General features: G+C 40.9%; 3 protein-coding genes across 3 annotated transcripts; 2 read left to right on the top strand and 1 right to left on the bottom strand.

Moving 5' to 3' along the window:
• Positions 1-5342: 5342 nt before the first annotated feature.
• LOC138213381 (gonadotropin-releasing hormone II receptor-like) lies at positions 5343-13118 on the top strand. Its single transcript, XM_069174448.1, has 4 exons — positions 5343-5392; positions 6025-6621; positions 8897-9101; positions 10574-13118. The coding sequence occupies exons 2-4, from the start codon at positions 6073-6075 to the stop codon at positions 11083-11085; spliced, it is 1266 nt and encodes a 421-aa protein (XP_069030549.1). The 5' UTR covers positions 5343-5392; positions 6025-6072; the 3' UTR covers positions 11086-13118.
• Positions 13119-30169: 17051 nt separating this feature from the next.
• Positions 30170-30967, bottom strand: LOC138213473 (high choriolytic enzyme 1-like). The gene has a single exon (XM_069174614.1). The coding sequence runs from the start codon at positions 30965-30967 to the stop codon at positions 30170-30172; it is 798 nt and encodes a 265-aa protein (XP_069030715.1).
• Positions 30968-37339: 6372 nt separating this feature from the next.
• On the top strand, positions 37340-67359 carry LOC138213472 (solute carrier organic anion transporter family member 3A1-like). The gene is made up of 10 exons (XM_069174613.1): positions 37340-37924; positions 41146-41605; positions 58458-58556; positions 58728-58997; positions 59138-59302; positions 59456-59654; positions 59800-59935; positions 60086-60258; positions 61768-61832; positions 62124-67359. The coding sequence occupies exons 1-10, from the start codon at positions 37766-37768 to the stop codon at positions 62498-62500; spliced, it is 2103 nt and encodes a 700-aa protein (XP_069030714.1). The 5' UTR covers positions 37340-37765; the 3' UTR covers positions 62501-67359.
• The last annotated feature ends 4423 nt before the right edge of the window (positions 67360-71782 follow it).

The raw sequence follows: 71782 nt of genomic DNA, 5'->3' as shown, positions 1-71782 counted from the left end.
TGTCCACCTGTGTCTTCCCTCCCTCATGTGCTCTCAATGACAGTTCGTTGTTGGACAGGGTGCTCTTTGGTCCAAGCCTCGTCTCCTACACTCAGTTTGTATTCATGGGTTATTGATCCTCGCCTGTATTTTGCTCCTGATTCTGGTCGGCCATTTTGGAAGTATTTGCCTACTTTGCTTGTTCTTTTTGCACTCAGGCCGAGCAGAAGACTTAAACTTCCACCTTGTTGTTTTTAGACGTGATTTTTAACTCAGCCTGTTCTTGCTGCACTGTTAAATTCAGCACAAATTCTCATGTTTAAAGGTTTATTTTATTTATATAGGGCCACATCACAACACAAGTTATTTCAAGACACTTAACATAGTAAAGTCCACATAAAAGATCCTGCCATTATAGAAAGGAACTCAACAGTTCAACAATCCCACATGGGCAACAGCTGGGAGGAAAAACTTCCTTTAAACAGGAAGAAAAACCTCTGACAGAAGCAGGATGTTGGTGAGGTTAGACAAAGAGAGGAAAAGACAGCATAGACACTAAACTGCTGGTACGGTCAGTAATCGCAGAAGCACAAAACTACACCAATGAGAGGAACTGCATGGAGAGACAACAAACAATTAACAAAACTATCGGAGAGAGAAGGCATGTTAATGAGATGTAATGCTGTCCTATTAATGCATAGAGAGAGGAGAGGAGCTCAGTGCATCATGGAAAATCCCCCAGCGACCCTATGACAGCATAACTAAGGAATGACTCAATGTCAAATGTGCCAGCTCTGACTATAGATTTATCAAATAGGAAAGTTTTAAGCCTAACCTTAAAAGTAGAGACAGTGTCTGCCTCCTGAACCGAAACAGGAGGCTGGTTCCACAGGAGAGGAGCCTGAAAGCTGAGGGCTCTGCCTTCAATTCTACTTTGGGAACCTCAAATAAGCTGGCACTCTGACAGCGAAGCGCTTTGTTAGGATGATATGATATTATCTTGATTTTACAGGAAGCCAATAAAGACAGCATGCTTTAATTGAAATAATTATATTAATTAAAGTTGATCAAACTAATTAGGACATCCTGACAACAAGGAATTACAATTGTCTAGCCTGGAAATAAACAAAAACATGAATTATTTTTTTCTGCATTGTGTTGAGGTAGAATGTTCCTGATTTTATTAATATCACAGGTGAGAAAGGACAAAGGACATATCCTCATTAAATATGACTCCAGGGTTCCTCACAGCTGAACACAAGGTGTAAACGATACAGGTTTTCATGATGTGAAAGGTTGTCGTGAGAGAATGTGGCCTGTTGTATGTGTGAAAACAACAACAATCTCCTCACTGCTGGAAACACAACATTTCTCTATTAGTGAGCCGTTAGTGTTAAACTTGTACATTTAGCGCCGCGAACCAATACGGTTATTACATGTTTTGAGGTGAAACTGTGTTGTTAAAAAGAATGGTTTGACATTTTGGAAAATAATGTGTTTTCTCTTACTTGCTGAGAATTTGAGGATAAAATCACCTTTGGATTGTCTATGGTAAAAAAGAAGACACATGTTGATGAAAAGGTCACAGGAAGTGATGGCCTCCAGCTTTTTCAGTAGTGAGTTTCAGGTAGCCTGGTTTTATCTTATTGCCGTTGGGCAGAGTTAGGTAAGCACTATTTCCAGACTTCATGTTGGGCTTAGCTAACCCACTTCCCTCTGTCACATATCTGGCTCTATAGCTGCTAAATGCTCCACTTTGTTCACTAGTCTCTAACTTTGTCTGTCTGCTGTTTGGTGTTGGCAGCAGATTGATTAGATGCAGCTGTTTGTTGCCTGTTGAAACAACTAGAACGATGAGAGCAGTGAGAGTGGACTGACAAAGTGATGTTGCAGGCAGGAAGACCAAAACAAATAAACTGAAAAATGTTAAAATGTTCCACAGAACTGAGAGAAACCAAGGTTGGATTATAATTATTTGTTCTTGTTATTTGCTTCATCATCTTAAGTGACACATGTCACATGCTCGAAGTCATATGGTTTGTTGTTACAAAAATACTATAATATAATGATTAAAGTTGCTTTAGATGTTGTATTGTGACATTGTCGGATCTCTTATAAAGAGGCCTACGTAAATCCAAGGGTTTAAATGGTGTAGTTTGACTAGTGAATCAAGCTGTAAGATTGTGGTGGTCATGTCTGGATGTACACTCATGTTTCAAGTGAAAACGTCTGGCTCAGTATACCTGGGTCCTCAGCGTGAGCCTGGCCTTCCACATCTGGATTCAGAGTCATGCCAACAGCCAGCGAGATTAGCTGTGAGTGCACCAAAATGATTGTGGAAGTATCTGACAACCATGTCGCATTATAGGCCACACTCAGGCAGAGAAAGCAGAATTATATCGAGCTAGAAGAAACACCGGTATGTCTGCAATAGACCTTTTCTATCTGGGCGGGATTAAAGGTCTATTTCTCCCTCTCATTCTCTCAAACTGAACATTTGAACACCCAAACTATCTTCATGACTCAGTAATACTTGTGGAAAGAGAGGAATGTGTTTTATGTGACTTTGTTTACCTATTTTACCAGTGCGTGATTTGGGTTTTATAAGAACTCATTCCAAATGCAGAGGCTTGAGGCTACAAAAAACATGGGTTTATTGGGTGTTTTTGCATTCTGCTGTTATGTATAAAGCTATATTGTTGTTGCTTGACATGGCACTGAATTTTTTTGAGGCACAATAACCAGAAGCGGTGCCTATTTCTTCAAAGCTTTACTTTGATAGTCTAAATTGGGCTGCAGATGATGTATGGAAACTACCTGAGCAGTGAGAAGGTGAAAACAGCCAGCGAAGACGGCGTGTACCTGGCAGTTAATGTTGAACCTTGCAGCAGACAGCACACATCCTCGAAAGGTTCCGTCCATTATTTCCCTGTTTCAGCTCCACTGCTAATGGGATTGCGATGTAAGACTGAAAGGTAGTACTGAGCCTCTTACTGTGACAGAAAAACAACAACGTGTACCTGAAGAAAACTGAACTGATGGAATTTATTATATTCAATGAACCAGGCAGGGATGGACAAAATAAGAAAACATGTGCCCAGAGGTGGAAGGAGTGCTACTCGGATATTAGGTAAAAGTAACATCACCATGAAGAGTACTCAATAAGAAGTACTGTATTTAAATTACATAAGAGCTGTCAGCAAAATGTACTTAAAGAATCAAAAGTAAAAATACTCATGATGCAAAAACAGCCTTCAGAGTGTTATGTCATAGTAGAGCTAATTTTAACCCACGATACTGTTGAAGAGTCTAATTTTTGTACATTAATGTAAACATTGCAACTGAACATATATTTTAGGGACAAAATATTGAAGTGAAAAGTAACGGAAGCTGTTGTAGTGGAGTAGAAAGTACAATATTTTCCTCTGAAATAGAGTGGAGGTAACAAGTAGCATCAAGTGGAAATACTCAAATACATCTCACTTTTACTTAAATAGAGTAAATGTACTTAGTTACTTTTCAGCAATGCGTGTGGCAGCTGTCATGCAACAATGCCTTCAAAAATGGGTCTTAAAATAAGCACAGAGTTAATTCAACTCCAACAGCTCCATAGAAAGTCATCATTTACGCTTGGCTTCTTGTATGTATGTTTACTACCAACAAACTGAACAAACTGATCCCCAAGGCCATGCAGTGACGTTGTTGGGGTGGAGCTGGACTCTGACTTCAGGGTCAGAAAGAAGGATGCTAACATAGTGTCTTGAACAACACCTCCCATTCCACAATGTGCAGGTCAGCAGCACTTCCAGTGACACACTTATTACAACCTGATGCACCACAGGAGGTCATTCCTGCCTGTGGTGCATCAAACACATCCCTCAGAGTCACACTCTCTGACCCTGTTTCCACCTTGATTCAACATGCCTCCTGACTATATCGGGTCACATGTGGCCAACTTTAAGCCGTGCGTTCCCACCTGGCATTTCATGCTTCTCCAAATGGATCTCCCAAAACGGGACATCTTTGCTTTCTGAGCCTCATTTTAATGCGCCATCTGTAATATAACATATTTTCATGTCTGTAAATGTCTGTAAATGTTTCACACACAGCCTGAAACATGAGGACCTGATTGATCAGATTGATTAATTGTTCCAGCGCGCTGGCTGCAGTGGATCAATAAACTATGAAAGGGGGCGGCTCTCTGACATCTATGTTCTGATGTGTGTCAGAAACACGACATAAACTAAAAGAAAAAAAATACTAAACCCTGAGGAGGCTTTGGTGAAACAATCGTAAAGTACAGCTTGTGTTCTAATTCACTAATCAACTGCTGTATAATGTAAATCTGCAGTAAATCTCTCCTCCTGTCAGTTCAGTTCAGATGAACTCAGCAGATTGGACAGGAGATTAAATAAAAGTAAAAGAAGAGCAGGAAGATGTCATCAGGTAAACGACTGAGTGGAGGAAAAAAACATCCAAAACCAACGAACCTGCTGTAATGTGACGGTAACACACAGGGTCAGATAACAGGAACGTGGAGCTGCATTTATTTTTTATTGATTTTCAGAGGAAGTCACCTCAGTAGGCGGTCTTACAATGTATCCTGGGATGCATTGAGGAGGCATTGTGTACACACTACTGAAGGAATGTGGCCACGTGTCACAGACCACCTCCGAATATGACCTGAGTGCGTTTCCATTTGTACTTTTGCTGGCCACTTGTGATCCGATCTCGCCAGGATACATGTTAATGCATGATGGAAAAGGGATATCGGTGTCAATGGACTGTCCTTTTATAGAGTTTCAGTTTTTATGTTTTTTAAGGATTTGCATTCAAAAGTAAATTTGCACTGTAGATTTTTTTTTTGTAGATATTATCTTGTTTTTAAAGTTTCTTGTACTTTTTTCTAAAGGGAATTAATGAGGGATTCATAAAATATTTCTGATTCTGATTTTGTTCACAGTTTGTATGAACGCATTGGCTACAGTAACTTTACAAATGAATGGAGTTAATAAGAGCAGGTCTGCTTTGATCTCGGTGGCAGCGATGCTAATAAGGTCTGCAATGCCTCATTACATTTGTTCTGGCTGAGTTAAAATTAGAAACTTTAGATTCACTGAACTGACGCTCCTGGGTGCCGCAGATAGCCGCGCCCCTGACGCACACTGCGGAGGGAGTACAAAGCGTGGCTGGAAAAACTACGGAGGAGACACAGTGCTCAGACTGCGAGGGCAGACTGGAGACTCTACAGACTGACTGACGGACTATCCACAAACTCGCTCTGCACTCAGGATCATACGCGGTGTAGCAGGAGCGTCGAGGAGTTCTTCAGAAGAGGTTTTTTTTTGTTGTTTTTTTTTATCTCTATCTGATCTGGAAAATACATTGCTTCACAACACCAAGGATATAAAATGTACGTTTTTTTCCCCAGCTATTTATTGTATTTACATGTTTATGTATATATTTAGTTTTTTTGCATTTCATGTACAGAAAATGTGCAATTACGCACACAGTAGACTGTATTTTACATTGGCTGCACATCTTAAATGTTGGTTTACAATTTATATGACAGATACAAATACATTATGCAAACTAGAAGTCATGATTAAGCTTTTATTTATTGCAATTTTCATTTGTCACTGGTTGCTGAATTTAAAGTTTGTCCTATAAATATGTAAGACTTAGACTCCCTACATAAATGTGTTAATCTCCATCTTTTTTGGACTCATTTAAGAGTGATGTCATCAGGGTGTAATTATCTTGATTGGCTGTCAGATGTTGCTGCTGGTGGTTGTGGTGCAAATTTCAACAGGAGACCCCTCCAAGGACATAACATGGTTTGTTGGAGGCAACCTTTCCACCTCAGTGAGCATCATGTGTCCACCACAGCAGGCTGCTCCCTCTCTGTCAGCCACTGTTCTACTTGCACAACACATTTGTTTTGTCTTGTTATGCAAATTAATGCAGATACATCTTTTGAGCCAACTTTACGCATGAAGCTCATGTATTGTGTTGTTCTGCTTTATTTCCCATTGGCTCCACCAGCCTCCATATAGCTGAACAACATGCTGACTCCGTGGTGAGGGTCAGAAAATGAATGCCTCCGCCTGCTGTGCTCCTCCAGTCGTCATGTATCAGCAGAGCTCAGGGTTTGACCTCAATGCCAGCTGCGACTGGCCGACTCCTCTCTGTAATTGGACGTCAGTGGACAGAGACCTGGAGCTGCCTACTTTTTCTACAGCGGCCAAAGTCAGAGTGATTATTACCTTCATCCTGTGCGGTATTTCTACTTTTTGCAATCTGGCTGTGCTTTGGGCGGCCAACGGACACAAGCGCAAATCCCATGTCCGAGTGCTGATAATCAACCTGACAGCAGCTGATCTCTTGGTCACCTTCATCGTGATGCCTGTCGATGCTGTGTGGAACATCACAGTGCAGTGGCTGGCCGGTGACCTGGCCTGCAGATTCCTCATGTTCCTCAAGCTGCAGGCAATGTACTCCTGTGCCTTTGTGACGGTGGTGATTAGTCTGGACAGACAGTCAGCTATCCTCAACCCTCTGGCCATCACCATGGCGCGGAAAAGGAACAGAGTCATGCTAATGGTGGCGTGGACTATGAGCGCCTTGTTCTCAATCCCTCAGGTAAAATAAGACAGGTGATTACAGCTTGACTGCCCATTTGGAAGGAAGCGATTCAGAGAGAATTGGTGAAAAGGACTCTTGTGTAAGGCTCTTAAATGAACAACCGAAAGCTCTCCTCTGTCACAGCGTGCAGGCTATGGACCTTTTTACTGAGCAGGAGACAGCTATATTTGCATACGTTTTCTCAGTCTCATATAGAGCTGTATGCGTAGAGGATATTAAAATGTGACGTTTTACATTAAATTAATTACCATCCATGGTTCATCATTATCTATGTGCATTTACATAAAATGTAGCATTTTGCGGAGGCTCTGATGCAAGAAAACCTGCCGTATGCTCCAGGGGTCCCAATAAAGTCTCAGTTTGAGGGATTAATAGCTCTACAGTTCTGTTATAAGGATGAGGAGCCGTAATCCTGGTGGTACAGAGGCCTCCTTGTAATCAGTGAGAGGCAGCGGAGCGTGAAAAATTGTTGATCATGTTGTGGAAAAAAAAAGAAAGAAATGTGGCCACCAAGCTCTCCAAACATGTTAGATGATACTGCATAGAAGTGGAAGATATTTGATGGTATCTTCTGAAAATGTCCGAGAACTCCTACATCACATATAGAGAATACAATAAGATGAGGTCTGAAAGGATTAGATGATCAGTCAGTTCTTCTTAATAATATCTTTTGGCTTATGGACTCTTGGTTGGATAAAGTAAGCAATTTGAGAACGTCAGCTTAGGCTCTGGGAAATCATAATGGGATTTTTTTTTCTGGACTCATGCTTTATATATATTGGGATGCAACAATTATGATTCAGGTCTGCAAACTAAAAATAAAAGTAGCCCTCTTTGTTAACTAACTCACCCTTCATGTTAACAGTGGCAGGTTTGTCATTTAAAAGTAGTAGTCATTTTTGAAACACTGAGAAACAGGTAAAGAAATAAAAATGCACGCCTCCCATTTTTAGCAAGCAACCATTAATTTTGCCAGTAGAAATGAAACCTGCCGCTAGCAGATAAGCTAACTTGAGTGGGTAGAAAATGCTTTCTCTGGTTGACTCTCTGTTCCAAGTTGACCCATTTTTAAAACCGAATCCCGGCATAGTCTCTTACATAGGTTTAAATAGCGCATATAAGCGCATATCAGGCCAAAAATAAGTATTCTCAACAGCTCCATTTGGAGACCAGCATGGTATCGATGCCAAAGTGTGTAATACACCCTTCAGTCCACTAGAGGAGTGTCAGCGTCACGTTTTGCCTCGATTAGTCGTGAAACGTACACGCGGGTGTGACCAGGGTCAAAGAAGGAGGTCATGTGACAAAGTATGAAGCTCAATAAAGTCAGAGTAAGGATGGAGGTGTGAGGTGGTTGAATGTATCAAACCCAGGAATTTTTTTATCAACCAGGTTTCAAGTTCATGAAAAAGTGGCATGGATTTCTTTTAGGTAATGTAAATAAGTTTTTAAAAAAAAATGCAGAAACGTACTGTTATTGTATCCCAAACCGTGATCTTTTCCTAACGTTAATCAAGTGTTTTTTTCCTAACCACATGGTTTTTGGTGGCTAAACCCAAGGCAGCTTACTTTTCATGCCTGGCGAGGCTAAACGAGAGGCTGACGCAGTTATCCTGTAGTGGACCAGCAGGTGAAGCCTATTACACACTTCGCTGTGGCTGGTTGCAAAAATATAGGAATAAAGAATCACAATTTTTCGTGCTTTTCTATGGAAAGGATAGAGTCAAGCGTTGCTGCTCATATTTTTGGAGAATACGTTTCACTATTAACGATACAAGAGAAAATGCTTTTTGGTTGAGGACTATGATGAGTGTGTAAGATGACATTATCTTGTAATGTGTCTGGCTGGGGTCGCTGGAATGTAAACTTTCCAAAATCCCCCCCAAAAATGGGACAGGAGATTCAAATTGCATCCATGATCAGCTTCCACACAGTGCAGAAAACACATAACTCCACAAAATGATGCTATTTATAGTGATAATAACCACTGTTTGTGTGAGGGGTTTGGCAAACTCAACCTATCAACCTATTAAACACACCAAACTCAACACACTTAGTTTTTTCCATGTTATGCACTGTAACGCTACATTACTAATTGGCATAGTACACCGGCATGTAGCAGTAAATTGTAATCTATTGATGGGCTGTTCGGTCAAATCATTGAAATAATATTTGAATCTTGAAACAACAGTCATGGCAAAGAAAATACAGACTTATGACTGCTGACAGCAAAATATTAACATGTTTTTATTTTTTACTTTTAATCCCATAGATGTTCATTTTCCATAACGTGACCATTACCTATCCAGCAAACTTCACTCAGTGCACCACTAGGGGGAGCTTCGTCACTCACTGGCAAGAAACGGCCTACAACATGTTCACCTTCTCCTGCCTCTTCCTGCTGCCGCTGCTCATCATGATCATCTGCTACACCAGGATCTTCATCCAGATCTCCAAGCAGATGACAAATAGGAAATGTGAGTACACACATAGTTCTGCTATTCAGTTGCTCCAAACAAAGACGAGACACCAAGCAAAGATGAGAGACACGTTCAGGCTGAAAGGCGTTGAATACAGCAGGTTGGGTGGATTCGACTTTTGACCTCAGCACCTGTTACGTCACTATGTGACGTAACCTATTTCTTCATCCACTTCCTGTTGTTTTTAGCTGTCAGTAACGTCTCCTGTGATTTTAGACCCAACCATTCCCACTTACCCTGTGGTTAATATTCCTACTTTCAGCATCCCCTAACCTCTCCACCCACATGCACACCTGCTGCTCCTTCCCTCATTACCTCCTTAGTTCACATACAAGTCCTTTTTCAGTAGTCTTCGACAGATTCTCTGTGCTCTGGTGGTCGTTTTGCATGATCCAAATCTTTGTTGTACCTTTCCTTTTTCAGCCTGTAGGTTGATAGCTCAGAGGTTGTTAGTGTTTCACACAGATTTCAGAATAAGAGGAGAATATCACCTGAAATAGTCAGCCAATAACAGGTTTATACCAACATCCTACATCCCGCCTCTTCACGTCTCTTGATCTGTCCACCACTTTTGTTCCAGACAGAAATAACTCAGCAACTATTGGATGCATTGCTACAGTGTGCAATGTGACGTTAATGGTACCCAGAGGATGAACCTTAAAGTCTGTGGTGATACCCTGATCTTTAATCTGTCATCACAGGCTGTGATTTTTCTTTCTGACGTGTCAAAAGCTGGATTTCATGTAAATCTGCAGATATTTGGGCCCCCCTCCAGATGAATTGAACTATTTTGAACATCATTTTTCCTCTAGTGACGTTTAAAAATCAAATACCTTAAAAAGTAATCACATTCCATCAGCTGTAGTTGTAATTTGCAGATACTGCTAATGCTGACGTGACAACATGCTATAGTATGTGAGCTCAAAGCACCACTGTGTCCTATAGCATCATAGAGCAACTAGCATTGCTGTAGGCTCCTTATCTTGTCATCCAGTAGTAAGTGTTTTCATAATTGCACATATTTCTCTTTTTTTCTGCAATTTAAAAAGGTTTTCTGGGGCTGCCATCAATGTTTAGGTCCAAATGTTTTAAGTACTCTGTGCCCTCTGTCTTGTAAAGTACATTAAGTCAGTTAAGCAGGAAATATTGGATTACAATGCTGATTTTGCAACAGGACATATGTTGGATCATGATAATACATTTTAAGTTAAAGCTTAGTGCTGTATAACAAATAAGAAGTAATGTTCTGACCTTTCCCTCAAGGATTGTGTCGGGGAACGATATGTGAAGTAATGTATGGAGAGCTGACAAAGATGGCCTCAATGAAAAAAAAAAAGTGTAAAAAGGAAGATACAAATTGACGGTTTTATTTGTGAAACAGCTCGTTATCTTATATAAATTCTCCTAAATTCCCAGTTCTTCTAAAAATTGTGTTTGTATAAGTTGCTGATTGTCCTTCTTTCCTCCAGTATCCTCCAATGAGCCACATCTCCGCTGCTCAAAGAACAACATCCCCAAAGCGCGAATGAGAACTCTGAAGATGAGCATCGTCATCGTGATCTGCTTCATCGTGTGCTGGACACCGTACTACCTGTTGGGTCTGTGGTACTGGTTCTTCCCGGATGACCTGGAGGGAAAGGTCTCACACTCCCTCACCCATATCCTGTTCATCTTCGGGCTTTTCAACGCCTGCCTGGACCCCATCATCTACGGCCTGTTCACCATACGCTTCCACGGGAGGCTGAGAAACTGCTACTGCAAAGCTCCGGCGATGTCTAGCCTGGAAACTCACACTGTGATATCGGAGTCGTTGAAATGCACTGCAACTGCTTTACCCTGTAAAAGAGGGAAGACCACTGGTGAAAAGGACAGCAGCTGTGAACAGGTAGAGACAAAACCCACTGACAGCAGAGTCGGACTTAGTTCAGTCCAGGTAGGAGGAAGGCAACTTTGCCATTTCAGCACTGAGAGCAAAATATGATTAACAAGGGACTTAAAATTTCTAATGAACTTGTTCAATACTTTTACCTTCTAAAGGATGTGTGTGAACATATTTTGTGTCACAATCAGACCCGACATGCATGTGTAGAATACATCTGAAGATGTGATGTGTCCAACACTTGGCTGACCAGCGTCTTTGTCTCCAGATGTGTCTTTGTGTGTACGAGGCTGTCCATCTTTCTCCATAAACACAGTGAAACGTGTTGGAAGCTTGAAGCTTTTCACTCTACTATATACATTATATGTCTTCAAAAAGCTCCGGCATTAAAAGAAGAATAGAAGACGGGCATTGCCATGATTACAGAGGAATGATGTTTGTGTTCTGACGTTTCTGGTTATATACATGCCTGCAGGTGTATTAGAGAGCTGATCCCCGGATGAAGACGAAGCCTCATTAATAAAGTGGGAATTCAGTTCAGGAGCCCGAAAACATGCAGAGAACAATCGAGGTTATGCTGCACTGTAGATGTCAAAGAAACTAACCGAGTCAGAAAGTTTTAAGCTGTGACTGCAAAAAGATCCTTTCTTAGTTGACATTTTGTCTTGTCACAATAGAAATGGACTGCTGTCACTAATGACATGAGGCACAGCTGCCAGCCTGCTGGTATAGCTGAAGCAACTCTTACACCTTTTTTAATACTGTGATGTTACAACTTCTTGTTTGAAAAAGGCTTTCAGAGGTCACATTTTACAGAAAAGACACAGTTTTGTCTTTTCTGAGACTACTCTCCTTTACAGGATGGAAGATTAAAGAACATCAGGACCATTGCATGTACTGTTAATGCTGATAACGGAGATTGTTAAAGGCTGCTTGTTTAATGCATCTCACACGGTGAGCTCTACTCTGAATTATGTAAACTACTGCTTATTATCTTAATTTTCCCCATAAAAAAATTGTAAGAAAAACTGTCACAAGAAGATTGCTGATTAGAGAACATTAGCATTTGGCTTGATTAAACCTGAATAATTTAATTTAATTTAATTTCTAACAAATTAATCTACATTTCATACAGGCAGTAATTGAAATAGGCCAATGGTTATAATACGGCCCTTCTATTACCTGTTACCTAACTAACAGAATCATTGAATGAGTATTGGATTACAGCCAGAAGTTTAATGATGATCTTGGAAGATGTTTTTGGAAGAATTAATTCTACTAATAACCAAGTCTGATATGCACTCGCTATATATCCAACTGATGTCTCCACCAAGCATCAAGTGGTGACAGCAGCTCCAACTGTCATTAAATTCTATTAAATGAGATGAGAATATACCAAGATAATGTGCCCTGACCATACAATAGACAGATCCACGAATCAAAGTATGTTTTTCTGCCCCTGAAAACCAAAATGAACGTCTCAAAAATATGAACATGACACGATCTTCACTCTGAGTGGGATGCTAAAAGTCTGACTCAGCTGCACAAAAACAAGAAAAGAAACTGGAGAAATATTCAAGATTATCCTGATGTAACAAACTTTAAGGCCTGGGACACACTGCCTGTGTGACAGGTGCGTTCACAACTTGACTATCAGCTGTTGGTTCATCAACACTCTTTGCCTCTCCTCTTTATTGCTTTCTGATGGCGAGGAACACGGCGTGTCTGTGACTCACTGACCCGCCTCTGATCGAAATGATTGTCAGCAGCAAAGAACATGAGCTGAGTAAACCTCTATACAGAAGTTAGATCCTTTAAGTCCGGCCCTATATAATTCAATTGATATAGTTCATACAGCCAGCAGATAAGGGTTTAGATGAAACAGCCATTGAATAGACAATGATGAATGATGTTAATAAATATGTACTGTACAGACATACTGTTAATATAAAGCATTCTATTGTATCAGTGGTAGCATGTGTGAGCTGCATTCATGTGCACATTGTAATGTTCAATACCGCTGGAAAGAAAAGTGATACACAAGGCATGGCTCTGCTTTAATTGGACAATCTCTACTCCAAATCCCACCCCGCACCCTCCATTCCCTTCCCTCCCTTCCTTTTCCTCTGGCCTGCAGCAATGAGTGTGGAATAGTGACTGGGGGGGAAAAAAAAAAAAGGAGATTACAAATGCAAACAGCCAAAACGATGTGTCAGAGGAGATTAATGGTGTGCTTGTAAATTAAAAGAGAAATGTCATGCATGTTGGTTCTGGCACATTTAAAGGATGCCACCTGAATGCCTTCCTGCTCAGTGAGCTGGACACAGACACCTGTGAAAAGGATCTGAACAGACATGAATAGTCATGCTAAAAACTGCATCTCGCAGCTGGTAAAGGACACTATGGAGTATACGGAGGACGATAAATGGAAACTATGGCAATATAACCATATTTAACTACAGTATGTTTCACTATACTGAGACAAACAGCAGAATTATTTGTGCTCCAATGTTACAGTAGATTATGAATTGTAGTTATGACACACCAGTCAGTTTGTTTGTATAGTTTCTAATTAAATTTGCAATTAATTTATGCAATGCTGTTTTCTTTATAATGACAGAATTAATCGCTTTATTTGTCACAGCGTTGCTTCAAAACATTCAGCTTTGAATTTCTCACATTCATTTCTAAAGAAATGGCCTTGTCCAAACCTTTTCATAGAAGTACCCTTTTAACTAACATGCTCATTCATTAAATGAGAAAATTAAACCCATTAGCATTTGAGGCATATTTCCCATTAATGTGTCAAAAGTGGCTCTGAGGGTCATGATAACTTTGCACACTCCATCAAAGAGCATGCAAACAGCATATATCAGGGCAACACCAGCACTTTCTGCAGCTTTCAACTACTTACAAAATGTTTGCCAACTACAACACCAAAGTTGTATTGATCTTCTCATCAAAGATCTCAACAAGAATTGAGATATCTCCTGGTGGGCATGTTCTGGGTCCACTAGGACAGATCTCAGGGAGGGAAAGGAGAAAGAAAGAAAAACCCATCAAGCTCTCTGTGGTGGCGGGGCGTAGTTTGGCTCAGCTGCAGGAGAGACTGATTGGGGGAGTGATTCAGGGAACGGTGCCTGGAAGAGGCTTAATTGGCACAGCTGCAGGCAATTATTGATTTGTCTCTCTCCAGATATAAGCTCTAGCAGGTCACCAGATGGGCTCGCACTCCCGAGGACACAGAGCAGCAGGCTGGCTGCGGAGAGGACGTGTGGCGTATGCTGGGCAGGAGACACCAAGTGTGACAAAACTTTGAGAACATTGTTTATGCTGAATAAACACGGCTACTGACTGTACTGGGCTTATTATTGTTCGTTTGGACCGGAAGAACCCACAGTGACGGCAACACGTCTGTCACACTCTTTAAATGTGTGATTACACAAACGGGGAAAAGGGAAAAAGACAATAAACGGAGCTCTGTCATTCCTTATGTTGGAGGTCCAAAAAAATCAGGAGGATAACTTTATGTCCCTTAAGACTTCAGACTTCTAAGACAAAAGCCTGTCCACCCAAAGGACAGAACACCCAGCCTTCATCAGAGCAATGCTCAGACATATCGGGGAAGCAAAACAACTTATTCACAAGCAAATGGCACAACACAGGCAAGTCAACTCCTCAGGACGAGACTCAGCAGTCCATCTTCATATAAAGGACAGGGGACACTCATTTAACCCTTTAAAAACAAACCTATTTTTAGGCTTCTGCTCAAAAATTGTCAAAAGGATATATCTCTGCAACCACAATAAAAAAAATAATAAAAAAAAACAAATATTTTTAATAATAAAGGGAACACTGAGATTTGTTCAGATGTGTAGATATCAGTATATATGTCCATGTTTTAATAATAGTTTAGTCCCTGGCCCCCAATTGGGGGCCTCTAGGGCTTAAAGGGTTAAGGACAGTAATGTACACATTTTAGCCAGTGAAGATTGAAAGGAGTGGAAGAACCCATCAACGTGAACATCCATTACTGAACAGAGGAGGTGGACTACGACACCACTAATCAGCCATTTACAATGCAGTCCTGACAGTCCTTTCCTAGGAAGTTTAACACCCAGTCACTCCAGGAACCCAACAGCTCACATAATGGCCGGGTGAGTCAATGACCTAAAACCCACTCATACCACTACCATCGTGACCCTAGTGTCACACAGGATAGCCGGGTGGGTCTCACGTGACTTCAACGACTCTCAGGGTGTCAACAATCCCACACGAAGTTATAAGCAGGAGACTCCCCTCCAGTCTGTAAGAACTGGAGAGGCCTCTTGGATGAGTTGAAATGCTAGTCCAGTTGCCTTTGGATGACTGAGAGGATTTTCCCCTAGAGAAGTGAAATTTGTCAATTTCCAAAAATGGCAAACTATTCCTTAACTCAGCATTTCTAATAACCTCTGCTTTTACAGGCTTTGTTGACCCAACCCAGTTTCATGATAAAGCGTGAAATAGACACGCCCGTCCACTGTGGCAAAAACTGTTACGCCTAGAGAGGCCAAAGCGTGGCTATCTCACATTTTGCTGTAGTGGACGGTCGTGTGTATTTCAGGCTTTGCTGTGATACTGGGTTGGTTGACCAGGATGAAGTTGGTGTTCGAAGTCTCTCAGCTCAGGACATTTAATCAGAACGTTGTCGTATCGCGACCAGTCTCGCTTACTTCTCTAGACACTCTGAAAGTATAGATCCCTGTTACCACTGCAGTCAGCACATCTGGTCAAGGATGAACTGAATGACTGAAGAGCCACTGGCTTAGTGAAAGAAAAAAATAGCTGTGGTGACCCATGGCAGTGTTATAGTTTTAATCTGCTTGGTCACCTGCCAGGATCCACATCACTGATCCTGGAGTTACTGCTATTTTCAGACTGAAATATATTGTGTGTTTGCTGATTTTTTTTCTTGTTGTGGCAGAACAAGGTATTACGTTGTTTTGGACTTGGCCCACATTATTTTCTCATCTCTTGTCAGTTGGAGAATGCCAACTCATTCACTGCTCACTGATCCTTCCCAGGCATGTCTGCTCATATTACATCTCGTCCAGTGAAAGGGGAGCAAATTGTGTGATGAGTACATCTCTACACAGGCCTCCCTTCAACATTAATTCCCCTCATACCAATTAGAAAACAGATGCACATACCTGTAGCTCCATAAAGGGCAGCTGCTGCAGCCGCTGTGCTGATGAACCTGAAATCCACACAGATGTGCAGCCACTTCAAGACAGATCAGTGGCTCCGTATAAGGACTGCTTCCCTTATAGATTTAATTTAAATCATGTTTTTTTTAATTGCTGACTCAACCAGCTGCCTCTGGTGGAATGACCTCTGCTCCGTCAATTTTCTCATATCAGGACAGCCAGGTCAGACGATGTGTCTGACTGAGAGGCATGAGCCTGAATACATTCTCTAGCATGCTGGAGCTTAGCCGCAATAAATATGGAAAGTTCATATTTAACAAGTGATTTGGTTTGGTCATGTCTGTTCAGATCATATCAGTTGTTAGTTTCTGCTTAGAGTAGTAATACCAAAGATTTGCACTAAAATAAATGTCAGTTACGTGTCTTTCTGTCGCCCAATAAGATAACACAATGGTGATTGAGCCTGTGGTCCATTTATGAAAGCCTTTCTATTTTACAATATTACAAACTGAATGAGCTTGGTGTTGGTGGTGAAACTCCTGGGAAAAAAAACAAGCGGCAACCAACCGTGACGTCACCCACTGGTTTGTGAACTGTCCTTCCGAAGTGAGTCATTTGGTAACCCGAGAACACTAAGCCTGCCCACCCATAGTGAAAACCTGACTGCACCACAGGCCTGTCAATCAAACAGAAATACCCCAAAATACCACGATTTGAGGCCTAATATCTAATTAATGATGAAGGAACTAATAAGAAGGAGTAACTGTAGCAAATTACACCATACTGTCATGTGGAAAGAATTTATTGACTTTGTACTTTATTAAAGAAGCTGAATGGGAGTACATGCAGCTAACCCCTAGTTGCTGTCGTTGGTAGTGCAGTTTAATGCACTTCTGTATTGGCTTCACTTGTCAGACCTGGAAGCTACATTCACTTTAATATACAGTCTATGGAAAAAAACTCAAGTGGTGCACAGTTAGTGGAACATTTTTAATCTCCCAGATGTGTTATTTTAAAAGTGGGGTACTGAGAAGAGGAAGAAGAGGAAGCAGCGTACTGGTTTTTCCAGTCTCTGCTGGTGTCTCAAACCACATCATTTCCTTCTTTTTCCTTTCATGTTTACTGTCGTCCTTGTATTGTTATCAAGGCATAGACAAAGTGCCAACTGACTGACATCACACTGTTTCGATCTCTGGGAAGTGACATCCAAAAATGCAGCTGCAGTTACCGTTTATTGCCAAAGGTGTTGCCAAAGAAAAAGAAACTGAAATCTTTGACTTTGTTACTATAAACTTTAAAAGCAGAGGAAGTACATGTAACACAACACAGCATCCCTGTGTTGTGTTACCACACCATATCACCAAAACAAGTCAACCTTAAAATATGTAGGAAACTGATTTCCTTGAAAAAGTAAATTTAGCTATTAGTTTTAAGGTGTTCACAGTATGTTTTCTTGTTATGCGTACAGGAGGACCCAGATGCAGGACTCAGCCAAGTTTTCACACAGGTTTTATTGTGTTGGGAAAAAAGGGGGGAGCAGGAGCTGGTGAGGTAGAGCTGTGGAGGTGACGAGGGAGGCATGGTGCGGAGATACCCGAGTGGAGGCAGGCAGAGCTGACAGATGCTGGCAGGTGTGGAGCTGCTGACTTACAGGCTGGAGGTCCTGAACACAAGAAGTCAGAGTTAATTCTGGCTCCGCACAAGAAAATAACACAGAACAGTCTAAGTGGGCTTGCGCTTGTTCAGCAGTGAGGTTGAACGGACAATCTGGCAAAGATTGGATGTCAAGTCAGGGTAGAAATACTGAGGTTGATGAGGAGATGAGGAACAGGTGTGTGTCATCAGCCTGCAATCAGCGAGCCACGTCCACGCCGGAGCAAAGCAGGACACACAGGAAACACAGACACAGACTTTGAATTCCAATACCCATACTACCAAACTATTTAGTAGTTTTATATATATACATATAGATATATATATATATCTGAAACTGTGAGCGAAAGACGAGGAAAGTAACATAAATACTGTATGTGATGCTTACCAAACACACAACAACTGAGGATTTAAAAAGAAGCAGTGTCAGCATCCCCCTGTGCTCCCACAATGTTTTATTGATAACTGCAATGCTTTGATCAATACGATCTTCGTCAGGCACAAACAGTGCACATTTTGCATTGTAAACAATATAATATACTGTATATAGAGACGCACACGTGATATTTACAGATTGTTCTGAAGAAGATGTTATTGATCGAAACGTTCCTCCTCAATTATTAATATCATATTTTTGGCATACATTCAATTTTTTTTTAGTGTCTTTGTTTAGTTCTTACAGCTTGCTGTATTTAAGCAAGACTAATGAGAAAATAAAAATGCTTGCCCTTATTTTAACCGGGGAAATAATCTCTGTAAATCTTCTGCCAACAATCCCCTTCTTAGATTAAAACAAAAAACGGAGAAGTCCCACTCGATCTCTGATGTTATTCATATCAAGATGCTACAAGAAAAAAACAGAACAGTAATGGCATTAAAAATAATCTATTTTGTATCGTCTTCGGAGGTGCTGACATTCAGGTACAACTTTTAGTTGGGATGTATATACAGGCTATCAATGTGATCCGTTGACAAATGAAGACAAACTGACAAAATGCATGATGAAAATGACATTTGTGAAATCAGGAGATATAAGTGAAGAAGCTCGTGTTTATCTAATCTGACTATTGTGTTATTCAGGTGCTGCTGAAAGCGTGACTTCTCACTGTGTCAGACTTCATGACATTTCTTCTTTGTGCATTGACATTCTTCATTGAAAGAGCTCCGTTGCAATATTTGAGCCCGTATTTTGCCTGAGAGGAGCAGGTGGCGCCTCACTTCTCAGTGTGCGTCACACAAGTTGTTACTGTGATTTTCAGTATTTGCGTTATTTGGTCCTTTGGTTCCATCTTGGACCAGAAAACATCATATTCAATGATCTGTCAGTAGCTTTAAATTCAGAGGACCGATTTAACAAAGATCTTGTTTGACTTGTGCCAGCAAAATCTCCTCCTTTTTATATAAAAAAAAGGAAATGTCACTTTGGAGCTGAGCCTCTTTGCATTTTAAAGGTCAGTTTCAGCTGATGGCAGATCTCTTGGCTTGAAGACTTGGCTTTTCAGCCAACATTCAGCCACTTTGTCAAATGGGCTAATGCAATTTTCTCTGTCAAATACCGGTCCAGATAAAGTGCCGAGATAGCAGAGAGTCATTAGGAGTACACAAAAAGCCCACCCCTTATTTTCCAGATGCTGAGAGTCACAGTCATTGGTAACTGGTTTTGTCATTTCAAAGTGGCATTTAACACATTGTGACCTTTTCAAATGTGTCAACACTCTCAGAAACTTGCTATATGTTGAGATGTGGTATAAATTAAACCTGGACACTTTTTCACCAGTAAAATAAATTGATATTGATACAGTTGTATCACTTCATTTAAATCAGCTTCTTTATTGAAACTATATTAAATTTAAATGCTCTCATAAAGTAGTAGCAATTTTTTGGCAATTTCCATTTTTTTCATTTTAGAAGAATGATTTTTTTGGTGGGAAACAACACAAGCAGCTTTGTGTGCAGCTCCTCCTCCCACATATATACTGGGTGATGTGGTTCATTTGGTTCAGTGTTATTCGGGCTCTATCTTTAGTTGTTCCTCTGCAAAGACTCTGGACTCCATCCTTGCCAAGTGTCTGAACATCCTCCACAGAAACAGTATCTGGACCTGCTGAAGCCTGTGAACCAACAGGAAATCAAAGATGAGGCAGCAGATGAAATGTTTTGCTTTATTTTTCTCTGGGACAGCAGCTTACCAGGTAATAAACATAACTACAAAAACTACAGTGCCCAACTATTTGATAAAATTATATAATCTATTTCCTTAAAAGGTTTGTGTCTTGTGCAGGAAGAAATGACTTCGGAGAAACTGGAAACTATTGAGAAATGAGTGAACTCATTGTTGATGCAGTCTATAGTCCCTGTACAAAGCAACACACTCGCTGCTTTGGTCCTACAACACAGATTGTGTTGCTGCTAAATCAACAATAAACTAAAAAAAAAAAAATGAGGAAATTAAACTTCAAAATAAAAATTAACCTACATTTTATGTAACAACCATACTGATAAAAACAATTATTTAATAGCCTACTGATAACTCAAGGACAAGGACCCAACAAGTCTGGCCTCATGACTGTCAGGTCAGACTTGGCAGACCAGGTCAACGATGTGTTGAACCCTCATGCTGCGTTATGGGAGACAGGGCAAGAGCATGTGTAGGGTTGCATAAATCCTTGCAATAATAATAATAATAATAATAATGATAATAATAATAATTATTATTATCATTATTATTATTATTATTATTATTATTATTATAATACAAATACAAATAATACAAAATTTTGCAAAATAATCCAATGCGACTATTTTATATAATTACATATCTGCAAACCAGGTTTTCATTTAACCAGAGATTTAAGAATTGTTTTCTACAACCCTCTGACTGAAAAATATCATTTAACAACCTGGTTTTAGGTTAAGCTTGGCTATGGCATTTCCTCTATTCCCTAAAGTATACTCTGCATCAGTCAAGCAGTTTGTATTTTATCATCTCTTGAGGGTCTCCTCTTTGTCTCTGTGAAGCTTGTTCTGGGGTGAAAATGGCCATTAAGGATGATGAACTTTCAGAGCTCGTCATCTCACTGCCTGTTGATTGTCCATTTCATGGTTATTATCAGGGAAAATTAGCTCCTGTAGCTGTTGATGTTTTTGACATCCCACTAAACTCACTTCATGATCATAAATTATGTAACCTATTGAATGTTGTTAAAATGAAAAAAAAAACTTGATGTGTGCATCTTTCCTACGTCTAAAACCTTCTCAGTTTCAGCACAGTAAGTGTTGAAAAAGGAACACAGACATGTCGGGCGGGAAAAAAATCCCGGATAAAATACAATACCTCGCAATTACTAAAGGATAAAAGGAGTTTAGCTCATCCTGGTATGAGGGATTAACACTGGCAGACCAATTAATACATTTAATTGGTTGGTGTAAACTAATCTAGAAAGCCAGATGTATGAAAAAAGCGTAGAACATGAGAGGGAAATAGCAGCTAATGACAACTAACCACCATCCTGGGAGAACCGAGTCCTCAAAGATTAAATCAATGAACGCTTTAACTCAAAGGAAGTAAAAGAAATGTGAACGTTTTTCTATCATCCTTAACGTATACTCACCAAACAGTGCATGAAGAAACTCAGAGGATGGAAGAAGGATGCAGAAAAACCACAGAAGTGTAAGAAGGGATATACATATCATATTGTTAATCACTGCTTAGCTGAAACTGTGTTATCTGTCTCTTTTTTTTCTGCACACTTGCAAAAATTTGTATACTTTTTCAAAAGAGGGCTGGGGATCATGCTGTTGCATACAAATAAATAATTTCCATGTTTTCTGATGTTGTTGCTTAGTGGCTCCATTTTGGACACTGAAAATAGTTTCAGCTTTAAACCAATAAAACTTTGAAGTGATAAGAGATTGAATAGAAGTAGAGAGGAAACTGAACCTGATGTGAGAGGAGTGATTTCATCAAAAAAATTAATAAAATGGTTGGATACTCTTTCAGATTTACCAGTAATTGTGCTTAATAATGTGAATTATTATAATTAAAGTCTTCACATTATTGTGTTTCTGAAAGAGTAAAATAAGATGGGACACAGATTCATTGCCAGTGAGCCTTTTTCATCCTATTATTTGTTAGGTGCACATGATAATAACAAAGTGGCAAAAAAAAAAATCTCTTGAGCACCACATTGGCTTCTTGTTTATCCAGATCCTTTCTTCAGAAAGTATTAGTTAACACGCCGGAGCATTAAAGGGAGCCAGTATGCTTCAGTTCCCCAGTCATGGAGAATTTCAGAGAGAGTTAGTCTGTTTAAGTGTAAGTGCTTAATGTTTGTCCTCTCCAATAAAACAATACGAATCAATTAGTCCAGTGGAGCATATTGCAAGCCTATACCCCAACAAAGGCTTGGAAAAACATTCTTTTTTTTAACATTTACTATGATTTGACAAGGAGCAACATTACCATTGTGTTTTTTTTTTTTTTTTTAATGTAGTTTTATGTTTATGTAGTGCAAATACTGGTCCATGGTGCAAAAGTTCAGACTTTATGGGCCAAAGGGGAGAGAGGGGAGACAGTTCAGGATCCTGACAGCCTCACTCTAACATTGTGTACTCTAACCTTGTGTACTCTAGTGTTGTGTACTCTAGTGTTGTGTACTCTAACATTGTGTACTCTAGTGTTGTGTACTCTGGTGTTGTGTACTCTAACATTGTGTACTCTAGTGTTGTGTACTCTGGTGTTGTGTACTCTAACGTTAAAAACATTTAAAAAATGACTACGTAAAGAGATGCTACACATTGCTAGCACTAAATGTCAGCTTTGAAAACACAAAGGAAAGATGTGAATGGTGGAAATTGGTTTTCCGAGCCCGGACTTTGTCCCTGTCAGATGTGGAGATGTTGAGGTGTGAGTGAGGTTGATATGCTAAAGGTCAGAGGTGACTTTTTTTTCCGGACCTGCTAACAATAACTAGTTCTCCGTGAACAAGGCATCTCACAGTCAGCTATGAAAACCTAAACTTGCCTTTTGGGTAAGATATGGGTAGAGTGACATCTGGGAGCTCCTTTGTAAAAACCAGAGCACCTGTGAGTATAATATACTGCACAGTGTAATATTATTACATAATGTAGTACAGTATATGTTGAGGGATGAGAGGGATGAATTTCTCATTTTCTTCCTCAGTCTGAACCTTTGACCTCCTGTTGTTTGTAGAGCAGTACAAATGAAACTTTAATGCTCTCTGTGGAGGAATTAAACCAAAGTAAAAGCAGATAGTGGAAGACTCAGGAGTGAAAAAAACAAAATGCAGACATTACACGAGTTTCAAACACAGTACTGACAGCAGCTGAAGGCAGGTTCAGTGTGACTAAACCATGTATAGATCGTTAGGACAGACTTTGCTGCCATCTAGTGGCATGAAATAACAAACAGTCCAGTACTTAAGAAAACATTGTTCAAATACATTACATAAATAAAATGCATCAAAATAGCCTCAATGCCTTTTTCACATGACATTATAACTTGTCATTATAAGAAAAGCACAGTTATATGATGACTGTGTTTTCTATAAGTCAAGTGCATTGTCATAGTGAAACAACATTCATAATATCAGCAGATAAATTGAAGTCAGCCATCTTTAATTTTATTAATGACACCTTTTGATTTGATGGTGCAGCAGTGCCTCAGATGGTAGAGCGCGGTGCCCACTAATCATGAGGTCGGTGGTTCGATCCCCAGTTCTTCTTGTCCAAATGCCTTGGGCAAGACACTGAACCTGAAGTGACGACCGATGCATGGCAGGTGTGCCGTCACTGGTGTGTGAATGTGTGTGAGTTGGTTAATGGGAGGCAAACTGTAAAGTGCTTTGAGAACGCTACGGTAATAAAGCATTATATAAGTGCAGACCATTACAATTCAAATTAAAAATAATTTAATACAAATTATGTGTCTTGTTTAATATTTACTAGTTTATTATTTTTCTAATTTATTATAATGCTGTTTTCAAACTTTTACTCTATCTTTGAAGCCTGTCAGTCCAGTGCTGGTACACTGAAGGACTGTCAGAGGTTAAAAAAGATAGATAGATAGATAGATAGATAGATAGATAGATAGATAGATAGATAGATAGATAGATAGATAGATAGATAGATAGATAGATAGATAGATAGATAGATAGATAGATAGATAGATAGATAGATAGATAGATAGATAGATAGATAGATAGATAGATAGATAGATAGATAGATAGATAGATAGATAGATAGATAGATAGACTATATTGATCCCACGAGGGGAAATGTTTTTCGCTACAGCAGCATGGAAAGATACATGGTAAAAGCAATAAAAATGACAGAATAAAAATAGAGGTAGTAAAAATATACAATATATGTAAAAATGCACAGAATATAGAAAAGTCACAGAAAAAGTGATTTTTCATTATATTTACTATTCTCTTCTATTTAGAATGAAACTGGTGACATCAAAATGGTAAAATAACACATATTGAATGATGTGGTCAGCAAACAAACCAGAATACGTTTTGTCTTTTGGATTCCTCGTAGTATCCACTGTTTGCCTTGCTGATAGTTTTGCACACTATCAGCAATATTTTGACCAGCTTCATGAGGTGATCTCCTGGAATTTATTTTCAATTCACATGAGAACCTTGTGGAAGGTTAACTGTGACAATGTCTTGCCCTCTTAATGCATATGAAACCGTCACTTGTGTTGTGCTGGTACACAGCAAATAGCCCTATTCAACTACTGAAAAGTTCAGAATTTACCAGCATCAGAAATGAACAATGCCTCAGATTAGAGCCCACATTCATGCGGCCAACAATTCAAGCTGCAGACACGTCTCAACATCAATTGTTGGGAGGAGGCTGTGTGAATGAGGCCTTCATGGTTAAAGTGCTGCAGAGAAACTACCACTGAGGGAGACCAATAATAAGAAGAGAACTGCTCAGGACAAGAAACACAAGGAGTGGACATTAAACCAGTGTAAATCTGGACTTTAGTTGAATGAGGTTAAATTTTAGATTTTTGTTTTTGGTTCCAGCCATTGTGTCTTTGTCAGATGTAGGAAAGGTGAACAGATGGTGTCTGCATTTGTGGGTCCCACTGTGAAGCATGAAGAAGAAGGAGGAGGAGGAGCTGTGATGGTTTTGGGGGGGCTTTACTAATAGTACCGTAGGGGATTTAGTCAGAGTTCAAGGCAACACTTAAGCGGCATTGTTACCACAATGTCCTGCTGTGACATGCCAGCTCATCATTCTTGACTGTAGTTGGACCATCATTTGGTCAGGATCTGGAAGAACTGTTTGACCTGGCCTCCACACTCACCTGACCGAAACCAAAGATGGTTTGGGATGAGTTGGACCACAGAGTGAAGGGAAAACACTGCTCAACATTTCTGGGAACTCCTTCAAGACTGTTGGTGACTTTTCCAAGTGATGACCTCCTGAGGCTGGTTGAGAGATTGAAGATTTTGCAAAGCTGTTATGAAAACAAAAAGGTGGCCAGTTTGAAGAGGAAGGAGGTTCTGGGTCTCGATGTTTCTGGTTGTCTGAGGTCTTTCTGTGTGGAGTTTGCATGTTCTCCTTGTTCCTGCGTGGGTTTTCTCCAGGTGCTGTGGCTTCCTCCTGCAGTCCAGAGACAAGCATGTTATGGTTAACTGCTGATTTTAAATTGGCCATAGGTGTGCATGTGATCATGAATGGTAGGTAGGGTAGGTAGGTAGGTATTTACTTTATTAATCCCCGAGGGGAAATTTTTTCGCTACAGCAGCATACATACAGAAGCAATAAGACAATAATAGAAACAATAGAATAAAATAATAGAATAGAGTAGAATAATATAATAATAGAAAAGCAATAAAATAAAATAACAGTAAATAGCAGTAAAAAATATAAATATAAAATATAAAATGCACAGTATATACAGTACATTATATATCTATATATATTATATACAACAAACCAAGAAACACAGAATGGTTGTCTGCGTTTCTGTGTTGGCCCTGTCTTTGACTAAGGACCAACTTTTCCAGGGCTTACCCGCTGTCCCCCAATGTCATGTTACTGTTAACCAGAGCCCCCTGTGATTCTGTTCAAAATTAAAGCAGGTTTAGAAAATGAATGGATGAACCTTTGCTGACATTAATCGCAGTGACCTCCAGATGGCACTACAGAACACTGTCTGAAATGTAAATACATATACAGACACTCATATTTACATTTGAGAACTTTAACAGACAAAGAGATGCTAAAATAACATTGAAATGAACATGCAAATTAGAATCTTCATCTACCTCATACTAATTTTTAAGGCCCCACAATAACAGACATTTCTGCTTTCTTTTCACCGGAGGCTAAAAAAAACCCCAATGAATAATAGTGAAGCCAATTTTAAATGCCTATTTTATTAAGAGGTATTTAGCCTGCTATGTTATTCCCTGGCTGGACTGACATTATGTAAAGTTTTCCTTTATTATTAGTGTGAATGGTTAAAGGGTAGAAATAAACCTTTTCCACTGTGTGCATCTCTTTCTTTTTGTCCTTTGACCGGATTTCTAGTAACACAAACGACTGCTGGTTTACCAGAGTTTCCTATAAGGGGCATTCATTTGCAGCACAGTTTGAGGCAGCTCGCAGCCTGTCTGTTGGGTGTTGGAGGAGGGTCCTTCATGTGCATTGCAGAGAAATATCCCCACTTCCTGGCAGAGATAGTTGGCAGGCAGGCAGCCGGGGTGAGAGATACCACAGGAAGATGAAAACAGATGGGATGAACAGTAAAGGCTTCTTCTCACTGGGGTAAAGGGCAAAAAAAAACAAAAAAAAAACCTGTTAGGACGTCACAGCTCGTCAAAGATTCTTGAACGAAAGAAAAGTCTGCAACAATACCCCCCTGTTAGAAGACAATAGACTACGTTCTGTAGACATTATCTGTAATGCTCATAGTTATTTTCAGTCACACTGAAACAGCAGATGAAGCCCCCCACCTTCACCCACCCACTCACATCACACCCCCACTGGGCTATAGGATCTGAACACCTGTTTCATTGTGGAGCTAAAACAGGACCGGTTATTCAGACGTCACTCTGAGAGACAAGTGTTCCTGTTATGTTACAGCACTATACCGTCAGATACAGTGACAGGAGCCAGTTTTGTTTTCTTGGTAGTCCCGCGGTGGATTTTCTGGTGGCGCCACAAACACGCTCACACGCTCACCAAAGTCATTTTGATTGATTTTAATCAGGAGAGACTCGATCTGAATGAACAAATGTACGATTTTTTTTTTGCCATGTGCAAGAACAAGAAAAGAAATGTCAGGGATGTTAGAGCCTTTCGCAATTTGACCCTGTTGTGATGTCATCATATTTAACCCTCCTGTTGTCCTCGGGTCAAAATGATCCGCAACTGTGTTCAACCAAGTTCTATTTTATTTCTATATTTTTATATTTTTTGGGATCATTGGTCATCATTCTTTAAAGAAACCCTCACAGCCTCCTTGTCACCAATGATCCCCAAAAAATATGAAAATAAAATAGAACTTGGTTGAACACAGCTGCGGGTCATTTTGACCCAAGGACAACACAAGGGTTAAAAGTGGTGAGGCAGTGCCTAATACAGGAAACACCCCAGAGTCTAGACGAGGGGTCTCCAGACAGTATTTGCCGATCTACCCGGCAGATCAAGGAGCTCTGAGAAGAAAAACGTTTGGAGACCCCTGGTCTAGACACTGGTCCTGGTGTTAACACTCTGTTGACATCTGGTATCATGTAACTCCTGCACCTGGCATCTGTATTTCAAGGACAACACGAGGGTTAACTAAAGGAAAGCAATTCAATTTATATAGCGCCAGAATACAAATGAGTCATCACAGTGCACTTAACAATGAGAGAGAAACTTAAGCTGAAAACACACAGGCGCCAAAGAGTGTCATGTGTTGTGCATCAACTGCCACCCAGAGCACCAATAGGATACGTCGCACAGGAACCCATTAAGGCCCCACACAGCATGAGGAAAAACTACACTATGGATAAGTTTCATTTTGTCCTTGTTATAACGGCTTTGTGGGTCGTACAACTCTGGATATTTCTGGACCTCGATAACTAGTCTCTTCTCATCCACTGTGAGACTGCAACAGAAAGAGGGGAGGAAGTCGAGCTGCAACAGGAGTAAAGAAGATGAACTGCTACGGGAGAAGTACAAAAAAACACACTTGGGTGGGCGGCCATCTGCCTCGACCGGTTGGGTTGAGGAGAGAACAGAGAGAGAAAAGAACAGCGTATAGAGACATTACAACAAGCATTGGGTTGGTTGGCGGTGTCGGTAACCGCAGCTCTGGATGTGATGAAGAGAGGACTCTGATAAGCCTGATCTGGGAACTGGAGAAGAAAACTGGAGGTGAGTGGGGTGGAACAGGGTTGCTGCAGATTGCTCTGACGTCGCCACCAAGGCAGAAGAGAGGAGAGTAGATTTACATTTTGAGTGCAATGAAGTGATGGGCTTATTGAAGTTGTGGCAAAATGGAATTGGTTTACTGAAAACGTCCAAAATCAGGTGATTTTAAGAAGCTGGGAGAGAGAGGGGAGAATTTGGAATAAATGACACACAACGTTCTTGATTGACCTGAGCTGAGCTACATGAAGATTATTCTACCAGGACCATGATTGTCCCTTCACATATCATTCATAATCTCAACAGCAATTGGATGGATAATCAGTCTGTACCAGAGTGGAGGACCAACCAACAGGCTGACGGTGCTACCTGTAAAACTGCACCGGCTAAAAAAGTCCAGTAGGGTTGTTTACAAAACTCCCTGAGTCTATTCTCTGAAGGTATTTCCAGAAAACTCTCAGCTTTGTATAACCAAATGAATGAAAATAGAAAAAAAAAATCTGAATGCTGCAAGAAAAAGGATCACCAGATATTTTTTGTCTTTATTCTGATGTTTGACTGTGATTCAAATGCAAATACTGGGGCTACAAAAGCTTGACCGGTGTCACACAAATGATACTGTTACCTGATAAACAAATAATGAAACCTGTACAATGTGCAACATGACAGAAAGCAAATAAATGTTGAGCTTAAGTTTGTCAACATCTCTCTTTTTTTTTTTTATAGAAACTTATAGCAAACAAACATGAGCTTTAAATTAGCTGTAACAACTAAATTTCCTCACTGTGGGATTAATAAAGTCCAACTCTCTACTACCTGGGCTGCAGCTGCCCCATTTACCTCCATTTACTCCAGATCACTGAACATAGAATTTAACAAGATATCTAAGTTTATGAGGCGATGTCCTTAACGTATCGTAAATATGTTATCAAAGGGTCCCGTTCCTTCGCTGATCTTTTTGACCAACAAGTGTTTGGAATTATTGTAATAATTTCTGCATGCTCTGTTGTTTACAATGAATAGGGGGCTGGGAGCTACGATAACTGATTACAGATGTGGACATTTCCATTTCAAAGTTAAAAAAAACATTTGATTGAGATGTTTTTGATTTTATTTTGATGATTGTTTTCTAAATGTTGAATAATATCTTTGTTGTTGTTACATATTCCTCAGTGATTGCATGTTTGTCTTAATGTGTGCAAATGTGAAATGTTTGCAGGTGCATGCTCAAACAGAGAAATAATTGGACAGCAGTCACTTTGCATTATCTTTATGATATTTTTGGCTAACGGGGTCATATATTCAGTTATCTGCAGTAATCAGTTGCATTATTTCCATGGGTTATAGAAGTCTTAAGTTAATGACCGGGAAAAAAAGAGAAAGCGTGAATTATTTATAATTAGCATCAACATTAGTATAAGCATTGGTAGAGCTTGTTGATCCTTGTGATGTCCCAGCGGGACAGGACCTACCTCTGTCCGACCTGGACTCTGGGGTTGGGGATGAGGTCATGGTGTCCCTTCTGTTGGTGGAGAAGGTCGCTCTTCCATGTGGAGCTAAAACAGGACCGGTCATTCAGACGTCACTCTGAGAGACAAGTGTTCCTGTTATTTTACAGCACTATACCGTCAGATACAGTGACAGGAGCCAGTTTTGTTTTCTTGGTAGTCCCGCGGTGGATTTGCTGATTTGTTTGCTGTATGTATGTTGGATTTTGTTAAGGCGTACCAATGGGTAAAAATCATGATACAATCAGTTGTCTGACATTGACTTTATTGAAGACATTTTACAAACAGATTTCTTTTTTTTTTACTTTTTAAAATTCTGCCAGCTGGACATTAATTCCATTAAGAGGCTTTGCACTTATTACAGATGACTGTAAGGAGAGGGAGAGGGGAAAAAAAAGGCTTTTTTTAATAGGATAATAATCAGAAACATTGATGTTAGCATCTGTAGAGCCTGTTGATCCTTATGACGTCCCAGCGGGACAGGCCGTGCCTCTGTCCGATCCGGACACCGGCGTAGGGGATGGGGGTGATGGTGTCCTTACTGTTGATGGAGAAGGCTGTTTTTCCGTAGTGCATGATGGAGGAGTAGTCGTAGGGCGTGCCCAGGTTGTTGGTGTTCTGTCTTTGGAAGTTGTAGGCCATACTGTAGTGCATGTTCTCCCAGTTGATCCTGACGTACTGGTCGCGGTCGCTCCTGGTCTGCTCGTGCTGGAAGCCCAGAGCGTGGTTGAGCTCGTGCTGGATGATGCCGTGGGAGACGCAGCCCCTCTTGCTGATAGAGAGCGTCTGTCGGCCTCCCGTTCTGCCCAGACTGGAGAAACATCCAGCCCTGTTCTCGATGCTGATGAAGTCGTTCTCGTTCTGACGGGGAACGAAGCGGATGCAGGTCCTGCCGTGGAAGGCCTGCATGGCATTTTCCATCACCTGCATCTCCATCCAGTTGAACTCCCCGCTCACGCTGTAGGGGACCATCACCACGCCGTTGGAGCCTTTCCTCCACAGGCAGCTTTTATGCCAGCAGCTCAATGCATTTCTGGTTTTGGGAGCCACCAGGTCTCCTTCCAGCAGGATCTCATCGGAGCCGTTGTTTGCGGTCAGAATCCCGGTGGTGATGTCAACGGCATCAGGAGCTTCATCTGGGTGTTCTTCTGGTTCTTCTTCTTCCTCCAGGAGAGGATACGCCTGAGAGAGGCCGAGCAGGAGCAGCAGCAGCAGGCTGGCAGAGGGAGTCATCTTCAGGATCGGTGTGGAGGCTGTGGAGCTTCTGTGGAGAGCAGCTGTGGAGAGACTCTTTGAAGCTGGATGTCTGACTCAGTTCAGTTCAGGGTCTTTATACTCTCCTCTGTAGGTGTGTCTGCAGGAGGATTATGGGTTGGGGTCCACACTGCTAGGCCTAAATAAACCTCTGAAGGGAGGACTCCACAGACAAACCTACTTTTTAAACATGGCTTGTTATCTCTGGTCTTTAAAAATGCTGTAAAGTAGAAATGAAAATGAGTTTTAAGTTCATCAGACCACACAAGTATGGGTTGTTAACTACCCATCCACATTTGAATGAAAAAAAAACAGACAAGTATGTTAAATTAGACTTTGAAATAGAGAGAAAATCCTCAGTCTTCATTCATTACATCAAATGTCAATTCATTATATCAATTCAAACTTTGAACCTGCTCAGGTCGACAGTCTTTCTCTTCCACTGATGTCCTCCTCCTCCTCCATCTCCACCTCCTCCTGCTCTCTGCAGCCTCCTGCATGTAGTTGGGTTCGTTTATCCGGACCGGTACCGGTACATGTAACCGAGAGGGTCGCTGATTGTAACGTTACACCGGAGTACAAAAACAACAACCCTCATTAATCAGGAGGACTAGATGTCCTCTGGTCCATGTTCACCATCACCCCGACATGTAAAATACAGAGTTACATATATTATAGTTCCTTATCGTAGCGAGATGGACAGGCATAAAACAATCCGCGGTTATTGGAGCATTTTCCTCTGAACTCTGCTACGAGCTCAATAGAAGTTAATTAACACGTTAGCTCCCATTTCATGAAAATAAAGTTCTTCTACACCGAATAAAATCACGTTAGCGGTTTGCACCGCAGACTAAATATAGCAGAGTTACTGTGGAAAAGTTATCTGGTATAATTATAACAAGCACACAGAACTTGCGCTGAGTGGTGAACTGCTGGGGGACGGGAGGGGGGGGGGGGGTTTCTCTGCCGATGGCGGCGGCAACGGTGGACACGGCCAGCGGCGGCGGACCCTGCTGGCGGCGGCAGCGGACGGTGCCGGTGCGACCGAGAGATGAACGGCCGTGAGGGTGAAGCTCGGATCGGCTCTGCGCTGCAGGAGGAACGGTGCGTCCGTGAGCTCCGTCCATCTCCGGTGGAAGTTGGTGAAACAGTCCGCCGTGAAATGGTCACTGCACAGATAGCTGTTGTTGTTGATGCGAAGCTCTCCATCAGTGAGGCTCTTGACAAAATCAATCCACCTCTTTTTCCTTTCTTCATCAGTTGGACATTTAAATAACGATGCAGCGCTAGTTTGGAGGTTCTTGCTTCCAGGAAAGATTCCCTTGCGGGTGGAGGGAGACGTCCTGTAGCAGCTGGCTGATGTACAATAGCAATCTGACTACGTCAGGAGTAGAACTGAAGTCCAGTGGGATGACCTCTTATGCAAATGAGCTCCAGGCTTTTATAGCGTTTCACCAGGAGGAGCCATGCAGAAGGTTATATAACCCGGCTGTGATCTGACGTAGATTGGTTGTTGTGATGTAGACAGGTTGTTGTGACGTAGATAGGTTGGGTTTTAGCCCCGCCTAAAAAAACCTGAGCTGAAAACGGGTGAGAAACTGTTTAACGGTCTAACTCCACATTTCAGTGTGACAACGTTTTCTAGCTTTGCACATGCTTTCAGCAACTCATTTCACACGTATGTAACGTACTGAGAAGAAAATCATGGAATTTGCTTTACAGCATCTTTAAATGGATAAACAGACGTAGTTTCAACACATTGTGCGGTCTTTACCAATAAGACCTCATGTTATCTATCGAAACAACCTTTAATTTTGGTAAAATACTTCTCAAGACTGTGTTCCATATTCCATATTATTCAATCAAAAGAAATAAACTCTAACAGTACACTTACTAAACAGTTCTTGTTCAACTGATATGTAGAGAAGTGTTTTGAGCCACATTGTAACACCAGCATGCTGACAAACTCAAAATAGTTCACATGCTGATAAGAGCAATAAATCTTGAAGCACATTCACCCTGTTAGGTTAGCCTGTTAGCGTGCTAATATTTTCTGATAAACACCAAAAAAAAAATACACTCATACAAACATGATTCATTTTCATAAATCAAAGTATGGGGCATATAAAAATAAAAAATAAAATAAAAAATATGTATTACCGTTGTTGCCTTTAATTTATAGCCATCACAACTAACTTTGGAACTGAAATACAACATTGTACAAAATCAAGTATTATAATGACATCACTTTGGGTTTCCTGGCAACAACTGACTGAGAAAACAATTGTCACTTTCAGAGAAAAAGAAGGTATAAAAAAAAAAAAAAAAATCTTTTCTACGTTTACATTTGGTCATGTTTATGCATTGATTTAAGAACAGAAATAAATTACAGGATTCTTCTTCTGTTTTTAAAGCATCTCGCTCTCAAAGACCCGGTTCACTTTTTACCTTCTCTTTTTACACACGATAAAATTCTCAAATCAAATTACTGAATCTACCTGATTAACTCAAGTAAGACATTTTAATGGTGCTAATCTTTATGTAAATTAGCAATTTGGTCAAGAGTGGAATGACCTTCAGTCAGTAAATCACAATGACAGGCAGACAGCAGTCAGATGGTCACAGTCACCTCACAGAGGTCTTGAATGTACAACAGAAGTACTCATGGTAATGTCCTGTTCATTTCTCTTCATTTGTTCTGTTTACCAATTAATGTCAATAGAAAAGTGTTAGAAAATGTGGTATTCTTCCAAATAGTTTTCAAGCATGACTCTCTTTTCCTTTTTCTTTTACACATTAAAATGTGTGTTTACAGATGTGAAAATTTCAAACATGATGACTCTTAGTAAACAACTTCCAATTCACATGTCATATCTTATGCCCCCCCACCCTCCACCCTTATGAAGTTTTTATTGATTATTTTAGGGATAATCCTTTATCTCTGGATTCAATTTTATTTTGGTATATTTTTTCTCAAATTGTAACAAAAAGATAAAAGTTTACATGTTTTCAGCGCTGCTTCAATATGGTTCTTTTCTGCGCCTTGAAATCAAAGTGGACATTTCTATAAAGCCACTATTTGTATAAATACTCAGTAGTCTCTAAAACATCCTTCACAGTATATGTATCATGCCGAAAAACAACATAACACTCATCTGTAGGTATGAGGCCAAAACCTGCCGAGGGTCTTCAGAGGTGTTGGCACTGAGTCTGACATCATTTACATTTGTGTTCTGGTGATTTATTTGTTTGTTACAGGATAAATGCATGAGTGCATTCTTCTTTCAGTGGACCTTGTGATTAAGAGGCATCCTAAAATAATGTCTTCAGTAGGCTTGCACTGCATCAGCAGCCACTGTGGGTGATCTTAAATCACCCCGGGTACTCTGAGTGACTCCATGAGAAATGGATGCTCTCCCTGCTGAGTCCACAGTTTGCCTGATAGATTGTGCTGCTTCAGATGCTATTGAATTGGTCCTGATAGAGAATCTGAATTGTCCGAGGAATATTGTGAGCCAAAAGCTGCAGGCTGAGTGGTAAGTGACCTTGGCACTCAGTGCTCTCTTATTTCATGGTTATAATAGAGGATGGCCACCTGGTGTTTTTTCCCTGCTGTCTCTGTATCTCTGTGCTGTCACTTTAATTTCTGCTGTATGGCAAATGTCAGGAAGGATAAACGTCATCATTCAGATCTCTACAACTAGACTTTAAATTGGTGCTTAAAGTGAATATTAACATTTTATACCTGGTAAAAAATGCTTTATAAATACATTTAAAAAACACCAGTATTAAGCATAAAGCTCAAGATCACCACACAACTGAAGGGACTACTACACACAGGAGCCACTTTGGAGGTGCTGGTGGTCTGATTCAACCATCACATCCGTACCAGATTTCCGGGAGGCATTAACTTTAACCCTCGTGTTGTCCTCGGGTCAAAATGACCCGCAGCTGTGTTCAACCAAGTTCTATTTTATTTCTATATTTTTATATTTTTTTTGGGATCATTGGTCATCATTCTTTAAAGAAACCCTCGCAGCCTCCTTGTCACCAATGATCCCAAAAAAATATGAAAATAAAATAGAACTTGGTTGAACACAGCTGCGGGTCATTTTGATACAAGGACAACACGAAGGTTAAATAGCACAATGGAGAGTTGCATTACGTCTGTCTGACTGCTCGTTGGATAGGTTGCACTACACTAGCACTACTAGTTATTCACCAGGTTGTTACCTTTTGGTTTAATGGTTACAGCGGTCTCAATTTCAGTTCTCTTAACAGCTATTAAGTTTATTGTAACAATTCAACAAGACACACACCACCTTCTCATCATTAAGTTGACACGAGGAAGAAGATCACACCACCTTAAGTGTCACATTACAGCAGTTTAATCCTTTAAGTGCACATTTAAAGTCATAAAATAAATATGGTCCCTAACCATTTGTCAACACTGATACAATAGTACTTCATAGAGAACATTTTCATGGAAAGCATCTACATCAGTACAACACACTGACATGTGTAATAGATTTCTTGTGTTGCACGTTTTGAATTTTTAACCATGCTGAGCCGTCAAAGTACAATTCAGCCACGCATGAAGTCAGATTAGCTCAGCTAAAACTGCTGTTACAATAATACTTTAACACAAGTCTAATTCTTTGAGCCTGGACCTAAGAAATGTTAGCAGCCTAATAAGACACTTACACGCTTCATGTTTGGCATAGAGACACTCCTCAATGGCCCCATTGTTGGAATAAGGGACCCGATGGTTAGTCCAAGTGCCACACTCTTGAATTAAAGAAAACATAAACAATAAAACAAAGCAAAATTATAACCCTGTGCAAAGTATAGTTTTAGCTATTTAGTGTTTTTGTGGAGTTAATAATAACAATTTGTTCTGTTGCTGTTTAGTTTGAAGAATATGGCTGAATTTGATTAACTACAGTATTAGTGTCATTATTTTAGTGAATTGAGTTGTTGTTAAGACATTTATTTTGAAGGTACGGGGCAGCTTAGGCACATAGGGGCAGTCACACCAGGAAGGGTTTACGTTTTGTTAGCAAGGCAAGAGAGGCAGCAAGCGCCACCATTATTTGTTTGTTTGCTTGTTGAAATGATAAAATGAAGTGTTATGCTTTCCTGGACAATTAACTTATTTTTCTTATGTATTAGTTCCTTGGTGCCTTCGTGGCTGTTTGAATTTTAGTTTGTTTTACCTTTTACTATGTAGTTTGAGGACAAATCTCCAACACATACAGGAACCTCTTTTGTGTTATTTTGCCACTGCTCCTTAGAGTCTGTTAGCGTTGCTAAATAACCTGCGTATGTATCGGAAAGTAAAGCCTGTGGCAAAGTTATTAGCAATCAGTGGCTGAAATTTGAGATGATCCAGAGCTGCACTCTTGCACATTAAAATATGGTGAACCATAGGCAATGTACTAATCATAAAATGGCTCATTCAGCTCATTCCAGACATTTAGAAATGTTGTCTGCAAAAATTACATTTGTAACACAAAAACAGAGAGAGAATCCAATCAATGGTGATGGGTCAGTTATGAGAGCAGCAATGCACAATAGAGGGAAACAATCTAAGGTCATTTTTCCTACTTTGTTTAATACATACAGTGTTTAATAAAACCTCTCTGTGCATCACCTTCCATTCGTCCACTTTTCTCTCTGTTTGATCTTCCATGACTTATTGGACAAAAGTTTACATGAGTCTGCCACTTTTATGTGAATGAATGGTTGCTGTCAATAAAGTCTAAATTGACAGTCACTCCACTGCTAAGTGACAAAACGGGCTTTAACAGCATAGCCGGTCATGTCTGACTTCTCGATATCAGAAAGGCTTGAATGGACCTCACCAGAGATGAAGGAGAGTTTAAAAAAAAAAAAAAAAAGAAAAAAAAAAAGCATATCTGTCCAAAATAAGGCTGAATTATTGTGAGGAAGCAAGTGTGAGCACGTGTTCTGGCCTGAGGGCCACTAGGCGCTCTGCCCCATTGGATAAATCCCACAAGGACCATGTATGATGGTTTTTAAATATGGAAATCCGTTTCACAGGCGGTTGTGCTTGTGTTGCAGTATTTATCTGCAGCACAAGATTCTTGGTTAATGACCAGCAGTGATGCACGCCCAGATTTGTCACTGTGTGGATATGTATAACTACACAACTAACACTGCTGCTGCTCCTGTTCTGATGAAATAATTAATAAACTGAAAGTCTGCGCAGGTACAGGATTATCTAAGGAAGCGCGTTGAAACAGAGGGGGAGGAACTCAGAGAGACAGAGAGGGGGGAGACAGTGAGGTAACAGCTCTCGTTGTGCTTTGGTCGATAGATGGGAGGAGCATCATACAGCGCTTTACAGGACGCAGAGCTGCAGCTCGGAACCGGGATCGGAAACCAAAACCAGTCGGCACCGGCGCTGGGTGGAGATAGGCTAACATCCCGGATGTGGTGAAACGGCGTCCTGTAGTTCTACGTCGGGTATTAGAAGCCGTCATACATATACATGCGTAGCCTACGTATTTAAATATGATGTAGCCGATTCGCACTGGCTGGACAGGCGGTGAAGAGAGGTCGCTGACGGACTGCGCGTAATGCTGAGTGGACAGCAGCATTTCTTGCTGTATATTCCAGCCTAGACGGGCTATTGACACGAGATTCGCACTTCTCCTGCAGTGCAGCTCGTCATCATCATAACCAGATGCTTTCCGCCGGACCGGACCCGTTCAGTTTCATGCCGTCCAACCCGACCGGAGCCTGAGCCGAAGGATGCAGGTTAAAAACCAGATCTGCACCGAGCCGAGCAGCACCGACGACCCGGAGCAGGATGACAACCAGAAGAAAACCTCGTGTTTTTCCAACATTAAGATCTTCCTGGTGTCGGAATGTGCGCTCATGCTGGCACAGGGCACCGTGGGCGCCTATCTGGTGAGTTTCACGGGCACCGCGTTGATCTGACGGAGCGTCGTAACTCAGTGTTTCTCAGGTATGATCGGGTTAACGCAGCGCCCTTCAGACCGGCACAGGCAGACAATGAGTAACGATGCGGCGCTTCAGCTGATGCGGTTAATAGTCACATTATTCTGATCACATTAGTATAATCACATCCTCCAGTAAGCACGGGACGCGGTGCTTTCAGTGATTGATGACTTGCTGCGTATTATCCATCAAGGCCTATGCGCCATCTGCATGACACAAAGCGCGTCACAGCGGCCGTAGGCTCCACGTTGTTTGGGAAATTCGCTACACGTTAGATGGATGGTCTGATGGAGAGCGGGTTACGAAACAGTGGTCAGGAGGTCCATCCAACCTGCCGGCTCTGCTGCACTCTCTGCACCCATATGCCTCAATAATGCAGGAGGCCTTTGACACGGGAGGATACAGGCCTAAGAGATGACGTGATCTCCACAAGAGACAAGAGATTTTTTTTGTGTGTATATATATACATATATATATAAACTCCTTCTTCCTGTGACACTTATTTTAAAATGATGTGCTGGTTTTTTTTTTTTTCCACTGCATGAAAGATAAGCAGAAAACAGAATGGTAAAATTAATGAAAACAAAATAAAATGCCAACAGAATCATTGATGCAGAGGTTAAAATGAATGCATTTTAAACTGCTTTTTGTGGCTTTTGCAATTATTTTCTCTTTGTGGTGAAGCCAAATCCTCAACCCCAGCAGTTACAACATCTACCTATAGTTGGCTCACAACCACTTACTCTAAATCTCTATAAAAGAAGAAAGATGCAATTGTAATCAGGTTTGTTTGTCTGATCTAAGCCAATTCCCCTGATATGTGTCAGCACAGGCCTGATACTATAAATAACTGTAAGGTTCATAATAGGATGGGGCTGGAAGTTATTTTTAATGAGCTCAGGGACGCAGTGTCTTTACACCTGTCTTCTAAATATACCACGAAACGTGTGGATAATGAGAAATGCTTCTATGAGCTTTGTCAATTCAACACAGGGAAGTCATTTTGAAAGCGGCAAGGTCAAAGGTCAGTGGCTTGACCCTGATTATATACCTTTTGATTGCTGGTTTGAAATAAGGGCTTGTTTTGAAAAAATCTGTAAGGAAATGCTCTTCCATGATGTTTGTTTGACTCTGCAGCTTGGCAGATACGCCACTGAGTTGGTTTTAATGTGTTTGGCAACAGTCAGACATTTTAAAGTCCTTTCTTTTTTATTTTTTTGAAGACTGAAGGGAAACTTCCAAACCAAAAACTGCACATTTAGCAAATCCCTCTGCAGATAAAAGCACCATAAAAGCCGTGCCTACGCTCTCTTAAAATACTGTTTATCATCCCTTTTATTCTCTATTTCTTTAGTTTTCAGCTGCTTTCCTGATTCACATTTTGCATTTCTTTTGTTTTTTCTTTTGCTCAGTGACACAACAGACTGTTGCCTTTCTTTTGTCTGTAAACATTGGACTGAATTGGACTAAAATGGCTTCATCTGTAATATAAAAGGTGCAAAGCGTCTGTTCTCTTTGCGTGCTGTATGAGGCAATACATAAATCTCAAAGGACCACTGAGTAAATCTGAACCCCGTCATCTGGACCCACTGACCTCTGTCATATTTACTACCAATTTATACTCTATGACTCTTTCTTTTTATAAGTTGAGCGTTCAGTAAATGTAAAATGATTTAAACTAATATTGAGACATGCTTGTGTAACCTCTTGTCTGCCTCCCATCATCTGGTTACAGAACTAGGTTAGTGTTCCACAGTTGAAATAATTGACCTCTTAACTTTCATCTTACTATTTTAGAAGTGAATTACAGCTTGTTCATCTTATTTTGAAAGATGGTTAGTTTTATGGAGGGCTGTTCAGACACCTCCAGTGGTGTTTCTCCAAGGACAGTTCCAGTACAGCACCACATGCTGCGCACAGGACATGCTGTACTGGCATGGTAACCTACTAGCATACATACAATCCATAGCTTTTTCACAACCTGTGCTAGCAGTCGTCTTTTTATCAGGATACCTTTTAAAAGGCAAGTTGAAGTAAGACTAAGGTAAATCTTTCACACTTAAATATCAGAAATGGTCTCCAGTCTTTTTCTATGCCGGAAAAGCTGAAACTATTTTTCGATTGATTAATTAGTTGATTGACAGAATCTGTTAGTTATCAGTTGTTTTGATAATGCAATTTCTAGCAGAAATACCAAACATGACTTCCAATTTCTTCATGAGGATTTGAAGTTTATCTTTGCTGTGATAGTCCACATCTTTTAGAAATTGTAACGGGCATTTTTACATGATATTGATTAATCAAAAACTAAAATGATCACGAGTTGCAGCCCTACTAGGTAATAAACAAGGCAACAAAAAAATTGTCAGATTTTTCAATGGAGTTTGGTGTGACAGGACAAACAGGATAAACAACACAGCAGAAGGATGAAAGATTTTCCATGATCAACTGAGTTCCCCTCGTTGGTGTGCATGAAGAAATCCTCTTTTTTTTTTTTTTTTTTTTTTATCTGGAGATGCTTTAAGAAGTCGTTGGGTTTCTGCTTTACCCTTTGCTCTTGATGAATGATTAATACAAGTTTAAAATAACTTCTGACCAGCCATTTACCCTCAGTCCTGTAGATGATTCAGCACACAGGGAGCCAGTTCATCACTTACACACCCAGGATTCAGCTGCTACGGTGGTTTTGTGCGTAATTAGAACAGCGGCATGAGGTTTCTTGCCTCAAGCCACACACATGCACATATCTCCTTCTCTCAAGTTGGCATCAGACTTGCCTCAGGGTTGTTTTTGGGAGGATGGTGGAGGAGTATGAGGATGAAAATGTTGGAAACAGTCCACTCTGCAGAGGATCTCGGCAACTGTGTGCCGTCAACAGGTCACTGAGCTATGAGGGAGTGGCAGATGGCTGGGTTTCCAGATTCTACTGTAAAACACATGAAGCTAAATGCTCTTATTGTTGTTTATTATTACACAAACATTTGAATGGGATGGAGTATATAAAAACTGTATACTCCCATGACACCAAGCCCAGAAATGATATAGCTCAGAAATGATCTCAAATCCAGTCTAAACCCGCCTTTAACACGTAGAGGGTTGCTGTGACGTTATCGGCTGCTAGTTGTAACATTTGTTCTTCGTCTGCCTCCTTGTCTCTCCTTTTCTGCCAGGTGAGCGTTCTGACCACTCTGGAGAGACGCTTCAACCTCCAGAGTGCCGATGTGGGCGTCATCGCCAGCAGCTTCGAAATCGGCAACCTGGCTCTCATCCTGTTCGTCAGCTACTTCGGCGCCAAGGCCCACCGGCCACGCCTGATCGGCTGCGGCGGGATCGTCATGGCTTTGGGGGCGTTGCTATCCGCTCTGCCGGAGTTCCTGACTCATCAGTACGAATACGAGGCCGGGGACTCGTGGCACGCTGAGGACGGCAGGGACGTCTGCTCCAACAACACTAGGTCAGAAAACCGAGACTCTGGGTTTAAATGTGGCAACCGAGCCAACACCAACATGATGTACCTTCTGCTGATCGGAGCCCAGGTTCTGCTGGGCATCGGGGCCACACCTGTGCAGCCTCTGGGAGTGTCCTACATCGATGACCATGTCCACAGGAAGGACTCCTCACTGTATATAGGTGAGTCACATGGATGTACTGTACAGGTAAAACATAGGAGGTGATTGTCATGGATGTTTTTGGATAGCCAGTTTTAGAAATGCTCAGTGCATGAAAAATCTAACAGAATCCTTAAAGGGATAGTTAAAACATCAATATGTGTACATTATATTTAGAATACCTTTTACTTTGCTGTCCGACTGCCCTTTCCGATGGAGAAGTGGAGCCATTATGGTCCTTCTTCAAAGCCACCAGACTCTAGAGACAAAAACTATAATTTTACCTTGCACAACGCAGCAATTGCTGGTATACCGCCGTCTCAATCGGTTAATTTGTTTGTGTTATTGTGTGACTTTGGTGTTAGTTTAGATCCAAACTAACTTGCTAAACCACCGTAAAAGTCACACATTAACACAAACTAACTAAATGATTGAGGCAGCAGTTTGGAAAGAGGTGGGAGCCTAGCAGCACATAACTTCCCGTAAAAATACATCTTTTCATATTTACATTTCTTTTTGTTTAAACAAAAGAGATAAAGGCAATAATTATTTTTTTCCACAAGTCATTATGGTGCCATTTGCTAAATTCACACCTGATCAATCTTCTGGTGGTCCTTCTGAAAATAATTCTATGATTAATTAAATATTAGGCCTCAAACAGCTGCATATTTTGGAGTGTACCTGCTTTGATTGACAAGTCTGGGGTGTAGTCGGTCAGGTGGGATGGTGCAGTGCTCCTTGTGTTCACAGTCAGATCGATTCAGATCTATCGCTTGCGCCTCCCCAGCTCATCCAAATATGGTCTCTTTTTGCTCCAAAAAAACAAGATGGCGACGGTCAAAATGCCGAATTTGATGCTCAAAAATGGCAGTTTGCAAATAAATGGGTGACGTCAACGCTACTTACTGCTTGCTCATACTGAACTGAAATCATGAAAATGATGGATTGTGCTTGGTTGGAAGGTGTGGATTAATTTATAGTAGGCAAGCAATTTAATCTAACAATTATGATGAAAGTATTTGTTTGTTGTTGCAAATTGATGGACCAGTATCAAGCAATTGCTCAGGTAAAGCCAGCAATATCCTTTGCTTATTTGTGTAACCACTAACAACAGCCCAAGAAACAGAATAAATAGTAAATCTAAATTTAAATGTGTATCATAATTGTGTGAATCTGAAGGTTCAAAAGAAAAGAAACTGGAGATGTGAAATCACAGAGTCCCTAAAGAGTTAGGCAGTGAGAGAAAGACAGCGAAGACTCCACTTTGCGTCGGCGGTTCTTAACCTCTGCGTCATCTATTGCAATCACTGAACGTACAACTTGTTGGGTATTATCCCAGACGTAATCTCCACAGAGTCATAATTAGTCATGATTTGTTAGACAAATGGTGAATGGTGGATGCTTTAAAAAAAAAAAGTAATGTGATTGGAAGCTGAAGCAAGTTGTTGGCGGGAGTATTAGCAGCAGGTGGTGGAGGAGCAGGTCAAAAACAATTCTTGCAGGACCAATGTATCCTATTATGTCAACCCAAAGAAGTATATAATGAATATATCTGTGGTCTGATCATAGATCAGATTACTGGTGTCTTTGTCCTTAAAAATGTTTAAACTGTATGTCAGCAGGTTCACACACCAACTACTCAGTCCTCTCATAATTGGAGGGTCGATCAAAAAGTTTGGATTGTTTCTGTTGTGCATGAAGGGAGTAGAGCACATTAATGCGCACGGAGCTGGTGGAAACAATAACTTTTGCGTTCAAGTATTCCAAGTCACGTCGTTCGATCGACATCAGCATCTGAGTTACATGCATTTTTGTGACAACTGGTTTCTGCACATATATTTCACCATGGGCCTAAAACTAGATCACAGAGAGAACATTAAATGTTGACTAAAATTTTGGGAAAACAGAGACGACGCAGGAAGCCGAATCGGTGAGTAGGGGCGGTGGGGAGCGGCCATTGTGTTGTAGTGGGCGAGAAACTGGCAGGATTTCAACACATGTTGAAAGAACCAAAGTGCCATTGGGATTGATTGATATTATGGGGCCCAAATTGTGCCAAGAAAATCCAAACAGCCTGGACTGTTTAACCAAGACAGGTTGGGTCCATGGATTCATGCTGTTGACACCAAATTCTGACCATGGAAGAAATCGAGAATTATACCAGGCTATGTTTTTTTTTTACAGTCTTCAACTGTCCAGTTTTGGTGAGTCTGTGCCCACTGCAGCCTCAGATTTCAGTCACCTTGTAGCCTTCTCCTCAGCTCCAACCAGTGTGGCCCTTTACCCCTGACCTCTCTCATCTATACGACACTTTCATCATCAGAAGTGCAGCCAACTTTAAGTTTTTTTTTTTGCACCGCTCAGAGTACTCTAGAGACTGTTGTGCCTAAAAGTCCCAGGAGATCAGCAGCACATTACAGTGTTGCTGTAAGTGGCTTATTTATGCAAATTCAATTTTTGGGACACTGGTAGGTGCAATATCAAAATTAACTTGTCTTTTAAAGGTTAGAGAAACAGTTCTGTGAACAGAGAATTACTGACCACTAATTTAACATGCAGTCTGTGTTGTCATGGTTGAGATGGAAATTGTGGGTCTGTATTCCCAACTTCAGCAAATGTTCACAGGCCAGCAGCAAAGGTTTGTGGTTATAGTTACAGCAACAGCCAAGAGGTCAACATAACACGCATTACAGCCTGTCCACCAAAGTTGCCAAGGCAACAGTTCAGAGACAGTCGCTGAAGCTATGTGCCATTTCTGTGCTTCTCACCGCTCAGCGACCTGCTAGTAGCAGAGCTCCATCTGGGCAGATGGAGAGAGTGAGACACACCGAAGAGAGAAATAAAGGGAGAGACACATCGATCATGACTAAAATAAGGAATATAAATGTAAAAAAAAAAATAATTTCAGCCAAGAATCAAATATGATTTTCTTATGTGAACTGTGGTTCTTCTGTGACTGTGACTGGACACCGTTCATAGTACAATATTGAAGGCAGATGCTTTTTTTTTTAGCAGGTCAGACTGACGTGTCCTGTGAGTTTAATGCAACAGTGAACCTTATAATTGAGTCAGAGCCATGCAGAAAGCTCACCTCATCTAACTGGAGTCTCTGCATCTTCAGTGAGTTTAATGTGCTTCCATCAGGGCTGAGATATTAACTTTTTAAACAGATGTGATTCGACCTGTTATTTGCTGTGGTTGTGATATGTTATGGAGTGACAGTGACAACAACAGCATTGTTGCTGTTGTGTGTTAGTGTTTATTCATGTCTTCATGTACAAATTGCATGTATTTTTACTCTTATTGACTGCTGACTGTGGGTCAAATTGCCCCTCCAGGAGATTAAAGCTATGCTCTTCTCTACTTAAACAGGTGGGCGGGCAAAGCTGAAATAGTTGTGTTAAGTTGTGTTGTATAGCTTAATGTCATGTCTAATGTGGAGGCTGTCCACCCATTCAAAGGTTTTTCTCACATTAATATTAATTGCACTACAGCCGTTATCATAACAAGAGAGAAAAAGATGCATTTTTGATGAAGGATGTCTGTAAAAGTGTAAAAAGGTTTCAATAATTGTCCACTTTAAATTTTTGCAAATGAAAAAATAATGTTATCGGTTATTGGTAATTATTGGTCAGCAATTACCGATTAACTATTGGTCATTGTTATCAGTCCTGAATTTCCATATTAAGTGCGTCTTTAAAACAGAATTTGGGAAAATTATTAAATTTTCCAGCAGGATATAAAGTTCAGTTATTTTCTCATGCTCGTAAATCATCATCATACTAAACTTTTAAAAGATAAACAGAGGTGTTAACCAGCACGGTTAGTGTTTGACTACCATGTGGCCAGTTGCCCCTCCTCACAGGCTCCTTGGCTAGTTGCGCTGTCCGAGGCCTGAGTTTCAGTGCAGACATCTTTGCATGGCGAGGAGGCCTGCGGTTTGTTCTGTGCACGCTTTGATCTGCACAGTCTCTGCCAGCAGCACTCAGGGTGGAGAGGAGGGAGGAAGGGATGGACAGAGGATGGAGGAAAGGGAGAGCAAACCAGGCGAGCAAAGCAGCCAACAGGCCACCCTACCACCCCCCCACCCCCACCCCCCCCGCTTGGCGAGAAGCCAACTCATACCAGATGTCCGGTGTTGCATGTTGCACTTCATATTTCTTTCCTGTTTATAAAATGTAAAGGAATTCCCTCCACTTAACTAAATATGATTTATTAATCCTACAGTCTCTTATTTTGATGTGACAATGCATTCTAAAATGCCAAATTTATTGCTGATTCAAAAGAACGAAAGCAGTATAGGAGGGGGGGGGGGCATTTCTCATACAGCACATCCATCAGCTGGGCAGCTCAGTTCAATGATCATCAGTGTTGTCTGGTCATGCTGTCTGTGTAGAGTTCGCATGTTGTTCCTGTTTTGTTTAAATTTCCTTCAGTGTTTCAAAAACATGCATATTACACGACCTGGTCTACATATTTATACACAGATTAAATTCAAACTAAAGCCTTGCACTAACAGCTGTCAGCTCTGCAGCAAATGCTGCTGCTAACATACTAACATGCTCACAAAGACAATGCTGAAGGCCAGTTCAGGACACAGATTCTTGTCGAGATGATTTGAAGCACGCAGCAATATTCTGAAACCTGACACTTCACTCCAAATCAACTAGATGAGATGATGTACCGTTTCCAGAGCAGAGACTCTGTATTTCCATTTTAACTGCTGCCTTCTCTGGCTTTTTTCTAGCCGGACATAATCTGTAGCGTATCACAACATAAATGAAGATAGTTATACTGATTTATTTGTAACAGTTGCATTTTAAATAGTGATTAAATGATAAAAAAATGTGAAAAATCAAGATGGTAGACAATTTGGAGCCTCCCATGATTCATGGAAGACCCAGGGGGGCTAATGCAGATTTGTGCCATGAATTGGAAACTGGGTTTTGTCAATTTCTACTACCTACCAGAGCAGTTCCATTATTTAGAGAAGTTGGTGTTTTCTCTAAACATTAATCACATGCCTTACGCCGTAAAACTGACCACTTGCAACAGGACAAGCCGAGCGACAGGCGACACCGTCAGCTGGCTGGAGTCGAGCTGTGAAGGGCCACCGAAGCTCCTTTTCTCTGGTCTGAACTTTACATTGTCATGTTGAAATGACCAGTGTGTAGGGTTTCATGGCACCTAACAGTGAAGTGGCAGATTGCAATCAACCGAACACTCCTCACCCCCACCTCCTCTTCCAAGTGTACAGAAGCCATGAAACTCCCATAGAAGGTGCGTTTGATCTGTGTGTTACAGAAGAGGCTTACGTAGATGTGACACAACGATTCAGAGGATTACACAGATGCCAATAGATCTCCTAAATCCTACACTCTGGTCCTTTGACAGATGTTGTGTCTACCGTCTGCACCGTCTCAGTTTAGCATGTCAGAATGCTAACATTTAGCACGAGGTTGAGCAGAAACCAAAGTATTTGACAAACTTTGCCCCGATGATGGTGTGAAGGCAATCCATTAAATAATGATCAACTGCAAAAAATATGAACAAATAGTAGGCTACAAGTAGTGGCCAGATTTCTGACAGACAAAAACAACTGACTAACCAAGGATGTCCCCTCACCGCTGAAGTAACACCGTTTCCTGCTTCTTTTTTTTTTCCTAGTTTTTTCGATTTGTAAATGTGTATGAATTACATTATGGACTTAAATACTGACTCTGATTTGTTATCAAGTCTATTATACAGTATGTCCTGGCTCAAGCTTCTTCCTTTGACACTTATTCTATTATTCACCATCCCATCTCTGTTATCTGTCTCCGTTCTCCGTTTTTTGACAACCCAGGACTGATGATCGCCATGGTTACCTCCTACAGCGTGACTGCTGTTGTGGCTTGGTAATTGCACGGAGCCTGGTTTTTACTCGGTATGTTCTCGGACATGTTGATGTGCTGCTCAGTCCTTCTGCTGCTTCCTTTCTCTGGTCTCAAGGCGGTGGCATCGTGAGACACGCCTGACGTGTGAAGGCATATTTCCATTGTAAGAAACCTCCCTGAATAATGCAGCCAACAGACAGGCAGTTAGGAGTAGTTTAGCAAACATCTAACCAGATGATTAAACATTTAAGCAGCAGCTCTCCACAGGCTTTCTAACAAACCAGGTGATTGAAAGAAAGGCTGCTCTCTTGTGGCCACATCTTCACCCGCATTTAGCGCATTAGCAATTAACACAAAGTAATGGTAATGTCTGGGTGAGTAGGGGACACATTTAAACCTCAAACCGATGAAGATTCAACCTCTGGGAAACATGAACATCGGTACAAAACCTTGGGCCACTCTGTTCTGTAAAGGCTTTGTTATGTTTCACTGGACACATCTAAACTTTGCTGCTATCTGAGGACCACAAATGCCGAGCAAAATGTCACGGTAATCGAACCAGGAGTAGAGGACTCATCACCGGCTGCATTTTTAGTATATGCACAATATGTTGCGTGTGTGTGCATGCTGGATTAATCAATTGATATTACAATGTGTCCGTGTCTATCTAATATTTAAAGTCTTGACCTCGTGGCTTGTTTTGGTCAGCTGTGATACATTTCTGATGTGAGTAGAAAATGGCTTCCTACAGAAAGACTAAAGCTGCTCTTTAGCTCGGTGGACTGGTCCGAGTCAGATTGTAATTGTATTATTGATTGCTGTCCACTGCTTGACTGATACCCCAGGCGAAGGCAACCAGCCCTCCTATCTATTGTATCCCTCACAGAGGGTCTAACAGAAAAGCAGCTATTTAATTAGCGTATTCATGCTCTGTGCTGTTTTTTGTTTTTTTTGTTTTTTTTAACAATAACGTTCCCCAAATACTTTCTGCTTTACATCCTGATGGGGGTTCAGCATGTGGTGCTGTGTAAATGTTTGTATCTCGGTAATAGAAGATGTAAATCTTGTTCTACACTGTAAACACTTTGGTCTTTTGTGTGCTGCACAGTACCGTTACTCTGGGCTCTTCAAAGGCCTCCAGCTCTACTCAGTTTCTGTGCATTCTCATTTTATCTTTCATCTTTAAATAAAGCTTCACAGAAGCACATTAATTTTATACCACACAAGTGACGTGTCTCCAAGGAGGACGCTTTCAAACTGTTGGTTAGTCTACTACACGGGGTCCGGACCAGGGACTGTATATAAAAGTGGACGTAGCTTCCGGGTCTGAAAAATTAGGTTGATGCTGAAGAGCCTTAAGCTGCAATACCACCGAGTGCCACTAGAGGTTGGCTCCAAAAAGGCTCCGGCTCCTTCGACTCCCGTTCATTAAATTCACAGCCAGGTTTTTTTCACTAGTCATTTTGGTGTTGTTATCTAAAGTCGCTCCTTCTTATTAGTTTTCTGGCGGTCCATCTGAAATGAATGAATTCGAAAATAAGCCTCAAAAAGTAGTGTTTTTGAGGGCAGGTCTGTTTGATTGACAGGCCTGTGGTGCAGTCAGGTTACGGCTATCGGTGGGCGGGACTTAGTATCGTCGGGTTTCTAATCAGACCGAATCCGATCCACCACTCGCTTCCCTTCAGCTCGCCCAAATATGGTCACTTCTGGCTCCAAACCCCTCCGAACTAGCAAGATGGCGCCGGCCAAAACCCAAACTCGAGGCCTCGTAACATCCAGTCACAAACCAATGGGTTTGGTTGCCGCTCGGTCCAGACTAAAATATGTCTCAGGGTTCACTACATTCAGGATGAATTGTACAGATTTTGATATTGTCACAATAAAGTTCACATTTGTGGTTTCTGAGTCAAATCTCTCAAAAACGAAGGGATTTGTTTCACGTGTTCATGTTTCCCCTCACGATGGATTGTAACAACTTTTGAAACCTCTTAATTTTCATCTGATAGGTCAAACCATTATTTTGTGCAATTGTTTAGTTCACGACTAAATAATTCCAAAGGTGCATTCCCATCAGTCCCAGCTGCACAAGTTGGCAACCATGCTAACATGTTTAACTCAGTCGATGCTACACATCAGCATGTCAGGATGCCGACTTCGTCATTTTGTCAAAGCTCTTCTGTACAATCTTATAAAAACCGTAAACCCCAGCCTTGTTATTAACGCGTAGTTAGTCATGATAACCGTCATATTTTTGTCTCACTGGGTTAAAAAAAAAGTTTGCTCAGTCGGTGAGAAGTGTGACTAACGAGAACACCCCAGTTAGATCTTTCTATTATCAAGTGAAAGCGTGCAGTAAATCAGCGTGAACCGCACCACAACAGGAGTGTTTCACGCCTGCAGCAGAGTGCTAAATGGCAACAACAATACAGCAGATTACAGCGCAGAGCTGTGCACTAACCTACAATACATGAAGTACAGGGAGAGCAGCCTCTAAGCCGCTGGGTCAGCTTCTCTCTTCTTCATATCTTAGCCTCTATTCATCGCTGTAACGCGTCTAATGAAGCGGTGTGAGGCTGCAAGTCGGGAGTCCACTGCAGCAATTTTTCTTTTTCTTTTTTTTTTTTACTCCACTGGAGTTATTACTCTTCCACCGTAGGACAACAGAGGAAGGAACGGACGCTGACTCAGCACACGCTGTCCGCTCAGATCGGCCCAGGCTGTTTTATATGTGCACCTTTTAGGAGCACCTTTGCCAAGATACAAAGAGCCAGCGATTGAACTATGCCATAATGTGAGTCTGAGTGTGAAATTATTCATGTGCTGGCAGGGTGAGCAGGTAGAGGAGCCTTGTTCCTCACAGTGTGACCTTGCCTCTGCTGCATTCGTTACTGTTCGTTACAAAGACATATTATTAGATTGGATGACCATCAGTTTAAGTACGACTTTCATGCCCTTTGAGTGTGCCATTTTTCTTTGCAGTTTTTAGACAAAGGTCAATGGTCACTATATTTATAACAAACACTGACTACAATGTAGATTGAAATTGTTTTACAAATCAGTTTAGTACTATTGTATTTGTGATAATGGAGTTAAAGATGCTGTAAAGTAGAAATGAAAATGAGTTTTAAGGTCATCACACCACAGAAGTATGGGTTGTTAACTACCCATCCAAATTTGAATGAAAAAAAAACACAGACAAGTTTGTTAAATTAGGTATTAGTTTGAAATAGTGAGAAATCATCAGTCTTCTCTGCTCTGAGACTGAGGGGGCGTGTCCTGAAGGAGCTGAAGCTCCGCCCACTCGCTGGAAGGTGTTCAGTGTTGTGTATGACAGTCCTGTGGCTGCAGTTCTTTTCCCCACTAAGCAGTCTGTCAGACATCCAACCTCTCGGTGACTTTATGCATGATGTCCCACTGGTCCTCTGTCTCTCTGGTGGACGGAGCAGCCTGCTTTATGAAAACAATAGAATCAGAATTAATTTGTCCAATGAGTGAAACATACAGATGCAATCAAATCCAGCTTGTCCCCCTGAGCTGTAACACAGGAAGTAAAACTGGACACCAGAGACAGCAGACAGTGAGTCTCCAACTACTTCTGATGACCTGCATTACAATAGTGGAGATAATAAGAGAGGAGGAGTTGATTTAGTTCTGTAACAACTGCAACATGAACAACGCTGCATTACATCACATGTCAATTCATTATATCACATGTCAATTCATTACATCACATGTTAATTCATTACATCACGTGTCAATTCATTACATCACATGTTAATTCATTACATCACATCAATTCATTACATCACATGTCAATTCATTATATCACATGTCAATTCATTACATCACATGTTAATTCATTACATCACGTGTCAATTCATTACATCACATGTTAATTCATTACATCACATCAATTCATTACATCACATGTTAATTCATTACATCACGTGTCAATTCATTATATCACATGTCAATTCATTACATCACGTTAATTCATTACATCACGTCAATTCATTACATCACGTCAATTCATTACACCACGTCTATTCATTACATCACATGTCAATTCATTACATCACATGTTAATTCATTACATCACATGTTAATTCATTACATCACGTCAATTCATTACATCACGTCTATTCATTACATCACATGTCAATTCATTACATCACATGTTAATTCATTACATCACATGTCAATTCATTACATCACGTCAATTCATTACATCACATGTCAATTCATTACATCACATGTTAATTCATTACATCACGTCAATTAATTACATCACATGTTAATTCATTACATCACATGTTAATTCATTACATCACATGTCAATTCATTACATCACATGTTAATTCATTACATCACGTCAATTCATTACATCACATGTTAATTCATTACATCACGTCAATTAATTACATCACATGTTAATTCATTACATCACATGTTAATTCATTACATCACATGTCAATTCATTACATCACATGTCAATTCATTACATCACATGTTAATTCATTACATCACGTCAATTAATTACATCACATGTTAATTCATTACATCACGTCAATTAATTACATCACATGTTAATTCATTACATCACATGTTAATTCATTACATCACATGTCAATTCATTACATCACATGTTAATTCATTACATCACGTCAATTCATTACATCACATGTCAATTCATTATATCACGTCAATTCATTACATCACATGTCAATTCATTATATCACGTCAATTCAAACTTTGAACCTGCTCAGGTTGAGCAGACAGTCTTTCTCTTCCACTGATGTCCTCCTCCTCCTCCTCCTCCTCCTCCTCCTCCTCTTGCTCTCTGCAGCCTCCTGCATGTAGTCGGGTTCGTTTATCCGGACCGGTACCGGTACATGTAACCGAGAGGGTCGGTGGCTGTAACGTTACACCGGAGTACAAAAACAACAACCCTCATTAATCAGGAGGACTAGATCTCCTCTGGTCCATGTTCACCATCACCCCGACATGTAAAATACAGAATTACATATATTATAGTTCCTTATTGGAGCTATATTGAGACACATAAAACAATCTGCGGTTATCGGAGCATTTTCCTCTGAACTCTGCTACGAGCTCAATAGAAGTTAATTAGCACATTAGCTCCCATTTCATGAAAATAAAGTTCTTCTACACCGAATAAAATCACGTTAGCGGTTTGCACCGCAGACTAAATATAGCAGAGTTACTGTGGAAAAGTTATCTAGTATAATTATAACAAGGACAGAACTTACACTGAGTAGTGGACTGCCGGCGGCGGTGGACGGTGCCGGTGTGTCCGGAGAGTGAACGGCCGAGAGGACGATGGTCAGTTCAGCTCCGCGCTGCAGGAGGAGCGGTGCGTCCGTGAGCTCCGTCCGTCTCCGGTGGAAGTTGGTGAAACTATCCTTCCTGAAATGGTCCCTGTTGAGGCGGCTGTTGGTGTTAATCCTAAAGTCTCCTTTAGCGAAACTCTTCACGAAATCAATCCACCTCTTTTTCCTTTCTTCATCAGTAGGGAATTTAAATAGCGATGCAGCGCTAGTTTGGAGGTTCTTGCTTCCAGGAAAGATTCCCTTGCGGGTGGAGGGAGACGTCCTGTAGCAGCCGGCTGATGTACAATAACAATCTGACTACGTCAGGAGTAGAACTGAAGTCCAGTGGGATGACCTCTTATGCAAATGAGCTCCAGGCTTTTATAGCGTTTCACGGTGTGAGAGGAGGAGCCATGCAGAAGGTCATATAAACCAGCTCTGCGGTGCTCTGTGACGTACTGAAGTTACCTTTTACCTCCGCCTGAAAATACCTGAGCTGAAGGCGATGAGGATGAGAAACTGTTTAACGGTCTAACTCTACATTTCAGTGCGACAAAGTTTTCAAACGTTGCACATGCTTTCAGCAACTCATTTAACACGTATGTAATGTATTGAGAAGCAAATCGTGGAATTTGCTGTACAGTATCTTTAAGACTGTCCATGCTTCCCTCCACTTACTGCCTGTTTGTACATCAGTGATCAATTAAACAGAAGCCCTGGTATATAATAAGGGTGTAATCAGGGCTGTGTTGCAATTTAGGACACTCCTCATATTTCTTCACATTAGATTTAAGGGGTCTTATCTCAGTGGTTGGTATTTTATGGGCCAATTGCAGTGTTTTATAAGTAGTATAAGAGTGGAGTGTTCAAATAAATACTTTTTGGTAAAAAACAAACAAACTGTGAATTTGGTAAAAATTGCTGGGAAATAAAATTTACATGAAATGTAATATATGTATCATTTGACTAAATTAAATAAATCCGAAATAAGATATGATAAATATAATTTACTTTTTTTAATAATATAGAGATGTGGGTCCAACGGTTTTTTATTGTTTTGTGTGAATTTATCCCAATTTTTTTCAGACTATAGTTTGCTCTGACATTGTAATAATATTGTATGTTGGTAAAGACTTTGAAAGAAAATTTTAGATTTTCCTTATGGACAGATATGTTAGTATATTAATATAATGTCTAATATTATTAACAGATTTTTTTTTTTTTATGTACATAGACTGATGTGGATACTGGAACCATATTTTTTCGTACATGTTATGTCAATACTAATATTTCAGGCACAAACCTGTCGGGTTGGGCCATGTTGCAGACCTATATATTATACAGTATATAGTGCTGAGCTGTCTCACATCCACTACGAGCTCTCTGCATAAGTGGAGTGTCTCTACCTGCCATCTCCAAATGTTCAGCTCAGATAGACGATGACCAACCTGCTCTCCATCTCCCCAAAGTGTTTGTGCTTTAAAAACGATTCTGAAAATTATACATTTCTCTTACAGTTTTTCTTCACTCATCTGGGTTCACGTGACACAGTTATTATGCAGACAGCCTTATGTGGCAGGAATAAACCTTCCTCTGTTGTGTTTGTTAGTAAGACTGTATTAACGTGAGCTTGATCTCCAGCTCCTCTGATGTCTGCGTTCACTGTCAGTGCTCAGACACAGCAACATCAGTCCGCTGTTTTTTCACAAGAACAATGGAAGTCTCTGGAAATATTTTATAGTGCACAGCATCGAACAGAGCCGCCGGTCGAGCTCTTTGCTTTGGCAGATTTAACTCTTTCGTGTCAACCAACCATCTTCTCATACCTTTTATACCTACTATTTTTTTAAACCTAGAAAGGATAAAAAATATACCTGGGTATAAAACTTTATATTACCTTTGTGTGTCAGTACAGCAGCATCTGTTGCATCAGTTCATCCGTGTGCAATCTCAAATTAACGAGTTGATTCCAAAATAATCAAACATGACTGAGAGCACTGTCTAAATAGATGGGTAGTTTTTTAGTCGGTACCACAATATACACAAAATGGCCATTAATAAAATGCACTCCAAAATATGTAGGGAAATACATTTTTGTATTTGACATTTAAATGAAAAACTGTTAACAATAGATTCATATTTCACTGTACTGTTAACATACTTATGGGTATAAATATATATATTTTTAGATATCCATATATAAATACATGCAGTTATATATTATTTGTACATAAATAGGCAAAATCAAACCTAAAGTCATCTCTATTTTCTCAACAGCAAAAACATCAGTTTCACTGTTAACCTACTTTTGGAGGCCACAGTACAGTAGGTAGTGTAAACTGGATGAGGTCGAGATATTTCATCATAAACTTCATGTTATTTTTCCCAAAATGGATATAACGTATCTTATATTTAGAAAGAAATTTTATAGAATATACAAATAATGTTAATTTCCTTACTGCACAAGCTTGGTCATTATTTAAATCAGCTGGTTGCTGGATTGTTTTAATTGTAATGAAAAGAGAGACGGTCATCTCTATAGCTGTGTATTATCACTCTGAAACACTAGTTTTATAGTGGTGACAGACCTGCTGTACCTTACTCTCCTGATTGCATGTACCAGAGCCATCAATCCTCCGACATATGCAGCTCCACTGTAGCTCATCTGAAGACAGTGAAAGGTTTCCATCCTCGGCTACACTCAGGCAGAACTGCAATCACTGCAAAGTCAATAAGTCCTGACAGATTTACATTCAGCCTCTAATGAGCAATCAAAAGTTAAACCAATCCTGTGTCAGAGGTGTCATTATTTTAAAGAAAGTTTTTAAGAATGTGTGCACGTCATCAAATAAGTCAGGCAGCGGATGATGTTGCAAAATGTGTGACATCACAACGCAGCAACTTAAATTTCAAGTAAAGTTCAAAGTTTATTTTTTTTCATTTTGCATTCCTGCTTTGAGTTTTTGTCTTGCACAGGATGTTAAACATTTCTGTAATATTAGTGTTTACACTTTTTTTTTTACTGGCTTTCGACTTCATCTTTGTGAATTTTAAATTAGATTCATTGGTCTTATTTTATTTATTACTTCTGAAACTCATATTCTGTGCAACCAGATCCTATGCTGAGTCTATTATAAATTAAAATGTATGCACATTATTATAATTTCACATAGACACATAAACACAATCTTTCTGTAAGAAAATATGAGTCAAAACAGTACAATATTTTTTTTATCATTTTTGTATATTATAAATCAAATTTGTAGTGTGATAATGGCAATATAAGACTTAATGACATTATACCTACGCTTTGTAACGACACGATGCATGTTACATGTTTAACTTGCGCACAACAAAAACTATGAGCACGGCTGAAAGCGGCTCCATCGTGATGGAGTTCGTCTCAAAAAGGGGCGACTTTAGTCATGTGGAAGTAGTTTAGTTACAAAAAATCATATATACAACAAACCAAAGTAATCTGTTAGTTTGTGCATAATATTTGAAGGCAAACTGCTTTGTTTATACTGACACATAAAACTATAACTCAGGTTATTTTGCGATGTTATGGTCTTGAACGATAATAAAATATTTTCATTATTTTGTCAAGAACATTGTTATCACAGAAATACCCTGAAATCTTGTGATATCAATAGTTTTCAGTCGGCACCTTTTAGAGTACGGTTAGAGCCTCCGTACCTCACTACACAGTGAGCCCTCAGCCTCGTCTCCAAGGAAATGGCCTCGGATGTACCAACTGTTGAGTCCAGACAGCAGACTGGCATCAGTCCTGAATGGTTCTCTTGATGGCTGTCTAGCAGCCGTGCAAAAGGATCATGAGCTTTCCATCCTCCTTTCTCATGGCACAAGAGAGCTTAACACACACCTCTGTCATCATACTTTCTGCTGCTGTTGTCATCAGCTGTTTCTCTTTGAAGGCTGCTCCGGGCTCTCACCTTCGTCTCATGTAACGGGACACAGTAAAGCTGGTTGTACCCACAATGACGTTTTACATCAGATTGGCTGAAGTCCAACATTTCCTGCTGGTTCGCTGCCATGTGTGTGTGTGTGTGTGTGTGTGTGTGTGTGTGTGTGTGCGTGTGCGCGTGTGTGTGTGTGTGTGTGTGTGTGTGTGCGCGTGTGTCAGCCTCCCTGCATCACATTCATTATGGATTAGTTGTCCTGCGTTTGTCTGTGATTTGACCCCAGTGGAAGACGGAGGAGGAAGGCTAGTCATTAGTTGGACGTTGAACCGTTGCTGCTGTAACCCCAGACCTCCTCGATCACCTGACTCGATCAGTGACTGCTGAAATGAACACAGATGACAGAGAGGCGGCCTATTGGCCAGGGTCAGTTATGTTAGAACAGCATATCTTAATGGAAATGATATGTTAAGTCAGTAATCTGATGGGACTCACTGATGGTCATGTATGTCTTTGCTTTGGAGGCACGCCTCATGTACAGTCATGTGAAAACATTAGTGTTTCATGTTCCATTGCTGGCTTTTTATTAACATATTTGGTCAAGCCAGCATCTGCACCTGCAGATAAAGATGGTATACTTGAATAACACCGCAAAGAAAATTTGCTATTTCAATATTTACTCCACAAAAAAAAAAATCAATAACTGTATGATTCCTCTGTGGTAAAATGAAATACACTCCTGCCCAGAAGCTAATATTTCCCTCTTTAGCAGAGATAACTTCTTGTAAGTGTTTTGCACATAACTGTCCTCCTGCCACTGACATGAGACTGATGACATTTTTCACCACTTTCATGCATGTTTGAGAGTTTTCTTTTCTACCTTTTACTACTTTGTACTTAAAGTACAATATTGTATAGATATAGATTTTTATGCCTGCAAAGAAATGCATTCATAACACCAGTCCACCTTCACATTCATCACTGACGATAACTGCAGGACTAATCTTTAGATCGCTCGCACAGAAATTGACTGGCGCTCTCATTCAGTTTGGAGGGAGCTGCACCTCCCTACTCTGGCTTCCATTATTAGCAGTCGGGCTAGTGGAGCTCACACCTATTGTTCCACTTACCACCAGCTTGGATCACAGATTAACTGACACACACACACACACACACACACACACACACACACACACACGGTGCGGTCTGATGCTTTATGGAAACCTTTCAGCCTCTGGGCTGAAGCTGGGCCGCTTTTTGCACTCAAGAGAAAGTCAATCAGAGTTGCGGTATCAGTGGCTTCCCTCTGCTCTTACACTAAGAACCCATTTCCTGCTTGATTATTTATGATGCTGCAGGATAATCTAGTCTTGGATCAATTACATTGTGCAACCTATATTACAGTGACGGTGAATAAATCTGTCCATGGAAGACATCTGATGAAATTTAAAGTCCCTTGGCTTGAATACCAAACCTTTGGTTCCCAGTCATACAGTGAATTTAACAAGAGAAGTGCTCTCTCTGCTAGGATGTTTCATATATTATGAAAAGTCCTAAAAAAAAAACACCTTACAACCTTGATACAATACTGCCCTCTGCTGAAAATGTGGTGAAATGCACTGATTTCATTTATCCTTATGTTTTGCTTGATTTTATGATGCAAACTTGAAAATATTGCTAAATTTTGCTGTTGCTGTTTTACCTAACTGACATATTAAGTTATTCTGTCCCTTCGTTTTGTCTTTCAGGTATCTTATTTTCCACATTAGTGTTTGGCCCGGCCTGTGGCTTCATCTTAGGTTCTGTCTGTACCAAAGTCTATGTTGATGCTGTCTTCATCGACACCAGTAAGTTGGCAAATTAAGAAAACAAAAATTGAAGAGTATTACCACATTATACCACAATTACCTAAAGACAACATATATTTATTATTGTAATACATAAGTATTTGCAACCTAATTGTTAGCCATCCACCCCTCCATTTATAACCGTGTTGAATTTTCCCACCCTCCCTCCAGGTAAGCTGGACATCACCCCAGATGACCCTCGCTGGATCGGGGCGTGGTGGGGCGGCTTCCTCCTCTGCGGTGCCTTACTCTTCCTGTCGGCCCTCTTCATGTTTGGCTTCCCCCAGGCGCTGGGCGAGCAAGACATGGACGGTGGAGGGGAGAGTGAGCAGGCCATGCTGCCTTCTTCACTGACCCTGGAGTACCAGGGCTCCAAACTCAACGGGGCCATTCATGGCTTTGATATGAACAGTGGACTCTCGGTGTGTGAGCATCTGAGAGGTAAGGAGAGGAAGAGAGGACGAGAGGGGCTGCAATAAGTGACAAATAAATACGATTTGTATTTAACAATCACACGAATACTTTTGTTCTTGTTTGTCTTTCTTCTTTCCCCCCTTTTTCCTTCATTCTTGTCTCCATAGTGATCCCGCGGGTAACCAGGCACCTTCTCTCCAATCCGGTGTTCAGCTGCATCACGCTGGCAGCCTGCATGGAGATCGCTGTGGTTGCTGGCTTCGCTGCCTTTCTGGGCAAATACCTGGAGCAGCAGTTCAACCTTACCACCTCCTCAGCCAATCAGCTGCTAGGTAGGCGGGGGTTTTATCTTGTCTGAATGGAGACAAAGTATTTTGTCTTTTGTACCATTAAGTCATCACAGAGGACGGTTGAATAGGTCATAAAAACAGTCTTTGTGCAGTAGAGAATCTTTCCATTGGACGTGCTTGTGTTTCCGTCTCCAGGCATGACGGCCATCCCCTGTGCCTGTCTGGGCATCTTCCTCGGGGGGCTCCTGGTGAAGAAGCTGAACCTGTCAGCTCTGGGTGCCGTCCGCATGGCCATGCTGGTCAACCTGGTGTCCACTGCCTGCTACGTCTCTTTCCTCTTCTTGGGCTGTGACACGGGACCTGTCGCCGGGGTTACGGTAGCCTACGGCAACGAGTAAGAGCGACCTCGTGATGTATACCGAGTTCTCTCGTGAATTTTTTGTTCCGAGGAAGGCTTTCCTGTTGTTTTTCCACCAGTCTTATATCTGTTTACAGTGATTGCTGTATAATCCTAACATGACCTTTGACCTCCTCCACAGGACGCTGCAGTCCTGGCAGCAGCCTGAGTCAGCATGCATCAATAACTGTAACTGTTACACAGCATCAGTGAGCCCTGTCTGTGGTTCCAATGGAGTCACCTACCTCTCAGCCTGCTTCGCTGGCTGCACCAAACCAGTGAGTCTAACTGAAAAAAGCTGTTTTCAGACCACCCTGAGCCCTGAAGAGCTGTCAGTAAACAACAGGAAACATACATGTATACACGCACATGCAGTGCTGCAGTCACGTGTGTGATATTGACGATGCTATCTCTTGTCTCTGCGTCAGAACCTGACCAGCTGTACGTGTATATCCAGCACCTCAGAAGAGGCCGTGGCGTTACCAGGAAAGTGTCCAAGTCCAGGCTGTCAGCAGGCCTTCCTCACCTTCCTGTGTGTTATCTGTGTGTGCAGCATGATCGGAGCCATGGCCCAGACGCCCTCCGTCATCATCCTCATCAGGTGGGGAGACCCGCGGCTGTTCATAGACGGCCCACAAGAGGGAGATGATGGCATTTAAAGCAGATTAACTGCAAACTCATGAAGTCTGAGTCACTTCAGTAGTCTGAAGAAGGATTTATCTTCAGAGAAATATTGACGCACAGGGGAACATTACGTCATCTATAATGACAAAGAACATTGAAGGCACAAAACAGACAATAAGGCCAATGTGTATAAATTTACTTCTTGATCTTACTTACAGTAAATGTTGGTGGCCTTAACTGCTAAGGTAATAATAACTCATCCTAAACTCAATGGGATTTTTTAGTGGACTATTGATGGAGACTATTTTCCCACAATGCAGTGTACAAAGAAAGAGGAGCAGCTCACTGTTGAAACTATTTTTTTTTTGCCGCATCTAAAACCATTTTCAGATTTGACAGACTTTTTTTTTTTTTTTCCTGTGAAGTTTGAATTTCAGTGATACTCCCAGAGTCACAGTTTGTCTGATATCTGACATTGTCCTTGTTTTATCAGTAACTATTAGTAAAAAAAATACTTTTTAAGTTTGGGCTAACTTTTAAAGTGGTACATTATGAAAATTAGATTGAAGTCACCTACATACTATCTATCATACTATTACGTGGTATAAAGTTGCACTTTTTCAACAATGTGCATTTCTTCCCATTTCCTATGTGTATTTCATTGGGGAGGAAAAATACAGACATAATCGACAGCATGCTCCCAAATCAATTTTGTTTATATGCATACTGACTGTTTTGAGTAACTATTTTGTCAGTTTACCAGTGTGAACATATTAGTACAACTTGACATAGCTACAGTTTATAGACCAACTTCCTGGTTCAACCTTAAATTATAGTTATCGTAATTGAGAGTTCATGAGCGGTCATGCCAACATTTCTGTTTTACATCCAGATAAAAAAGTTTAAGATTCAAAAAGCTAAAATATTGACGTGTTCATGACCACACTGATTGTGGGCTTTGCTGAAACAATGTTACCACGTTCCCAGATCTAATCAAACCTTTACAGAAAAAAAACACGTGAATTTCATGTATGTAAAACATGTATTTTGCCCATGGTAAGCATGGTGTTTTGGAACATTTTCATGGTGTAATGTGTGAAGCCCATGTACTGTAGATTCCCATGTGAAAACCGTTCAACATATTTTCCCCATGTTATCATATGTTGCAACATGTGGTAAACACATCATTCATGTGGTCACGTGTCCCATGTGGGAAACATAGGAAACTCATGTTTTTATCTGTAGTGGAATATTCTGGTGAAGAAAAGGTTTTGATCATCCAAAAAAATAAGACTTAGATTGTAAAAAGACTATCTGAGTTGTCCCTGAACACAGCTTTGAAGTTTTTACTGGTGTTTGTTTTCAATGGCAAAATTTCCCTGACTGATTACCAATTTTGTCTTCCTCGCACTACTCAACCACAGACAGCCACTCTATTCAGATGATCAGTCCACATTGTTCACCCCAGTTGTTTCTTGATTTTCAGAACTGTAAGTCCAGAGCTGAAATCGTACGCCCTCGGAGTTCTGTTCCTGCTGCTACGACTGATAGGTACGAAACTTTACATTTTCTTAACATTTATATATTTTTATTCTGTTTTTCTGCTTTTATATCGGTACGGTTCATTTGTATTGGCGCCCACTGCGCACTAAGTCTCACTGTGTTGTGTTTGTGCTACAGGCTGTTCCTCTGTAGTTTTACTCTGTGATTTAAATGTCAGACCAATTCCTCACCTTGCTTGAGATGAACTTCATCAGTCTGTCTGCAACTTAAACTCAAACTGGTACTCTTTTTGACCTCCTGACCTGCTGTCTGTCCACAATCCTCCCCCCCCCACTGCAGGCTTCATTCCTCCCCCCCTGATCTTCGGCATGGGCATCGACTCCACCTGTCTGTTCTGGAGCTCCGTCTGCGGCGAGAAGGGCGCCTGCATGCTGTACGACAACGTGGCCTACAGGCACCTGTACGTCAGCATTGCCATCGCCCTCAAGTCGTCCGCCTTCGTCCTGTACACCACCACGTGGCAGTGTCTGAGAAAGAATTACAGGAAGTACATCAAGAACAGCGAGGGGTACCTCACGCCCACCGAACTCTTCGCCTCCAACGTGACTCTGGACAATTTGGGCAAGGAGATAACGCAGAATCCAGCCAACAGGACAAAGTTCATATACAACCTGGAGGACCATGAGATGTGCGACAACATGGAGTCGGTTTTATAGTGGTGATCCTCACAGGGACTGCAGTCTGGGGCTGTTAATGTGCAACTGACCCGATGTGAGATGTTTCTTTAGTGTCGTATCTGTTCAGAGGAATGTCCTCAGTAAGGGTCTTATCTTCTTCTCACCCAAAACATCTGACATATTGAACAAAAAAAAAAAAATTAGGAGATGAATCCCAAAATGCTCTACATCCACATTTCTGTCAGCTACAATCAGAAGTTGGCTGAAAAACATCTGTATTTACATTTTCTTTTAGTTATTTTGAGCATGTTTTTTTCCCCCTTAATTGACAGCAGAGTTGAGGTCAACAGCAATAAGAAAAAAAAGGAACAACACCATTCAAGAGATGTCCCCCCTAAAAAGTCCATTTAAAATCAGTCACATTATATTTGGATTTAATACACCAGATCTTATCAGACAATTTATTTTCCTTTAGTATTTCTCAGGTCCAGTCATTAGTAGATGCAAAAAGGATGACAGGTAACATGGAGAATATTTACATAATTTATTTTGTGACCACTTTTCTTTACTATGTAGTGCAATTTGGACCACTCTTCTAACAACCTTCCGGAAGGCCTCTTAACACACCTGTGTGTTACTAACACCCCCTAAACGTCTCTAAGTTTTCACTCAATTCAAACCTAATTAATTTCAAAGCCATTGTAAAACAACCTTGACCCCAGAGACCCGACCAGTAAGCTGCGGAAAATGAATGAAATGATGTGGTTTTAAAAATCATTTCATTTTCTAATGAAAATAATGTTCACGTATGTTGTAAAAAAGGTCGAGAGGTGAAATTTACAGCAATATTTTAACAGAAAAGGATTATTTTCTTCTATTTATATGCCACCGATCATCTGCAAGAGTAGAGGTCACTTTACCTAAAGAGGCGGTTCATCCGATTTTGGAACCAAAGTCTTCAGTTTGAGTCGATGTGAAAGATGTTTCACACGTTATTAGAGAAATAAGGAAGGCGTTCTTTCACGATTGCCCTCAGACTAAAAGTCCCATTGTTCTTCTGGAGGACATCCTTGAAAGTGGAGGACCGCTGAGCCAATAATGATCCCTTTACTGTGTGATAGTGTGGAGTTTTTAGTTTAAATGCTGGATGAAAGTCTGAGATCAAATTTTGTCATTTCAGAGCCGCAGAACTGTTTGTTCTTCTTATTTATACTCAACATTTATAGAATTAGGTGCAACTTCCACGAGCTAATTAAAATAAAACTTTAGTCTTATAGTTTATATAATGATATCACTCAAAGCAACATACTGAGTGAGGTGACCTTTTCATGAATAATTGGACAAGACACACATGATCTGATTCAGTAACTGAACCTGTGACATTTCAGTTACATAGCTGTATCTCTAACCACCGATTTGATCGTACCGCCACTATAATTCTGCCAGGAACAGTCATGTCGACGGCAGATAGATGCAGAAATACAGTTTGACTTGGCGTGTAATTCTCCTCTGGGGGACGCCCCCTGCAGCAGTGATGCATGGAACACAAAGCAACTTTATAAATAACAAGCAGGGGACGTAGCAAATGAGACTCTCCAGGGTACGTGTGTGTAGTAGGGCCGAAGCAGGTGGAGGCTGTGGGGGAGGAGACCTTCGCCAAGAGCACCGGTATTGGCAGCAAAGTTCACGTTATGAGCGCACACGCTGAGAGTGTGAAAGGCTTTTAAGTAGAGCACCAAGTCAACGCAGTGAGACCTAGTGATTGTGGTGGGCTAGCTGTCAGCAGATGCAGCAGAGCATGATGCACAGTGTCCAGCCAGAGGTATCATTTCATTTCATTTCAGAGCATGCTGCTAAAGCATGCATAGAAAATATAAAAAGATATATTCAGTATGATGTCACTAAGTTGCACAGACTCTGTGGTTTGTTGGCCATCACAATGGTTAAATACACATTTAACTTGAATGGCCTCCAAATTCTATTACTGACCATGGAAGAGCTTTATAATGCATACTGCATTGTGATGTTGACAACTTTTTTTTATTATCAAACCTCAGCTGACTCATAATCACTCACACTGAAGTGATTGTCTAAATACAGATTTGTTTTTGTTTTTTTGTCAATGAATTCAATGGGATTCTGATTTCTGACATATCCAGTTTATATATGTAGAGAATATAGTGTTTTTCCTGGCTTACTCTGTAAGCATTTAATATGTTTTGCATCAAAAATCCAGCCACCTGTCATCAATTTCGTTTCCCAAATGTATAATCCCTTTGAGGTTTGGAGACGGTAGTGAGAGGAGAAATTCAACATTTTGGGAAATATGTGTATTTGTTTTCTTGCTATGAGTTAAAGGAGAGAATGATGATGACTCACAACTGTACAGAAAGGTTGAAGCTCGTTAGCTTAGCTTAGCATAAAGACTGCAAAGAGGGCAACAACAGCAACCAGGCTTTGTCCACAATCTGCCTACTTACACCTCCAAATCTCAGTTATTTACAGGCAATATCTTGTTTGTTGACTCCATACAGAAACTGAAACATAAATACGACAAGTTTTTGCCTTGAGGGGTCGCCTTGCTCCGCCTCGGGGTCACTGCACCCCGCCAACAAATGCACGAAACCCCCCTTAAAACTAAAACACGTCAGGTTTACACTTCAGTTTTTGTATGAATGAAACAAACGAGAAGTGCTAACAAGCTAACTTTAGAGGTGCTGGTAACTGGATTTTGCTTCCTGTGCTGCTCCTGTTATTTGTGCTGTAAACTGCGAACTGTAGCGTCATACTTAGCATACAGATATGAAAGCAAAGCAGCATATTTCCCAAAATATCAAACTGTTCCTTGAAGCTACTCAAAGCCACCATCCTTTGAACAGTTCCTCAGTTTGTGCCACCACTCATGGTTCATGAGTCATTTCTTGCTGTTTATTTTGTATCCAAATGACTCATACGATGTATTAATTTAGTTTAGCACTTCAATGAACCAATAGTATAAGATTTAAACTCTACAGTGATGCTGCTTTGCCATCATAAATGATGCAGAGAATATTAGATCAAGCGGGGAAAATAAAAAAAAAAGTTCAACCCTTAATGGACCTACATTCACCACAGAGCCATGCCAAACCAAACCAGACCACGTCTGCTTGGTGTCGCTGTGAAAACAGTGAGACAACGCAGCGAGATTTCAATCCTCAAAACAGCAGAATCTTCGTGCCCTGAACAGGTAGTGCCTGAAACAGTTCCCGAGCTCAAAATTAGATGGGAAGATTGGCTCCTAGCAGGACCTTCAGGACAGCTGGAACTAACGCTGAGAAGTACAAACAGTTCAAAAAAAAAAAGAAAAAAAAGCTTTCGAGCAGTGAGGAGGGTGATGAGTAACGTTACCAGCTGGCCACCACCATCTCCTCCTCAGCAACCCCCGTCAGACGGCGTTGTCGTCAATATCCGTAACGTCCAGTGTGTCATAGTGCTGACTCCTCTGTACATAATAGTGCCATACAAGTGCCAAAGTGACACCATAGAAGTGTTCTGTGACGTCCTGCGGAGAACTTTGTCTCAACACGCTGGAGGTCGGAGCAGATCCTCCAGCTGTATGTAGCCTTTCTGTGATATCCCTCAACTTACTTTCACCATATCATACAAAAGTGTCCCAAAAACATAATGCCTATAAAATATTGTATATTGGTCTAGAAAACAGTATTATTTAGGATGTAATAACTGTTAATATGTAGGACTTTTCTACTAGTGAAGGTATTGTCTAATTTAGATTATCTCTCTTTCCATCAGTGGCAAAGCTGATAACTGTTTGTTGCTTTTGGTCCAAATAAAAACAACACTTTGCTTGAAATAAGTGGCACCAATGTTGAGCTGCGGCCTGACATTGTACAGTATTCGAGGTTGACTGTAGAAAATCAGCCAAACTTCACCACTAGCGGTCCTGCAACTGTGCCTGGATGTTAAGGTCCACTCTGAGACTTTGCCGAGGAGCCCTTGTTGTGCCATATCAACCTGTGCACTGTAACATTCAACACTCGCAAAGAAGAAGAAGCCAACATATTCCTAGGTCTGTCCAATGCGCTGGCAAGTGTGACAGCACTTTGCTTGTGACCTTGTTTTCACCTGCGGCAACAGGACTGTTTCTTTTGGCACCGAAATGTGCTTGAGATGTTTTGCCTTGTGATGACGAAAATAACTTTAGAGCATAAATGTTTTTTACATCCTATTTTCACATTATTCTCTTTTGATGGCCTTGCTTTGTGGTAACAGCAGGTTGACTTTTATAGACAGGAGTATTGGCATATGAAGAGTTTACCGGCCAAATATGACAGCTGCGGGCAAAAACATTATTATCTTTAGTTTCAGGAGACATTTTTTTTGCCAACATTGATCAGATTTACTGTAAATAAGGCCATAATTTGTTGATCTTTTTGTTGCTATTAACCATTTTTTACAGTTTTTGTCAATGATGGCTGTTATTTTGGAAGGAAACTCTTCATATGCAGGTAGATAATCCTTCGGTTTTGAGCCTTTAGGCAGCATGTTGCCTTTGATTTAAGTGAAACCTTGTGCTAACAATGTTAGTGAGGGTTTTAGAGTGATGTGTCTCCTTATGTTGTGGGTGGTATTCAATTTGTGAATTTCAAGGCTCTTCGCAGGGGACCTTTGAAAAGGAAAAGGGCATTGAAATAAGAAAATATCACCTATATTTTCAAAGCATCACTAAAGATTTTTAGATATGCCATGTTGCTTCTTTGGATGTTTTTTTTTTTTTTTTTTTCCTTTTAAGTTACATGGATTTATATTTAAAAGCTTTATGTTCTGTATATTTCTTGGAGAAGATTACATGATTGTATGTTTATTGTAAATACATTAAATATATTATTTTTGTTTCTAAACTGCTCTGCCTGATTATTACTAGAAAACTATGACTTTGTGTTTGATAGCATCTTATTTACATTGTGAGATATTATTATTTTCACACCACTGAAACATCATTATTCATTCATTATGTCATAATCACATCAACAACAACATATGAGCTCTGACAAACATAAAGGTTCAACAATATTGATAAATGTTATAAATATTTAACCTGTGTTAAGAAAGTACACCACTCAGGAACAAAGGGATTTGCCAGTGAAAGAAGACAGAGCCTTGACAAAAGGCAAAGTCAAGCTATTTTTTGCCCACTTAATTAAAACATTTTTTAACATTTTTACCCTTTTTATGGACGGTTTTGTCAATACATTTGTATTGCATGTATTGCATGTTAATTCCTTTTTCTTTTCTTTTTTTTTTAATCTATATTGCGTATTTGTTTGTTTTTTTTCTTTTGGTGCGGCACATAATTATTCAGATTTCACATGGCAATGCACACAGGTTCCACATAGGTAAATATTTGGGTTTCATGTGGGACGGTAGTAGATGAGTTTTACATGTAATCTGGTGGGTTTCACATATATTCCTATGTTGTTGTTTTTTTGCATCTGCCCCTGGAACATCATCTGAGCAGCAGTGCCACAGGTCTCCCTCAGAGCAGCTCCCCCTCCCTCTCCTCCTCTCTGTGTCTTTGTGTGATTGTCTGCAGGTGTGCCCAAGTCGTGGGCGGAGCCACCAGCTGCACCTCATTACAGTAATGTAGACCTCTAGCTACACTCAGATCTGCCACCTTGACACTGCCAGATTAAAATTGCATTGCGGTTAATGCTGTTCTAGCCTGACATGCTCAGTGTTTTTGATCTTGATTCTACATATCCTCCTGGTCATAGCATCTCTGCCTCGTCTCCCTCGCCTGGTGCCCAGCCTCAATTTCTGGCACTCACTTTTGGATTCCTGCTCACTCGGTTCAACTGGAGACCTCTTTGGGCCTGCACGCCTCTGCACCACTCAACCCATTCAGCTTCCTTCTCTGGACTGCATCTGAAGGCTCCCCTTGCCCCTTCATCGATTGATCTGCTATGTCTTGAAATAAAAAATCTGCCTGAATAAGTCAACTGCAACAAACAGATCCCTTGAGCCACGATGCTATGAATAAAACCATGTGAACGCAGATGCAAATTATCAGTAGCCACATGCTAATGATTGTACATCCCCGTGTATGTTTCATCCAATAGATCGCTGGTTCCCACCCAGGACAATAGGCCCACAAGGGGTTGCATGATACATTTTATCATGAGATAATTAAATGCAGAGGAGATTTTTCCAGATATTTTTCCAGTTTTTCATCTCATCTTCCTACCGTTTTATTTCTAGCCTGGCTGTGCCAGCCTATTTCTCATAGTTTCAGGGTTTTTTTCTGGGATTATAAAAATCCTAAATGTAGTTGCAGAGTTTTGGTGCATATGGTGCTCAATGCTAAATGGTTAAAGGCTGCTCCAAAAGTTACAAATTTGTTCTACACCTATAGGCTGCAACGACTGGAATCGATTTCCTGTGGAGGCTACCCAGACCTATACATTTATGCAGTGAATTTTGGTCAGGCTCATTTTATCATTTTATCTTCTCAGGAATCTTAAAAGAGGTCGTGAGTAACTGTAAGCGTCACAAGCAAAACATTTGGGGAGATGATTAGATGATGAAACAGAATACAAGATACGCTATTTTTATTCACTTTTTTTTTGCACAGACAATAAAATGTAATTTGCTTTATTACATGCGTGATAAAGACCCATTCATTTGATCAGTGCTCAGTCTGATAGGGTGAAACGCAGAATTTTCTTTCCCCATCTAAATGCACTGACAGAAGAAGATAAATTCTGACATGAGTTTAATCGAAATGTGCTTGTGCTTTGCCATGATCTAATTTCCTGTCATCCAAGCCCTCTGGTTATCCACGGGCCTCCCTGCCGCGCTACAACAGCCAGTAGAGATAATAGCCGGGGTTATGGATTGACCGATGAATCATCTTGTACCGCTGCTCTGAGGGAGCGACGTACGTGTTCAGGGCCAGGTTGCGCCGTTTCTTTTATCCGAGAGCCTGGGCTGAGAGCTCTCCTGTTTCTCGAGTGCAGACGGGGTCTTGGCGGGGCCACGGTGCAGTGAAATGGAAAGCATGCCATTCCCTGTTCCGCTTGATGCCGAGTGACTGTGAGAGGTTGTGTCATGTTCCTTGGCTATTGACTCAATGACTTGGGACTTCACGACAAAAGCCTGAACCCGTGCGGGCTCTCTGCGTGCTGACAGAGAAATGTGTCTTCCACTTGTCTTCACATTGACCTGAGGACTCTGCTGGACTGACATATCCACATCCCCAAAGTCTCACCTCCTGAACCCAGAAATAACCTTTCTACAACCCCGCCTGTCTCTCATGCTCTGTTAGCCTTGGGTCTGGCTGACATTGAAACAATTCACTGAACTTGTGTTTTTTTTCTCATATAGCTATGGATTACCTGTCTGTGGCAGTCAACCTACTCAGTTTCCGCTACATGGATGACATGGCTGGCAATTCAACCTTACATACAGCATATTATTCACTGTCACAGTGGGTTGAAAAGTCAAGGCACAGAGTAAGCACGGGCTATTAGCTGGTACTCAAATGACAGCACAAAGAGCCAGACCTTCATGGCTGCCTCTGCCCCCGGGTTCATCCAGGAAAAAAAAAAATCACCATATGCCCTTCGTTTGTAGGAAGAATTAGGGCTCAGTGCCAGTAAATGATGATGTATTCTTCTTTACATTGTATGCAAAAAGGATCACTCTGCATATCTGACTAATGCCTCGTTCTTGTGACGTGGTTTCGACAGCTGACCTGATTTATTGCAAGGTTCCCCGCATTGTTAAAAAACAATCTCTGACTCAGAGACAACGGCCCAATTAGGCACATTCCTTTCATGCAGAAAAGGTCCACATACAAAAGAGGCTGTGAATTGCAAATGTAGTTGTAGGCTGTCCTTGCTCTCCTCTAATCTAATAATGTGATCCATCATTTCAGCAGCGACGGCTCTACAGCCGAGGCACAGAGAACAATCCCACAGAGGATTAGTATCAGGATCTTTGCATATCCATGTATGCAGTCCTAAGAGACCCTGTAGAAGGGGGGGAAAAAAAAAAAAAAAAAAAAAATCACAAAAACATATTTCAAATAATGTGTCAAGCCATTCCCTTGCAATTCCTGTGACCAATAAAATAGACTTTTCATTACATTTATCCAGACTTAAGTGTTATTGGACGTCGGTAACCTCCAAATATGCACTTGACATCCATAACCAGCCTTCAACACAACCAGACAGGCTGTTTTCACTCAGAAAAAAAATACGTTAAAACACTGTTTCGTGCTCGGTGTTGGCGCTGTTGGTTGAAGGATGGTCCTGTTGCAGAATCATCCATTACCCTGATGAGCCCACAGCCCCGCAGCTATGACAGCACAGCCACACGATGAGCGAGACAGCCGACTGCCACTATTTGTTCCGCTAAAGCATTCATCACACTAATTACCCATGGTGCCAAGCAGCTCCTGTAGCCCAGCGAAGCTCTGGCTGCTCGTTTGGAGACGAGGTGAGGTAGAGAAACCTCAGATGAGTCTAAACAGGAGGCTGTCCTCTTTCTCCGGCTCTCCTGCACATAATTAACTCGGCACTCCGGCAACTTGACAAATTGGAATGATGAATCTGGCCTCTATGAATAGATACAAATACATGATCAATCAAAACACTGGACAGTGCTCTCAGTCTGAGGAAATGTGCTGCTGTGAAGGACAAAAGAGGTGTCTTTGCTTTGAATGACATTTGGTCCTTTGGTGGAAGAGTGAGAGGGAGGGTTTGTTTCTTTGTTGTGTTTGTGCTGTGAAAATGGAGAAGCAACACCGTGCTGAGTGGGCGGTGCAGAGAAAAGTGGTTGCAGTGTCTCACCATTTCACCATTTAAATGCCAAATTAAAACCATTGTGCCGTTTCCAATTCTACTTCCAAAATGCCTGTTTTCAAAGACGACGCATGCAACCTGCCGCCCACAACTTTTTCCTGAGTGCGGACAGATGCAAAAGAACAGTCTCTCTGAATTACACTCATGTTCGGCACCTGACCTTGAAAAGCACCGAGACACACTCGTGTTTTTTTGAGTTTCTGTGTCATTCACACATGCCTCCGACTGTCCACATCCCCCCTGGCCTTCACACTGCTGTCTGAACCGATGCAACGTCCAATACATCACAACGTCCCTGCATCGCCTCCCTGCAGTGGCCACAGATCAACAGATCAAGTGCAAGGAAACTTCCTGGAGACACCAAATTCTCCAAGCCCACCTCAGTCAAACTTACAGAGTATCACTGCTGCTCAGCAAATACGGCGAGAAAAAAACACAGGCATAAATGACACACGGCGGT

This window comes from Embiotoca jacksoni, unplaced genomic scaffold (assembly GCF_022577435.1).
Source record: "Embiotoca jacksoni isolate LCO1_2020_lvr unplaced genomic scaffold, fEmbJac1.0.p SCAF_6, whole genome shotgun sequence".
Taxonomy (NCBI): Eukaryota; Metazoa; Chordata; class Actinopteri; family Embiotocidae; genus Embiotoca; species Embiotoca jacksoni.
The sequence above is the reverse complement of the archived record's forward strand: the minus strand, read 5'-3'. Positions and strand labels throughout refer to the sequence as shown.

What these genes read in the sequence shown, in the direction of transcription:
- LOC138213381 (XM_069174448.1), top strand. Translation starts at nt 6,073, where the DNA reads ATGAATGCCTCCGCCTGCTGTGCTCCTCCAGTCGTCATGTATCAGCAG. An exon ending in CCTTGTTCTCAATCCCTCAG is followed by an intron (nt 6,622 to 8,896) that starts GTAAAATAAGAC and finishes TTAATCCCATAG; the next exon opens with ATGTTCATTTTCCATAACGT. An exon ending in GCAGATGACAAATAGGAAAT is followed by an intron (nt 9,102 to 10,573) that starts GTGAGTACACAC and finishes TCTTTCCTCCAG; the next exon opens with TATCCTCCAATGAGCCACAT.
- LOC138213473 (XM_069174614.1), bottom strand. Translation starts at nt 30,967, where the DNA reads ATGACTCCCTCTGCCAGCCTGCTGCTGCTGCTCCTGCTCGGCCTCTCT.
- LOC138213472 (XM_069174613.1), top strand. Translation starts at nt 37,766, where the DNA reads ATGCAGGTTAAAAACCAGATCTGCACCGAGCCGAGCAGCACCGACGAC. An exon ending in GGACTCCTCACTGTATATAG is followed by an intron (nt 41,606 to 58,457) that starts GTGAGTCACATG and finishes TTTGTCTTTCAG; the next exon opens with GTATCTTATTTTCCACATTA. An exon ending in TCCGTCATCATCCTCATCAG is followed by an intron (nt 60,259 to 61,767) that starts GTGGGGAGACCC and finishes CTTGATTTTCAG; the next exon opens with AACTGTAAGTCCAGAGCTGA.